The sequence below is a fragment of the Hemitrygon akajei genome, chromosome 4 (assembly GCF_048418815.1).
Source record: "Hemitrygon akajei chromosome 4, sHemAka1.3, whole genome shotgun sequence".
Taxonomy (NCBI): domain Eukaryota; kingdom Metazoa; phylum Chordata; class Chondrichthyes; order Myliobatiformes; family Dasyatidae; genus Hemitrygon; species Hemitrygon akajei.
The window spans coordinates 58,094,640-58,166,728 of NC_133127.1; the positions used below are offsets into that span (position 1 = coordinate 58,094,640).

The 72,089-nt window shown below is 40.3% G+C and overlaps 1 long non-coding RNA gene across 1 annotated transcript; it reads right to left on the reverse strand.

The window, feature by feature from the left end:
- Positions 1–9,841: 9,841 nt before the first annotated feature.
- LOC140725913 (uncharacterized) lies at positions 9,842–42,249 on the reverse strand. The gene is made up of 2 exons (XR_012098511.1): positions 42,150–42,249; positions 9,842–10,097 (listed from the first exon to the last, which is right to left on the reverse strand). It is a non-coding gene; the product is annotated as an uncharacterized lncRNA (long non-coding RNA).
- Between the last annotated feature and the right edge of the window lie 29,840 nt (positions 42,250–72,089).

Consider the following 72,089-nt stretch of genomic DNA (forward strand, 5'->3'; position numbering starts at 1 on the left):
AACTACCTCAAGCAAAGGGTGTAGATTTCAGTCCAAATCTATTGTAGGCTTGTGTACAAATAATCATAGTGATATGTGGATGTGTTACTCTTTGTATGTTAAATTGTACACAATGGGGGTCTGAGAAGGGTGCAGACGTAATTAGCTTGGCAGTGCCATTCCACATGGGAGTGAAGCCACTATTAAAATAGGCAGGGTTTTAATTAGGTTGTGGAGCAGTTGCCAAAAAATTAGCTCACATTTAATTGAAGCTGAACTCCTCCACTTAGTTTAGTCTCCTAAATTCCTTACCTGGGTCAGAGGAAAAAAAGCATTTCAAGACTCTGAGTGGGCTAACTATCCGTCTTATTAGACAACTTGTAAAAGGCACCATTTTGCGGTGTTGTGAGGTGCGGATGTGTTCCTCACAAGACAGCTACTGTCCTGACCTTTCTTATTTTGTCCCCATTACCATATCCAGTTCTGGAACTTGGCATTGCAATTGTATGGGCTGAGTTTCTGCGAAGTGACTACCGGTACTTCTAGGGCTGTTGATTTGCCTGTTTAATGGTATGAGGTTTGAGGATAAAAACATTCATGGGAATAGCCCACACTATGTCATGTAAAGTTAATGTTGATGGACATGAATGTCAGGGCTGTTTCTTTTCGATATCATGATGCAGGAAAATTGAACCTGCAGATAACTTAAAAAGGTGTTGTTTAATCTGTTCACATCCATTTACTGGTTAATAAATCTTCTGGTAATCAATAGACTAAGACATACTATAGTTATTATTGCACTGCTTTTCAAGGTTAAGGAAGGCCACAGAAGATCATGTAATTTAATCAGTAGATGAAATATGGCAATGTTTTCTGTTCAGTCCTTGTGGCTTGTAACTAACTGATTAGATAATAGGAAGGTAAAAGCACAGTCTAGGTTATTGAATTTGGTCGTACTGGTTCAATGGTCGTGGTGTCTCCTTGCACTAAGGCAGAGACTGACTCTGTAGTGCTACTGAAGGAACAGAGAGGAGTACAATTTGTGCTGGCTTTCTCCACGCTACTCTTTCCATCCAGATGAATGGTCTCAATCTGGAACATCAACTGTTCTTCTCCCTCAGCAGATGCTGCCTCACCTGAGTTCCTGCAGCAGCTTGATTTTTGTTGCTCGGGTTGTGCCAGTGATCTAGTTTGTTCTATGTGGGCTCACAGAGTGTGTCAGTGAACTTGCCTCACAACAGAGCCTCATGCAGGCTTGAGCCAGCATCCATGCATGTATTTTCCAGCCAAGATCATTGGATGCTAGTTGGTAGTGGGAGCCTTGATTTAATTTTACTTTTGTATCTTTATATTTTACATTATACATTTCTGCTCTTCACCTTCTTTGCAATAGTAAGACCAATTGTAGAACTTAGCATCTCCCCAAAGTTTATCATCAGGACAATGTGCAAATGAAGAATACATTCCTTCAAAAGCCATTTAGCCCATAGCATCTGCTCCACCATTCCATTACAGTGACAGAACCTAAAACCACATTTAGGTGCAGACTGCATTTTAAAAGTTATTTGTACTTAGAAAGAAAGCAGACAAAGTACTGTTTGAACACTTAATTTCCTGCAGTTATGAAGCAGGTATCACTGAATTAAATCTGAAGGTCCCTTTTTGATGATGAAAATGATTCGCTTCCTGGATTAGTTGACTATGAAAATTGTTTAATGATGGAAAAATCACTTCATGTGATCATCTGTGCCTACTTCTCAGACAGGGGAGAAATAGGATTGATCTACTGTTCTGAAAGGGCTCTGCAGGAGAATAACCCCCTTGAAGAAAATAATTGAATTTATTGAACATCAACTGAGTTGGTAAACAGAAATAAAATACTGAATGCTGATGCAAAAATTAATCTTGAATTATCAAAAGCAGCAGGAATGCCATGAGACTTGCATTTACAGTTGCATAAAACAAATGCCGTGTGTGACATTTAGGCTTGGTGCTCTGTTTCTGTTCCATTGGTGTGATTGTTTTTTGATTCCTTCGATGCTGGAAGTTCCTTTACACATTTTTCAAAGACTAATTTCTAATCTATCAACAGGATTCTTTATCAAATTTCCAGTACTGATAGTGAAAATAAAATCAAAAGAAGAAAAGTAGCAGCAGTGGTTACCATGAATCAGTGAGTATCAAACTATTTAAAATACACATGAATATTTGTGATGGATCATTTGGGGAGCTAAATCATTTTGAATTTAAATTGCAGAACATGCACATTGATGTCGATAAGCACGAATGTGAAATATATGACATTCCAGTTATGTTGTAGCACAGCTATATAGTCACAGTTTAAGGTTAGCGCAGCAGGATAATTTATGATGAATAAATAAAATTTGGCATTGGGTACTTATTTTTTATTGGGTTAATGCATCATATGATGAAGTTTACTGTTTTCAGACTGATGAGATATTATCTAATCCCTTGCTTGTAGCAAGTCAACCAGTTTAAGCCCAAGAGGGCACTAGACTCATTATTAATAGTCCATAGCGGAGAATGAAATACTGGTTGATTTTTTTTCTCTCATCTTTATGATGACGTTACCAAAAGTGCTTGTGGGAACAATAAGGAGGTAATTTTGATTTTGGATGATGAGTAAAATGGTTGATATCAGGTCAGCTGTGATAATATATCTCTGCCCTATTTTTATTCATTTCCATTAGGATTGATTTATAATGGATGATTGATCCAAGTGAGAGAAGCACTTGGCTGGATTTTGACGCCTCCACTAGCATAGTGTAATGGTTCTCAAGCTGCATTTTTCCAATGTGTTAATCTATTCATTTTAACTAGAGTGCTACAGCTTCATTGTCTAGAGGTTATAAAATCAATTGTGCATGAGAACAAGAGCTAAAATGGTGCTGGGTGTTGGACCCACTTCAGGCCCTCTAAGGCTGCTCATTTTGTGCAACAGCATGCATTTTAGCAGTGGTGATCATGAGCATTTTAGTATTTGAATGGTAAACTGTGAAAAGTTTCAGGTGATCTACAGGCAACTGAAGCTAAGCTGTGATAATAAATGCAATCAGACACACTTACTGTGCGCACTGACGTCATTGTGCAGTTTGGGACGAAGGTTTGTTAGATGGAGAAGAAGATGCAGATGTAGTCACTCCACTGAGATAAATCTGAAATCCTGGTCAGTGAAACGGTCTCGCATGCTTGGTTCAGAAGTGAAGAGTAATGAAGGGATGATGCCATGGTAGGTAATGCCTAGAACTTAGCTGTAGTATGACTATACTAATCGGTAATTATTGCCTAATTGGTAGTTGGTTTATTATTGTCACATGTACTGCGGTACAGTGAAAAACTTGAGAGGTTACACTTAGTATAAACAGCTCATATCTGCACTCATACACAGCGTCATGTATTACACACATCACCTACCTAACTCCAGTACTCCTCTTCAACATTCATACACCCTCCGTGTGCAAAGCCACACCTTCCTTGTGTACAGTCTGCATAGTCCTCACACAGTCAAACATAGGCACACATACAACACACACAGAAATATTCACTTGCCCTCTTCTTGCAATTATACAGTAAACAATTGCAGGGAACTATAGACCAATTCTGGACCAAACTTGAATCCCTGAAGGATGCCCGACAGCGCTGGCAGAGCTTGAATGCTATCACCTTCTACAAAATGAAACCAAGCGACATAGGTGACAATAAGATTTTGCTCCAATATGAACTGAGTGCCTTTTATGCTTGCTTTGAACCGACAAAATAGGTAAAACACCTTCACAAACTCCCACAGCCCTGATAACTCCTACAGATTTGCAATTTCAGTCTCTGAGTGCAACATGAGAGCATTGGCCAGAGCTTTCTCCATGAGGGTGAACTCACGGATAGCATCCAGTGCCTGGCCAAGTTCTAAAGACCTGTGCTGATCAACTGGCTGAAGTGTTCAACAATATTGTTAAGCTCTTGCCTCAGCAGTATGAGGTACCCACCTGCTTCAAGCAGGTTTCAATTATAGTGGTGCTTAAGAAGAATGTGGTCACCTGCCACAATGACCATTGTCCAGTAGCGCTTATGTCCACGGTGATAGAGTGTTTTGAGACGCTAGTGATGAGACATAATAGCTCCTGCCTGAGAGGCAAAATGGATCCACTCCGATTTGCCTATCAGAGCAACAGATGCCATCTCATTGGCTTTTCCCTCAATCCTGGGACATTTGGACGGTGAAGGTGCATTCATTAGGTTGCTCTTTATTGACTACAGCCCGGCTTTTAATACTGTCATCCCCTCAAAACTGATCAATGAGCTTCAAGACCTTGGCCTCAATGCCTCCTTTTGCAAACTCTATCCTTGATTTCATTGCTTCCTGACCCCAGTTAGTTTGGATTGGCAGTAACAGATCCTCCACAATCTCCATCAGCATCACCACAAGGCTGGGTGCTTAATCCTCTGCTCTATTGCCTTGTATTTATGACTGTGAAGCTAAGCACAGCTCCAATGCCATATTTAAGTTTGCTGATGACACTACTGCTGTAGGCCAAATCAAAGGTGGTGATGAATCCAGCATATGGGAGGGAGATTGAAAATCTGAGTGGGGCCACAGTGACAACCACTCACTTAATATCAGCAACACCAAAGAGCTGATTATTGACCTCAGGAGAAGGGAACTGGAGGTCCATGAGTCAATGCTCATTGGGGGATCAGGTGGCCTCCCTACCATTGGGCACGTCTAAAAGAGTGCTTTGCATAAAAGCATCCATATTCAAGGATCCTTACCAGCCAAGCTACACTCTGTTCTCGCTGCTGCCATCATGAAGAGGTACAGGATCCTCAAGACCCACTGCATCAGGTTCAGGAACAGTGATTAAACCTCAACCATCAGGCTCTTGAACCAAAGGGGGTAACTTCACTCACCCCACCACTAAACTGCTCTCACAAGCTGTGGACTCACTTTCAAGTACTCTTCATCTCATGTTCTTGATACTTATTGCTTATTTGATATTATTTTTTCCTTTCTTTATTTGCAGTTTGTTTTCTTTTGCACTTTGGTTGTTTGTCTGTCCGGATGGCTGCCTTCTTCTATTGATTCTGTTGTCTCTTGTATTTGCTGTGAATGCCTAGAAGAAAATGAATCTCGGGATTGTCTGTGGTGACGTATATATACTTTGATAATAAATTTACTTTGAATTTTGTACTTTTAGATTTGTGGCACAGTAACTCTCATCGTAGAGATGGTGCTGCTTATTGGATCTCCAGTTTTTCAGTTGTGCCTATGCAAGATTGTGTGTATGTACCTTGTGCATAGATTCATGTGCTTAAACAGTATGATAGTGTAGCTGTGAATAACTTCATGACTGGCAAAACCATGATCAGCAGAGTATCAGATTATTGAAGAACCTTATGTGTTGTTGATATCGGCAGTAAGATCTTCCACTTCCAGAGTGACAGGACTTTCAAATCCCATTTGAGCTTTGGAATCCAGATACATCACAGCAACATTCCTAATGTATGTGCCAGCAAACTGACCCTTTGTTGTCGATGGTCATCGCCTGGCACAAATGATACTTGCCACTTATCAGCCCCTGCCTGAATGGTGTTAGGGTTTCGCTGCACGCAAGCACAGGCTGTTTCATTTATGAAGCAGTTGCAAATGAAATTGAAAACTGGATCTCCCAGTGGCCATGCATTTCAATTGGACTTCCCTTTCCCATTCTGACATGCCAGTTCATGGCCTCTTCTACTGCCAGGGTGAGGCCTCACTCAGGTTGGAGGAGAAACATCCTGTATTCCATCTGGATAGCCTCCATCCTGATGGCATGAACTTCGAATGTCTGTTAATTGCTCCCCACCCCCTCCTTCACTCTTCCCCATTCCTGTTTCCCTCTCTCGCCTTATCTCCTTCCTTGCCCACCAACTCCCCCTGATGCTCCCCCCTTCCCTTTCTTCCATGACCTTCTGTCCTCTCCTATCCGATTCCCCCTTCTCTAGCCCTTTATCTCTTTCACCAAAGGACTTCTCAGCTCTTCACTTCACCCCCTCCACCCTCCCAGTTTCACCTATCACCTACCACCTTGTACTTCTTCCTCCCCTTGCCCCATCTTCGTTCTCTGACATCTCCCCTTCTTTTCCAGTCCTGAAGAAGGGCCTTGGCCTGAAACATTGACTATTTACTCTTTTTCATAGATGCTGCCTGGCCTGCTGAGTTCCTCGAGCATTTTTAGTGTATTCCCTTAAAAATTGTGCAATCACCATCAAACATCCCTATTTCTGGCATGATTGAAGAGGGGTAATTAATAAAATGACTGATAATGCAGTGTCTAGAAAGGAGAAATTCTGGCATTGAAGTGCTTGTGGCCTCCAGCAACCACAGCCATCATCCTTTGAGTGAGTTATGATTCCAGTCATTGGAATATTTTCTCTTCGGTTTCCTTTGACTTAATACCGTGCTCAATCAAATACGGTCACGATTTCAATGGCACATCTCACCTCCAGAATAAAGCTTGTTTGTCCTTATTAGTCCAAAGCTAATATGAGATACGGAGCCAAATAAACCTGGCAATAAAGTTATAAATCACTTTAAGGGCAAAGATTATACCTGCTGTGTTACAATGTAACAATCGCATGAAACTGCAACACATCCAACAGGCCATGCTGGAAGTGACAATGTCAGTTTCAATGTGGCATTACTCTGGGAAACATGACAACATTTTGCTGGGAGACCTACATCGGCAGGTCTCACTTTTCAAGTGATTCTTACAAAATGCCTCAGGGTTCTTCGTATGCTACTTTAGAGCCGCATGTAAAATGGTGGAGGAATTTCTCACCCTTTTCTTTCACAATAACACAGACTGTGAGTTTGGGTTGTATTTGGAGAGACTCCTGAATATTGTTAGCATCTTGCACTTGGACCACGCTACATGTAATGTATCACTGGACTGCAGTAAGATGAGGATGATTGATTGGAATTGCAAAGAGCTGACTGTGCCTTTGGAGCAGCACTTGTAGAGGCAAGTAGTCAATTTTCTTCCATCTCTGGAGTTGCAGAAAAAAACACTACAATCCCAATGTTTGCTTTGGAGATGGTAGAAATTTTTTGCAGAGTTGCGAGTTGACTTGCTCAATGCAGACTTAACGCCTTTGCCATGCTTATGAAGCTAAAACAATCAGATGCTGAGTACAAGCCAATTTCTGGACACCAGGTTATTACTATTTGGAGTCAGGGTAATGGCAATATTGCTGAATGTTGAGGGATATGGTGGGACTTCTCATTAATAGAAGTTACCTTTCCAGGTACGAGTGTGTCATCTGTGGCTGCAGTTATCATTCTGCTCTCCAGCACTTCTCGGAGCAAAGTCTTGGACAGGAATAGCTGAAGGGTCTCAACTCATGAACAAGAGAAAATCTGCAGATGCTGGAAGTCCAAGCAACGCGCACAAAATGCTGGAGGAACTCAGCAGGCCAGCTAGCATCTATGGAACAGGGTACAGTCAAAACTCTTCGGCAGGCGAAACGACGACTGTACTCTTTTTCTAGAAGGGTTTCAACTTGAAGCTTTGGCTGTCCATTTGCCCCCATAGATGTTGCTGTACCCATTGAGCTCCTCCAGCATTTTGTTTGTTATACTACATGTATGTTTACATATGTACTTCCTGTTGCTCATGGAACTGCTCAACTGAATCTTTTGTTTTGCATGAGAGCGCTTATAACCTGTTGATTGCAATTGATTTTCCTCAATAAGTGGACTTAGCACATTTTCTTTCCAGAAAAAAAAAGTGCTTTGCAGTTGAATTTCAATGCCAAGGCTCTGAACATGATGAATGATGTTAGGTAGGCATTGGAAAGGTGATGGACATGCATTCTGGCTTAATTAGTACACTTCCTGGGGCAAAAACATGTTGTTTCAATGTAATAAACAAAGACATTTCAATTTAGGTTCTAGATCCCCACCTGCACTATAATTGAGACTGATGTGGAAATATAAAACAGTCACCTTTGGAAAGTAATTTCGAATTCCGTAGTATGCACTGTTGTGCTTTATGTGTGAACTTGAATGTCACCATTTCACATTGTACAGTGTTATTTTAATATCTGCATGTTCGACACTAGAGAGCCCTGGATGGGAAAAGTTAAATGTTGTCATAGAAATCCATTCAAAGTGCAGGATTACATCGCTATGCATAAAATGTCAACAATGATGTTTAAAATAGGACTGAAAGGAGTAAAGTTGCTGAGCAGCATGTGAATTACCAGCCCAGCTATAACCCATTTTGTGTCAGTGTGATGTGAAAACTAAGTCCCAGAAAATGGACTACAGAGTACATTTTTAAGTGCCACATTACCCAAAATCAATTTTACCTGGAGTGATCAGTAATGGGTGAAATTGCAAAAGTGGACTCGTCCCTTTTGTGTGCAATCAACAATGCCTGCCTGACCTATTCCTGGTGATAGTACTGTAACCTTTTGTCACATCACTTAACACACATTTCTTCCTGTGCCAATATAAACTGCATCTCAAAGTTCCACACTCTTTCTCCTGGAGTAGAAATGTCAAATATCAGAAGACATGTATTTTGGATGAGCAGGGGAAAGCTTAAAGGAGATTTGTGGAGCAAATCTTTTAGATGCAGAACGGTTTGCCAAGTGTAGTGGTGGAAGCAAATATGATAGCGTTGTTTAAGAGGCTTTTAAATACACATGAATTTGCAGAAAATTAAGGATATGGGTGATGCACCATCAATAACTCTCGGGGATGTGAGGCGAGATATAGGCTTTTATTGGCTGGAAGAAAGAACAAGCAGCAGGTGACCACCACACAACATCCTGGAGACTGAGGCCGGGGCTGTGTCTCCAATCGCCTTTATACAGGGGTCTGTGGGAGGAGCCATAGGAGCAGTCAGCAGGGGGGCGTGTCCAGGCAGGTATATGTAGTTCACCACAATGGGTCAAATATGGGCAGAAGATATTTAGTTCAATTTGGGATTGAGTTCTGCTCTGATATTCTGGGCTAGTCCCACGATGTATTGTTTTACGTTTTAACATACTGCCTGTTAAGGACATTGGTCTGAAACTTTTTGCTGTTAAGAGCTTCAGTCTGTTTCTCTTGTACAGGACGTAGTGTTGTGCTGAGGAGGAACCTTTGGATCTGTTTCCCTGTGGTATGACTCCATGATCCTATGACACTGATTGCAAAGACAAAAACAAAAAGATCTTTTCACACACAAGCTGTACATTAATACCTTTATGATGATGTAGCTATGCACTTGGTATTGAAACTGATTACTGTTGATTATATAACAGGGGACACAGAGAGTACAATCAAGCACTGCTATTGAGCATAAATGGTTGATACCCAGTTCCCTCTTCTGGAGAGGTAATTTTCATCTTTGTGTCTCTTTGGCACCAAAGACTCATGTGGTGGTGCATTTGAGGTGGCCTCCTTCCTATTTTTCATTGTTTGATCTGAAATGGAGGAGGTGTAGGATGCTGAGTGAATGGTGAATTATTCAATATCTTTCCTTATGAGGTTTGACATAGCTGTTGAATGGTGCAGTGATGTACTCTGGGTGATGTCAAAAATGGTGGTGGGCAGGTGTCTGCAGTTCAGGATTCAAAGTTTAAAGTGAATTTATTATCAAAGTACATATATGTCACCATATACTACCTTGAGATTTATTTTCTTGTGGGAATTCACAATACAGCTGTGACCCTCAGGCTCAGCCAGCATGTGTTTGTCTAGGGGAAGACAGTTTCTGACCCTGCCAAAGTGAGAAATCTCGTTTGTGTGGATGCTGTGTGATGTGTTGCCTGGTTACAAATCTGCACCGTAAAATATCTGACAGTACACCATATGCAATTAAAGGATTGAACTTTATAAATCTTAATCTGAATATAGGATTAGTAAAGAAAATAAAAAGAAAAGGGACCTATTTTAAGGAGAAAGTGCACATTGGAGCTCACTGATATGGCCATTCATCAACTATTGACCTCCTCCAAGCTTTGCCGATCTTCGGACCCTCACTCCCAATCCACTCCATCCAGTAGCATACCAGCTCACTCCGCATGCGTCTTCCTTCTTCTTCTCTCGCTGGCAAAAGACCGTGAAGTTCCTGCTCCCAGACTCACAAGAAAGAACAACATTCCTCTCATTAGATAGCCCCACATTCCAAAGTGCCGTTATCGCTAGTCATAAACCAAACATTACTGCTACAGAGAAACCGTTACATTAGCAGGGAAACCTTACAGTGTGTTACACAGTAGATATAAGAAACACAAAATAATTGGCATTCATTTCTAGAGGTATAGAATATAGGATGAGAGAGGTGATGCTGAGGCTCCAATGGCACTCGTGAGACCACACTTGGTGTACTGTGTGCAGTTTTGGACTAGTTATTTTAGAAAGGATATACTGACATTGGAGAGGACTCAGAGAAGATTCACAAGAATGATTCCAGGAATGAAACGGTTACTATATGAGAAACATCTGGCAGCTCTTGGACTGTATTCCCTGGAGTTCAGAAAAATGAGGGGTATCTCATAGAACCATTTTAAAAGGCCTGAACAGATTAGATATGGCAAAGTTATTTCCCATGGTAGGGGATTCCAGGACAAGAGGGGACGACTTCAGGGTTGAAGGACGTTCATTTAGAACAGAGATGCAGAGAAATTACTTTAGTCAGAGGGTGGTAAATCTGTGGAATTTGTTGCCATGAGCCACTGTGAAAGCCAAGTGATTGGATGCATTTAAGGCAGAGATAGGTTCTTGATTAGACAGGGCCTCAAAGGGTATGGGGTGAAGGCAGGGGAGTGGAGATGACTGGAAGAATTGGATCAGCACATGATTGAATGGCGGGGCAGACTCGATGGACTGAATGGCCTACTTCTACCCCTATATCTTATGGTCTTAAAAGAATCAATGAAAAACTACACAGAAACAAAGGCAGATGTACAACCAATGTGTAAAAGATGACAAATAGTGAAAATACTAAAAGAAAAACAAAATAGATAAATAAATAATATTGAGAACGTGAGTTGCAGAGTCTTTGAAAGGTTCCATAGGTTATGGAATCAGTTCTGTGTTGGAATGAGTGAGGTCATCTACCCTCATTCAGGAGCCTGATGATTGAGGGGTAATAACTGTTCTTGAACATTATAATGACCTAAGACTCCTGTAACTTCTTCCCAATGGTAGAAGCAATAAGAGAGCATGACCTAGATGGTGAGAGTTTTTGATGATGGATGCTGTTTACCTGCAACAGCACTCAGTGTAGATGTGTTCAATGGTGGCAGGGCTTTACCTGTGTTGGACTCAGCTGTATCCACTACTTCTTGTAAGTTTTTCCATTCGAGTGCTTTGGTGTTTCCATGGTGCAATGAGTCAGTGTACTGTTCACTGTGCATCTGTAGAAATTCGTCAAGGTTTTAGATGATGTGCCGAATGTTCGCAAATATCTAAGAAAGTCGGGGCACTGTGGTGTCTTCTTTGTAATGGTACCCATGACGGATCCTCTGAAAAAATACACAAAGGAATTGCCCCTCTGCAGCTCTGATCGTCTGCCTCAGGACATCTGGTTTCTTTCTCCTGTTATCAATAATCATCGCTTTGGTTTGAGGACGCTGAGTAAGAGGTTGTTGTGGATTTAGCAAGATTTCTGAACTCCCTCCTGTATGCTGGTTCATTACCACCTTTGATTCAACCAACAACAGTGATGGTAGTGTTGTAACAGAAAGCAAATTGGAGTGGATCCTAGTCACTGCCAAGGCAGGAGTTGATATGCTTCATGATTGGATGATGATCATTGTGGCAAGTGGCAAGTTTGTGCTAACTACACCTGTATAAACCAGCAGTCTTTTCACTGGTAAACAGCTCAGCTCAAAGTGTTGTTGGATGATGACAATTCTTTCAAAACTGAACTACTCAAGTCTTGAACTTCTCAATCCCAGATGGGCAACTCAAGCCATCTCCTACAGATCCTTCTAATAATCACCCTGGCAGGGCTCCAGCTTCCCATGTACTGCTTGGCCCCAGTACAAAGGAACATCCTCTGACATTTATTTCAGTGACAGTAACTTCTACTTCCTCTTTGTAAATCTGGGACTTTCTTCCTCTTCTCTGTAGCCTCTCACTGTGCTATGACCAGAAGACCATAGAACATAGTAGCAGAGGTAGACCATTCAGCCCATTGAGTCATACAGCTCCATTCCAGCATTATTCCTGTCAAACTCATTCTCCAGCCTTCTCCCCATAATCTTTGATGCTCTGACTAAGCATAAAACTATCATCCTCTGCTTTAAATATACCCAAGGAGTTGGCCTCCACAGCTATCTGTGGCAATGAATTCCACAGATTCACTACCCTCTGACTAATTAAACTTCTCCTTATCTCTTTCTAAATGGATGTCCCTCGATTCTGAGGCTGTGCTGTCTGGTCCTGGATTCCTCCACTATAGGAAACATCCTTTCCACATCCACTTTATCTGGGCCTTTCAATATTCAACAGCTTTCAATGAGATCCCCCCTCGTGCTTCTAAACATTAGCGATTATATGCTCAATGTCATCAAACACTTCTCATACATTAACCCTTTCATTCCTGGAATAATTCTTGTGAACCTCCTCAGCACCCTCTCTCCAAAGCCAGGACATCTTTCCTTGGACAAGAGGCCTAAAACTTCTCACAATACTCCAAGTGCAGTATGACCAATGCCTTATAAAGCCTCAGCATTACATCCTTGCTTTTATATTCTAGTCCTCTTGAAATGCATGCTAACATTGCATTACCATAGAGTCAACCTGCAAGCTAACCTTTAACAAATCTGCACAAGGACTCTCAAGTCCCTTTGCACCTCTGATTTCTGAGATTTTTCCCCGAATAGGGAAAAAGTCTGTGTATGTCCAAACAGCTCCCTGTACTATATAGCACCTGCCACTTCTTTGTCCATTCTCCTAATCTGTCTGATTCCTTCTGTGGACTCCCTCCTTCCTCAATACAAACTGACACTCCACCTTTCATTGTATCATCTGCAAACTTGGCTACAAAGCCATCCATTCCATTATCCAAATTATTGACATATAACGTAAAAAGAAACTGTCTCAACACTGACCCCTGTGGAACACTACTAGTCACCAGCAGCCAGCCACAAAAGGCACCTTCATTTCAATTCTTTGCCTCCTACCAGTCAGCCAATCTTCTAACCATCTTAGTCTCCTTCCCGTAATGCCATGACTCTTGTCTTGTTCAGCAATCTCAGGTGTGGCACCTTGTCAAAGGACATCTGAAAATCCAAGCGTACAACATTAACTGACTCTCCTTTGTCTATTCTGCTTGTTGTTTCCTCAAAGATTTCCAGCAGGTTTGTATGGAAAGATTTCCCCTAAAAAAAAAGCTGACTTTGGCCTATTTTATCATGTGCCTCCCAATATCCCAAAACTTCATCCTTACTAATAAACTCCAGTATTTTCCCAACCACTGAAGTCAGGCTAACTGGCCTAAAATTTCCTTTCTTCTGTCTCCCTCCCTTCTTAAAGAGTGGAGTGACATTTGCAATTTTCCAGTCCTCTGGAAACATTCCAGAATCTAGTGATTCTTGAAAGATCATTAGTAAATGGCTCCACAGTCTTTCAGAACCCTGGGGTGTAGTCCATCTGTCCAGGTGACCTATGTACCTTCAGACCTTTCAGCTTCCCAAGGACCTTTCCCTTTGTAATAGCAACTTCACTCACTTCTGTCCCTCGACACTCTTGAATTTCTGGCATTCTGCTCATGTCTTCCACGGTGAAGACTGACACAAAATACTTACTAAGTTCATCTGCTATTTCTTTGAGAACCCCCCCCCCCCCCCCAATCACTACTTCTCCAGTGTCATTTTTCAGTGGATCGATATCCACTCTCACTTCTATTTTACTCTTTATATATTTGGAAAAAAAACTTTTGGTATCCTCTTCTATATATTGACTCTATCACATTTCATCTTTTCTCTTCTTATTGGTTTTTAATTGCCTTCTGTTGGTTTTTAAAAGCTCCCAAATTCTCCAAGTTCTTGCTATTTCTGCTGTATTGTATGCCCTCTTTTTGATTTTGTGTGTTGTGGCACTATAGAATATGCTGCTTCTAACTGGCTCTTGTAAAGACTGTTCCATAAGTACTTTTAAAGAGCAAACACGAGGAAATCTGTAGATGCTGGAAATTCAAACAACAACACACACAAAATGCTGGTAGAACACAGCAGGCCAGGCAGCACCTATAGGGAGAAGCGATGTCGACGTCTTGGCCCGAAACATCGACAGCGCTTCTCCCTATAGATGCTGCCTAGCCTGCTGTGTTCTACCAGCATTTTGTGTGTGTTGTTGTTCCATAAGTACTTAAGTACTTTCCTATTGCCACACAGTTGAGTGTAAACTCATCAGGAGCACTTTGACTACCTACTTTTTTAAGAAACTGTTTTAGTACTCCTTGCAAGGTGCTAAAGCCCCTGTAGCTCTTTCATACCTACTTTTGAGTGAATTGTGAATCATTTAGTTCCTATGAATGTTGTTTTTTTATCGTGAGAAAAGATGTGAAATATAATTTGTGGGTAAATGTTTCTGCTTTTGAATAAAGGCAATATCAGTTTGAGCAAAATTTTCAGGCATTGGACTTCCACGAGACTAAATTCCAATGACCCTAAAGCAACTAAACTTTGCACTGAAACGTAACTAAAATGTGCAGAAGGAGAGGGGGTAAAAGAAAATAAAAGAGATTATTCACAAAACAGCAGAGGAACTTGTCAGATTTTCGAGGCTGAAATTCTGTACAATTCATTTCATTGGCTATAGTTCCAGCAGGAGATGGCAGAGTGTTTTTCTTTTGCAGTTCACTATAGGAGCTACAATGCAAACCTAGCGGAATGTCTTTTCTCTCCATGTCATCCTTTAGTTCCCCTTCCTCCAACCATGATTAGAAATATATCCAGCCATTGGCATGGTACAAATGTTTTGATAATGAAAAGTTTGAAGGAACAGTGGGCAGATTTATCCCTGGGTGCATTTAGTATCCAATCTCCTTGAAGAAAATTATGTGTGTGTGTGTGTGTGTGTGTGTGTGTGTGTGTGTGTGTGTGTGTGTGTGTGTGTGTGTGTGTGTGTGTGTGTGTGTGTGTGTGTGTGTGTGTGTGTGTGTGTGTGTGTGTGTGTGTGTGTGTGTGTGTGTGTGTGTGTATCACATTAAATGAGTGCATTTCATGCACGAACACTGCTGCTGTATCCACAGTAGTTAAATTTTTGTCTGAGTTTTTGTTGCTGTTCTACTGTAACTTTGTCAGAAGACCCAATTACACACAACCTGCTTATTGTGAAGGTACTACTGAGGAGTATCAGTCCTATCAATAAGTTACTGAATAAGATTTTTGGAGGTGTCCTACAAGTGCAGTGTCCTGCCCAAAAATAACTGGTATTTTAATGTGTATATGTGGTGGGTGAGGTGGGGATGGAGTTACAAAGAAGAGACACCAAAAACTTAATTTCATGTTGCCAAAGAGCTTTGTACCCTTTACTGACTCGTGGTAACATTAAAAAGTTAGTGGACAATGACCTGAAGAGTTTTGCATAGCATTATCACTTTCTTACTGATTCTCTGCAGGTGCAGCATCAGGTACAGGAGCCTGAAGACTCAACATTTTAAGAATAGCTTCTTCACATCCACCATAAGTTTTCTGAATGGACAATGAACTCATGTAAACTGCCTCACTTTTTTTGCACTCTTTTTGCACTAGTTTCATATATATAATTACAATAAGAAATATTTATATCTTATTGTAATTTATCGTTGTTTTAGTTATGTATTGCACTGTACTGCTGCTGCAAAACAACAAATTTCACAAAATATACCAATGATATTATACCTGATTCTGAACCTGAGACCATGATTATAATATTGGCATAAAAGATGTTGTGTAGACAGAACTGCAAATTACTACTGCAATACACAATGGAATACTGTGGGCACTGACTGCTCAAAGGAAGTGGCAGGTGCAGGCTTGAATTTTGGCCACAAGCAGGGCAGGATAAAAATCCATAAATATAAGTGAAAATTAAGCAAGAAAATCCATTGGCAGGAGGAAGTCATTTAGCAGTATTCTGCAAGCGTTTCTGTGTTAACTGGAGAGAAGTGCATCTTGTATGTTGTATGCGATCATGAAGGAGGCACGCCAGTCACTCTACTTCATTGGCAGCTTGAGGAGATTTGGTATGTCAGCAAAGACTGTTGCAAATTTCTTTAGATATATATCTGGTGGTGAGCAATCTGACTGGTTGCATCACAGCCTGGTATGGTGCCTCAAATCCACAAGATTGCAAGAGGCTGCAGAGGGATGTAGACTCAGCCAGTTCCATCGAAAGTACGGCCCTCCCCAACATGAAGGACATCTTCAGGAAGCAGTGTCTGAAGATTGTGGCATTGCCATCTTTAAAAATGCTCACCATTCAGGACATGCCATTTTTGTGTAACTACCATCAATGGAGGAAGGAATTACTGGAGTCTGACGACTCTCAGTCAGTGTTTTAAGAACATCTTCTTTCCCTCCACCATCAGATTTCTGAATGGTTTATTAACCTATGAACTCTACCTCATTATTCTTCTTTTGCATTATTCACAAATTTTGTAACTTGTAGTAATTTCTTAGCCTATGCACTATACTGCTTCCACAAACAACAAATTTCATGATGTATTTCAGTGCTAATAAACCTGATTTTGATGTTAATGTTATGATGACTTAATGTTAATAGAATACTGGGCAGTACAATATAACCACACAAAGAAACTTGTCCCTATTTTATAGACTCTATATAGATATGTTCACAGCCTCTGAAATTCTATTGACTTCAATAGGAGAAATTTCAAAGGGATAATGTAAAGTAATGAAAAACCATTACTTTAAGTTGTAAGTCACTGAACAAGGTCAGCAAGTGTTTCTGCTACAACTAGAGAGAAATGCATCGTCCTGTAATCAAGCGTGATGCCCATGATCAACGTAACCAACATTGCCTGCTTGTCTTAATGTTATTACCACATTGGCTGATGCAAAAGAGCCACACTTAGACACTTGTTCCCGTTAGGTAATTTAAACACACTATATTTTTGTGTTAGTGCATTGCTCTCTCTGCCTCTGAAATACATTCTTTGAATTCAATGGTGAGCATTTACCAAGACAACACAGATACTACACATTGCGTTTTGGTGTTTCTTCTAGGATGCATGAACTTTGGTGGGAGAACTCAATGCATTGGTACAACCATATGGCACGCATAGCCCATTGTCCAGTGATAGATTGAGCCTGTAACCTGGATTGAATTAGTTTTAAAGGCACAAATATCTGACACTAAGCAAAGAAAAATATTGAGAGACAAGAGGTGCTTCTCCCATGAAAAATATAACCCTTAGAAGGTATTAGCCAAAAGACTTGAGTAATTAGAATAGAAATAAATGGTTTCATACTCAGCACATCATGTGATCACAAGTCTTCACAGTATTTGAGAGAAAACACAAAGACAATGCATCTGTTTTCTTCCAGAAAATGGTGCTTTGCTCTTGGCAGACATGTTGAACCACTTTCACCACTTATGTTAAATGTGATGCACCATCAATAACTCTGAGACGTGGGTTAAGGTAGGGGGGGCGTGTCCAGACAGGTATATGTAGTTCACCACAAAATGCTTACCTGTTTTGTTTTTCATATATTTGACTTATCTCATTTCCTTCACCTATTGTTTATTTTCTTCACCTCTTAGAGTCATATTTTGAATCTACCCTGGTCTAATCAGGTTCTGTCTCGGATGGCATGTGAAACACTGTATCCTGGGTCATGCGACAAGAATAAACAAATACCAGAAGAGATTAAGCGTAAAATGTGAAGATAAAAGAAATAAGGATGGGGGGAGTATCTGATTGCTGCTTTGAGCTTCGCTCATCACAGTGTGCAATTAAGGACTTGTCACATTACAATCTGGGTCAGGCATCCAGATGCTCACATATAGGAACACTACATTTATGTGTAATTGCACTTAATCAATTATGTAAGAGATAATAGTCCAAGGAAATAACTGAAGTTGATTTATAATAGATATGTTTAAGATGGATCTAAACAATTTTGTGTTGTAAATATGCCTTTCTACTGTGCATTGAAACCCATTGATCTGACCTGATCCGCGATTTCAAGCCTACACTTAGGTATATCATTTGGGAAAAAATATGCTATAAGTTCTGTGCAATCTATTCCAGACCTTGCCTCTTGCTTTCTTTAAATTTTCATCTTAACACTTACCTTTTATTTGACACTTAGCCTGGGGATTACTTTTGGAATAGAATTTGAGAAGTTAAACTTGCAGGTTTATGGAGCAATCTCAAGGCAGAAAGCCTAGGCTTTTCTATTTGCCTGTATTATGATGCTAGGCTATTAGCAATTACTTTATATATGTGGATTCCTGCAGGGAGTAAAGTCTTGTGAGCAACAACTTGCACTTGCATTGCAGTTTCCAGTATAACGTGAGTACAAGTGACACCACCAATGATGGGTCTTGTCCAGTGTTCATCAAACTTCCTTTGACACTTTCCTTCCTATTTTATTCCTCCTCTCACAACCTCTCATTGGTCTGTTTATTACTTTCAACCAACTTCTTTATGTAAAGTTAAAATTTTCCTCAACAGTTTTTAACTGATGTAAGCAGGATGAGCTCTTTCCCCTCTGAAATTAGAGAATATTAACTATAAACAATTTGCATTTCATAGATAATTCTCTCCTCCCTCCCCCCCATATCATTATGCATCTTATGATACTGTTGCTGGGGTGAAAGAATTGGTCTTGAAACATTCTGAGGTGTAAGTGAATTGCATAATTAAATCAGTCCTGATAAAGGGTCTTGGCGTGAAACGTTGGCTCTTTATTCCTCTCCATAGATGCTGCCTGACCTGTTGAGTTCCTCCAGCTGCCTGACCTGTTGAGTTCTTCCAGCATACTGTATGTGTGTTACTCTGAATTTCCAGCATCTGCAGAATCTCTTGTGTTTTAATCAGCTGTTGTTAAGGACTGCCAAAATGTTTTATTCAAGATCGCTACAAGACTCCACTATAAAACAGAAATTTCCCTGGTGTACTGATCCATCTTTAGAGATCTAATTGATGATATGTGGTGAGCAAAAGATATAAAGAGGTGAGAAAAGCAATTGTATTGAATCTGTGTTCTGGGCAGTGCTACCTTACTGCCCCCACATTTGATACTGGAACACAGCCAATGATTCAAATTAACAAGGCTACATTATTAAATAATAGAAAGGTTCACAATAATGGTCAGCATTCTGCTTTGGCTTCCTTTCAGACAAGCACACCCATGCTGTCTAGTTCTCTATTAAAATATTGGTATCACAACATGGAGAATAGCTCAAATGTTACCAATCTTAAAGGGCTATGCATTCAATATTACATAATCCACATACATGTGCTTCAACATTCCTTGGTAACACAGAAACATTTAATTGTCTGGCAATATTTGGGGTAATATACATAGTACTTTTCAGGACAATAAACTCAGTCTAGAGTTGGTGTAGTATTTTTCTCAGGAGAGGTTCTTGATCTTGCAGAGATGCTGGAACCGGGAGCAAAAAAAAAACTGCTGGAGTAATTCATTGGGCCAAGTGGCATCCATGGAGCAAAAGGATGAATTGATGATTTGGGTTAACACCTGCTTCAGGACTGAGAGTGTAGAGTTGATATAGCCAATGTAAGAGGTGAAAGAAGAGTTGAGGCAGGGGTTGGTAGGGGATAGGTGGATCCAGGTGAGAAGGAAGATGATGCACAGATGGAGCCAGGTGGGGGACACAGTGACTGTAGATAAAAAAGAGAAAGTCTGTAGATGCTGGAAATTCAAAGCAACACACACAGAATTCTGGAGGAACTCAGCAGGCCAGCTAGCATTCATGGAAAAGAATAAACAGTTGCCATTTTGGGCTGAGACCCTTCCTCAGGATTGAAAAAGAAGGTAGAAGATGCCAGAATAAAATGGTGGAACTAAGGGAAAGATGGGTAGCTGGAAGGTGATAGGTGAAGCCAGGTGGGTGGGAAAGGTAAAGGGCTGAAGAAGAAAGAATCAGATAGGAGAGAAGGATGGACTATAAGAGAAAGGGACCCAGGAGGAAGTAATAAGCAGTTGAGAAGAAGTAATGTGTCATAGTGGGGAATGGGGGTGAGGGGGATTGTTTACTGGAAGGAGGAGTTGATATTTACAGTATACCATCAGGTTGGAAGGTATCCAGACAGAATACAAGGTGTTGCTCCTCCATCCTGAGGATGAACCAAAGTGATGGAACGGGAATGGGAATTGGAATTAAAATGTTTGGCCACTGGGAAGTCCCACTTGTGGTGATTGGTGTGGATGTGCTCGACAAAGTTGTCCCCTAATTTATGATTGGTCTCACCAATGTAGAAGAGGCTGCATCAGGAGCACCGGACACAATAGACGATCCCAGCAGATTTGCAGCTGATGTGTTGACTCTCCTGGAAGGACTGTTTGGTGCCCTGAATGGAGTTGAGGGAAGAGGTGTATGGACAAGTGAAGTACTTAGGCCGCTTGCAGGGATAAGTGCCAGGAGGGAGATTAGTGAGGAGGGGTGAATGGACAAGGGAATCGTGGAGTGGGAGGGGGAGGTAAAGATATGTTTAGTGGTAGATGGCAGAAGTTGCAGAGGATAATGTGTTGGATGCAGACTAACTGTGGATGATACCTGGAGGTAGAGAGAGACATGGAGAGAAAGAAAGGGGGGCATATGGAGATAGTTTTGTGGAGGGGAGAGGGGTGGTAGAGACAGAAGCTGGAAAGTGATAAGTGGAGACACAAGAAACTAGATGCTGAAATCTGACAGGTAACAAACCAGATTAGGGAAGGATGATGGACAAATGGAGCACATTAAGGTAAGTGATAGGACAACCAGAGGTGTAGCATGTGTGCTTGGTGGATAGAACCAGGCAGGGTAGGGGAAGGAAATCGGATGATCTTTGTGGTGGGGGGTTTGAACAAATGGGGGAGACAGAGAAAGGAGCTGAGGGAGCGTGGGTTACTTGAAACTGGAAAAATCAATGTTCATACCATTGGGTTGTAAACTACCTCGGCAGGATATGCAGTGCTATTCTTCTGGCTTGTGTTCGGCCTCACCCTGGCAGTGGAGAAGCCAAGGACTGACTGATTGCTGTGGAAAAGGAAATGGAGATCAAAATGGCACGTAACCAGGACAGGGTGGTCATGGCAGACTGTAGGTGTTTCACAAAACATTTGCTTAGTCAATACCTGGTCTTGCTGGTGGTACAATGAGAACACTAAATATGGCAGACAAGTTTACAGGAGGTGCACATGATGGAAGAGGTACATATGAATATTTGTATGACATGAAAGGGCTATTTGGGTCCCTGGGAGGAGGTGTGGCTACAAGTGTTCCTCATCCTTCAGTTGCAGTGGAAGGGATTCCAGCAGATGGGGAGGGCTGGATGGGAGGAATCTTGCAAAAGCAGAGAGTTACGAAGAGAGTGGACCCTGCAGAAAGAGAAGGGAAGAGGAAGATATGACTGGCAGTGGATTATTTTACAGCTGACCGAAACGACAAGTGACGTGAAGGCCAGTAGGGTGAAATATATGGAGAATGGGAACTCATCCCTCACCTACTTCCCCAGTCACACCACTCCCTGTCTTTTCTTTACACTGTTTATCTTCTCTCACCACTTACAGTCTTGAAGTAGAGTTTCACCTTGTTATGCCTGCAGCCCCCTCCTTTGTGAGAATCGCAAGATCACTATTGGGTTGGGTCAGGGGACCCAGGAAATGAGAGAGAGACGTGCAGAATGTCTCGTTCCCCGGCGATGTAAAGCTACGGGACATGGCCATTGTCTCTTGGAGACAAATTTGTAGATTGAGATACTATGCTACGTGAACGCCCTCAGGCAAAGCGGGCTGGGTGAGAAAGAGATTGCATCACCCCAACCTGATTGACATCTACGACCCTGCGAGTCAGGATAAAAGAGGGTCTGTAGGAACAGCCCCTCAGACGCACCAGAAGAAACGCTAGCGATCCCGTAATAGCGGGAAGCCATTTGAAGGAGGCCACGTGCGTTCAGTTCCGTTGCCTGGAACTGGTGGCTGGTACCACGGAAAACGGCTTTTAGCTAGCAACGGGGAAATCAACTCCCCCGACTCAAAGGACTGGCATCATAAAAGACCTGGGCAAGTTTAAACCGTCTCTCTCTTAAACCCAAAACACTGCAGCTTGAACGAACTAACAGTGACTGTTATATTTCCATCGGACAATACATTATCCCCTAGACAACGATAGAGCTATTTTCTCATTGATTACTATTATACCCGCGCTTTTAGATTTAGTACTGACGACGTATATTATCTGTATGTTTGCATTAATCTTATTTTTGTGCCCCTTTATCAATAAATACTTTTAAAAATAGTACCATCAGACTTCAACGGACCTCTCTATCTTTGCTGGTAAGTGACCCAGTTACGGGGTACGTAACAATTGGGGTTCTCGTCTCGAGATTTGATACCAAATTGGAGGGCCAGTGAATCAGGCTTGTAAGTCCAAACTTGGATCTGGTTACGCGGGTAGCCAGACGGGAAACCAGCAAAGATGGACGTGGGGGAATTTATAGAAAACCCGACTCTGGAGGCGCTGGAGGCGGCCACCAAATCAGACTTGATAAATTTGGCGAAGGGGTTAAACCTCGCAGAGGTGAGGTTGTCAATGAAAAAGCGGGAGGTGCGAAGGGCAATAACTCAGTATTATATTGGGAAGAATGTGTTTACAGCTGAGGTATTGGAAAATATCCCTGAAAAGGTACCAGCTAGTGGGACGGCTCAGTTAGAGTTGGAGAAATTAAGGTTGGAACATGAAATTAGGCTAAAGCAGCTGGAAGCAGCTGAGAAGGAGAAAGAAAGAGCCGAGAGAGAGAGAGAGAGACGGAGAAAGAAAGAGCCGAGAGAGAGAGAGAGAGAGAGAGAAGGAGAAAGAAAGGGCCGACAAACAAAGGGAGCATGAGCTCCAGCTAAAGGAGTTAGAGCGGGACCAGGCTGAGAAACAAAGGGAGCATGCGCTCCAGCTAAAAGAGTTAGAGGTGAAACGGGAGCAGGACAGAGCTGAGAAGCAAAGAGAGCATGAACTTCAGTTAAAACAGCTGGAAGCAGCTGAGAAGGAGAAGGAAAGGGCCGAGAAGGAGAGGGAGGCAGAGAAACAGAGGAAACATGACTTGGAGATGGAGAAGTTAAGGCAAGAGCAACGAGTTCAGGGGTCAGACCGAGAGGAGCGGTTTAATGTTAGTCGGGAGTTGAGGTTAGTACCTCCGTTCGAGGAGACGGATGTTGATAGTTATTTCTTGCTTTTTGAAAAGGTGGCAGTGAATCAGAAATGGCCCAGAGAACAGTGGGTGGCGTTGTTACAAAGTGTGTTAAAAGGGAAGGCACAGTGGGCATATATGGCGTTGTCCATGGAGGAGGAAGAGGAGGAGAGTTATGACAAAGTAAAAGCGGCCATCCTCCGGAGTTGTGAGCTAGTACCTGAAGCGTATAGACAACAGTTCAGAAATTTAAAGAAAGGGTGGAATCAGACGTATACCGAGTTTGCCTATGAGAAGGGTGTGCTCTTGGACCATTGGTGCACAGCAGAGATAGTGGAAGAGGATTATTGGCGTCTCAGGGAGTTAATTCTGCTTGAGGAATTTAAAGGTTGTGTTTCGGAGGATATCCGGATGTATTTGAATGAGAAGCCGAATAAGTCCATCTCAGAATTTGCTAGGTTCGCAGATGAATATGCCCTAACCCACAAGACAAAGTTTTCCTCGAATAAAAGTTACCAGAGAGACCGTGGGTAGGGTAGAGAAAGCCCACCGGCTGAGGCAGAGGTCCCGCCGGGAGCTAGTGGTAAGGTTGAGGGGGAACGGCCAGACGGCCAGAGATTTCCGGGCTTGACCTGTTTTAATTGTGGAAAGGGGGGACATATTGCATCTAGGTGCCTTGCTCTGAGGAAAGAGACAGGAAAATGGAAACCAGCAGTCCCTATAGGATGTGCCGTGGTAATCAGTAAATTGACAAGAGAGCCCCGGGTAGACAGAGTACGAGAAGGGTCTGAGACTTGTCTGTCACACGGAACCGTGTCTGTGAGGGAGGGAGACACACCAATTCCCGTACGGATCTGGAGAGACACAGGGGCTGAGCTGTCATTGATCAGCAGTAAGGTACTAGAGTTTGGTCGCAAGACGAGAATGGTAGCTGTGAAGGGAATAAGTAAAGGGACAGAAATGGTGCCCTTACATAAGGTCATTATGGATTGTGAGCTGGTGTCTGGACCAGTTGAAATGGGGGTGCGATCAGAATTCCCGAGAACTTACCCGGACATCCTTCTGGGTAACGATTTAGCCGGTGGTAAGGTTTGGTCGGCAATGACGCTGACAAAACAGCCTGTGAGTGTTGAGGCTCCGCCCCTAGATTCCAAGAGCTATCCCGCATGCGTGGTCACTCGCAACATGTCGAGAAAGGCAGCTGAGAACGAGAGCAGTTTAAATCTGGCCAGTATTGATTTGGCCGAGACGTTTTTACCGGCCCTGTACCAGAGGGTTTAGAGGGTGGTAAAACGAAGAGTAGTAAAGTGAAAGAGGGTAAGGGAGAGGAGGTAGATCTTCCCTTAGCGAGGAGAAAGGTTCTAGAGGCAGAAAATAAAGATGAGGAACCGTTAGAGCGGTTAAGAGGTCCAGAGTTGGACAGGGATGATCTGTCTGGTTTGGCAGAACTGTTTGAAGAAGTTGAATATTCTAAAGGTGTTCCCGATAATGAAATGAGGGCAGTCCTAGATGAAAAGGGTGCCCTTGCCTTGAAGAAGTCTGCTGGGTTGGCAGATGAGGTTGTTTCAGCCCGCGGGGTTGAGTTTACTCCGGAAGGGAGTTGCCCAGAGAGTAACTGGGAGGATCAGGGGAATTTAGAATTTGAAAAGGGTACGGGTATTGAAAGCCTGGAAGAGGCCAATGTCCTGTTTGAGTGTGTCCAAGATAGGGATGCACATGGTACTGAACCTAGTAACGGAGCTCAGAAAAAGTCTGAGGTATTTGATTCAGTTGAACGAGACGGCCGTCCTTGTGGGTCAGATAGACTTGGTTCAGTGAAGAAAGGGTTAACCTTGGTAATAGTGGGAAGTGAGAGTTCCCAGGTGTTTGTGCTCGAAGGTGTGTTAAAAGTTAATGGGGAGATGAATATTATCATTGAAGAAAACGGGAAATATGTAGTTTCCAAATCGAATGGAAAAAATTTAAAACCTGCGGATCACTTACAGGTTGAGTTGGAAGATGACGGGACCCCCCATGCTATTGTTATCCCAGAGTGTGGTGTGAAAAGGCAGAATTTAAAATGCTGCTTGAACAAGGAGTTCGAACTGAAAACTAATAGCCTGAAGGGTCCTGAAGAGAAAGCTAGCAACTTGCGTAAAATTAAAGAATTGGGTGGAAATTCAGAAGATGGTCTAAGTTTGGGACACAGTGTTAATAAAATAACTCCTATGAAAGAAGTGGGCAAAAGCCTATTTTGCCAGGCTACCCGAGCTCCCCACATGGGAAATAACCGGAAAAGAGGCGAGGGTTAATGGGGACGCCATTTTTAAATAGCAGAAACCGGTTTTAAGGGATTTTGACAAAGCCTGTGAATAATAAAAGGCAACCCCCATGGAAGCCTACCTGTTAAGTTTGAAAGCCACATAACGATTGGTATTTGCATGAACTTTTGTAGTATACACGTAAGCTTAAGATCACAACTCTTTAGTTTTGTTTGCTGAAAAAAAAAGTAGGTGGTTATTAAATTGAAGTCTGATGCTATAAGACTTTAGTAAGGTACAAGATGTTAAGCTATTAAAGGAAGTGACACTGTAATCGTTAACTGTTTGGATGCTGAATTGGATGTATAACTGTATTACTCTGTAGTGAAAAGGAAAAGCTTTTGTATTGTGGTAGATTCCACAGTCCTGTAAGACTCTGTACTACTTCGTTTTAACCGCTGGTAAAAACGCGTTGAAGAAAGGGGGTGTTATGCCTGCAGCCCCCTCCTTTGTGAGAATCGCAAGATCACTATTGGGTTGGGTCAGGGGACCCAGGAAATGAGAGAGAAACATGCAGAATGTCTCGTTCCCCGGCGATGTAAAGCTACAGGACATGGCCATTGTCTTTTGGAGACAAATTTGTGGATTGAGATACTATGCTACGTGAACGCCCTCAGGCAAAGCGGGCTGGGTGAGAAAGAGATTGCATCACCCCCAACCTGATTGACATCTACGACCCTGCGAGTCAGGATAAAAGAGGGTCTGTAGGAACAGCCCCTCAGACGCACCAGAAGAAACGCTAACGATCCCGTAATAGCGGGAAGCCATTTGAAGGAGGCCACGTGCGTTCAGTTCCGTTGCCTGGAACTGGTGGCTGGTACCACAGAAAACGGCTTTTAGCTAGCAACGGGGAAATCAAATCCCCCGACTCAAAGGATTGGCATCATAAATGACCTGGGCAAGTTTAAAACCGTCTCTCTCTTAAACCTAAAACACTGCAGCTTGAACGAACTAACAGTGACTGTTATATTTCCATCGGACAATACATTATCCCCTAGACAACGATAGAGCTATTTTCTTATTGATTATTATTATACCCGCGCTTTTAGATTTAGTACTGACGACGTATATTATCTGTATGTTTGCATTAATCTTATTTTTGTGCCCCTTTATCAATAAATACTTTTAAAAATAGTACCATCAGACTTCAACGGACCTCTCTATCTTTGCTGGTAAGTGACCCAGTTACGGGGTACGTAACAACCTCTATTCCCTCACTGATGCAGTTCGACCCATTGTGTTCTTCCAGCAGATTGTTTGTTGCTTCCAGCAGATTGCTTCGGATTCCAGCATCTGCAGTCTCTTGTATCTCCATCTCAATATTGTCTGAGTGGGGATGAGGGGGGGCAGGACAAGAACAGAAGTCCAGGAGATGGAGAAAATGAGAGTAAGGCTCCATCAACTAAAAAAGAAAGTTATGTTTGCTGAAAAAAGAAGAATATTTTAGATACCCTGAAATGGAAGACATCATCTTGAGAACAAATGCAGTGGAGATGGAGAAACTAAGAAATAGGGGTGGCTTTCTTGCAAAAGACTGAGTGGGACAAGGTGTACTCAAAGTAGCTGTGGGAGGCTGTGGGTTTGTAGTAAATGTCACTGGATAGTGTGTCCCTTGAAATGGAGTTAGAGAGATGCAGAACAAGGAGAGCGGTGTCGGAAATGGTCTAAGGGAATTTGAGGGCATGGTGGAAATTCATAGTGGAAATAATAAAATGAATGTGTTCTACACAAGTGCAAAAGACAACATTGATGCAGTTGTTGGTGTAGTGGAAAAAGGGTTGGGAGAGTTAGCGATAACCGACCACAAATGCTTCTTAACCTGCTGAGTTAGACCATAAGACATAGGAGCGGTTTTAAGCAATTCAGCCCATCAAATTTGTCCACAATTCCATCATGGCTGACTTATTATCCCTCTCAACCCCATTCCTTGACCTTCTTCCCATAACCTTTGATGCCTTTACTAATCAAGAACCTTGCAATCTCCACTTAAATATACCCAATAACTTAGACTCCACAGCTATTTGTGGCAATGAGTTCCACAGAGTGACCACCCTCTAGCTAAAGAAATTCCTTCACATCTCTGTTCTAAAGGCTACATTCTAAAGTCTCTCTCTATTCTGAGGCTGCACCCTCTTGTCCTGGACTCCACTATCGGAAACATCCTTTCCTTATCCATTCTATCTAGGCCTGTCAATATTTAATAGATTTCAATGTGATTCCACCTCATTCTTCTAAATTCCAGTGAATACAGCTCCAGTGCCATCAAATGCTACTCACACCTTAACCCTTTCATTCCCAGAATCATTCTTGTGAACCTCCTCTGGACCCTCTCCAATGCCAGAACATATTTTCGTAGATAAGGGGCCCAAAGCTGCTCACAATACTCCAAGTACTGTCTGACTGTGCCTTATGAAGTCTCAGCATTACAGCCTTGTTTTTATATTCTAGTCTTCTTGAAATGAATGCAAACATTGCATTTGCCTTCCTCACCACAGACTCAACCTGCAAGTTAACCTTTAGGGAATCTGCACAAGGAATCCAAAGGCCTTTTGCATCTCTGATTTCTGAACTTTCTCTTTATTTAGAAAATACCGTAGTCTTTTCCTTCATTCCTTCTATGAAAGTGCATGACCCTACACTGTCCAACTATATTCCATATGCCAGTTTTTTGCCTGTTCTCCCAATGTTTAAGTCCTTCTATATACTCCCTACTTCCTCAACCCTAACTGCCCTTTCAACTTTTGTCATATTGTCCACAAACTTAGCCACAAAGCCGTCAATTCCATCTTCAAAATCACTGACATATAACACGAGAAGAAGTGGTCTGAACACCAACCTCAGTAGAACACCAATAGTCACTGGCAACCAACCAGAAAAAGACCCCTTTATTCTCACTCGTTACCTCCTGCCAGTCAGCCAACCTTCTATCCATGCTCATACATTTGCTTAATACCATTGGTCCTTGTCTTGTTTACCAGCCTCATGTGCAGCACCTTGTCCAAGACACTCTGAACATCCAAGTAAGCATCCATTGACTCTTCTTTGTCTATCATGCCTACTATTTCCTCAGATTTCCAACAGATTTGTCGGCAAGATACTTTCCTCAAGGAAACCATGCTGAGTTAGGCCTATTTTATCAGGTGTCTCCAAGTACCCCGAAACCTAATGGATTCCAAAACACCACCACTGATAAAAGACTAACTGGCCTATAGTTTCCTTCCTTTTTCCTTCCTTCCTTCTTAAAGGGCGGGGTGACATTTGCAATTTTTCAGTCGTCTGGAACCATTCCAGAATCTAGTGATTCTTGAAAGATCACTATTAATTCCCTAATAATCTCTTCAGCTACCTCTTTCAGATGGGGTGTAGTCCATGTGGTCTAAGTGGTTTTGTCTACCTTCAAACCTTTTAGCTTCCCAAACACCTTCTCCTTAGTAATAGCAACTACACTCACTTCTGACCCTTTGCACTGTTGAATTTCTGGCATACTGCTGGTTTCTTCCACAGAAAAATCAGATGCGAAATACTTATTAAGTTTGCTCATCATTTCTTTGTTCCATCCCCCATCCCATTAATAACTTTAACTGTTATTTTTCAGCAGTCCAATACTCACTCTTGCCTCCTCTTTCACCCTTTATGTATCTGAAACACTTTTGATATCCGTTTTTATATTATTGGCTAGATTACTTTCATATTTAAGCTTTTCTCTCTTCATGGCTTTTATAGTTGTTTTGTTGGTATTAAAAGCTTCCCAATCCTCTAACTTCCCACTAATTTTTGCTATATTATATGCTCTCTCTTTTGCCTTTATGCTGTCTTTGACTTCCCTTGTCAGCCACATTTGTCATCCTCCCATTAGAATGTTAGAACCATAGAATTATAGAACATTACAGCATAGAAACAGGCCTTTTGGCCCTTCTTGGCTGTGCTGAACCATTTTTCTGCCTAGTCCCACTGACCTGCATCTAAACCATATCCCTCCATACCCCTCTTATCCATGTACCTGTCCAAGTATTTCTTAAATGTTAAAAGTGAGCCTGCATTCACCACTTCAACTGGCAGCTCATTCCACACTCCCACTACTCTGTGTGAAGAAGCTACCTCTAATGTTCCCTTTAAATTTTTCCCTTTTCACCCTTAACCCATGTCCTCTGGCTTTTTTCTCCCCTAGACTCAGTGGAAAAAGCCTGCTTGTATTCACTATCTATACCCATCATAATTTTATGCACCTCTATCAAATCTCCCCTCATTGTTCTACGCTCCAGGGAATAAAGTCCTGACCTATTCAACCTTTCTCAGTTTCTCAAGTCCCGGCAACATCCTTGTAAACCTTCTCTGCACTCTTTCAACCTTGTTAATATCCTTCCTGTAATTAGGTGACCAAAACCGCACACAATGTTCTTCTTTGGGATATATCTATCCTGTGCCTCACAAATTGCTCCCAGAAGAGTTCCAACAGCAGTTTGACATTTTTCCTTCTTGATCTTATTATTCACAATGAATCATCAGCTTCTATTCCATACTTGTGTAAATAGAGCATAAACAATTCACCTGAGACTCTGAATCTATCCTCCAAGGTTTCTGTTAGTTTAACACAATTTTTCAATATCTCTCTCTGGAACAGGGAATTAATATGCCTTCTTCTTTAGCCTCCTGCACTTGTCTAATGAAACTATAGAACCTTCAAGATGCAGCGAGTAACTTTTAAACAATACTTTATTGCAAGTCTGTAAGTGGTGGAAAAGTCCATCATCCATCACTTGTCATTATAGTTCAGTTAAAACATTCTTAAATTAGATCCAATGTGACATATTGCAAATTAAGTATTCTCCATTCTAGCCCAACAGTGCATCTTAAGTCACTTCAAAAAAAACTGAGTCTTATCGTATAAGATTTTCTTTAAACTTTGATAGCAGTCGTCCTTGTTGCTTTTTATGAGGAAAATTGATTTATTGTTTGTGAGTTTTGTGAAGTCTTATAACACTGGGGAAAAAACTCAGAAATGAATCCTCTTATTTGAACCTTCTTTAGACAGCAGGGAAAGGTATTTAATTGCATCATTTACTCTGGGTTTAAGCAAATGTTTCAAAGATGATGAAACATTGTTAAACCCATTTCACCATCTTTTTATGTTATTCTTCAATTTTACATTATTTCACAATTCTTCTGTAAGTGAAACGTCCCAAAAAGAACTGAACAAAATTAACATTATTTGTTCTCTTATTTGTAGCATTTAATGTTTGATTTTGTTTTCCAATTGCCCTATTTTAATTAAAGATTTGACAAAATGAGATAAGTTGTCATGATAATGTGATATGAGGAAATCATAATTTACACTGTAAAAATAAATACATTTTAGCTTTATTATAAAATTAAATGAGTAACTAAAATAGCTCTAAGATGCTTAAACTACTCTGTCAACACTATTTGCCAGCAATACAGTTTCTCCCACAAGTTTCTCTGTTGCAGATGCACATATAGTTGACCTGACCTGAGGTTTGTTTACCCAGCACTGGGAGTACTGGATGAGGTCAAAAAAACAGTGATTATCAGTAACAAAGGCATGTCCAGTCAAAACTTGCCTACTGAGGGATGCCAGAGTAATGGGGAGGGGACTGTTAAGTAGGACACATTTTGAATTACAAAGAGTTATTGATTTGAAGGAGTTCCAGGAGGGAGATGATGTTTAAAGAATCAGCAGCAGGAGTTCCTAGGTTGGTGATTAGTTGAATGGATGTTAAAATGCATACAGTAGAAATGGCAAACAACTAAGTGGATTAATGAGGATTGAAGGAGCTGTATGCAATTATATGCTGCTTTTATTGAATGTATAAAATTATAGAAACATTTATGAAATCACTTATTTGAAGCTAAGCTGTGCATCATTTTAATTTTTTAGATTAAGGTATTGGGGTAGATCTTCCACCTGCGTGCCAACACTTCATTTGGACCTAACTCATTTCTTTACAAAAGTTCTAAAGTTCAGCAGTACAGACCTCTGCAGAATCTGCATGCTGAGCCTGTAGTGGGTTAAATGGTGCAAATAGAATGACCCCATGTGAAGAACTGTCTACCAGTGAAATGTTAAGTGGAGATTTTTATTTGATTTTCTTCAGTAAATGCAAATCTGTTTAACCATGTTTATGTAATTTTTAAATTTTGTTAATATCATTTTATTTTTGATAGCTCCAGGTGATTTTCAATGGTTATGAGTGTCAAAGGAGTACATGGGTATTTTGTTTGAACAAAAACTCCATGGCATAAATTCTTTCTTGGATGTAGAAACATAGAAACATAGAAAATAGGTGCAAGAGTAGGCCATTCGGCCCTTCGAGCCTGCACTGCCATTCAGTATGATCACGGCTGATCATCCAACTCAGAACCCTGTACCTGCTTTCTCTCCATACCCCCCGATCCCTTTAGCCACAAGGGCCATATCTAGTTTCCTCTTAAATATAGCCAATGAACTGGCCTCAACTGTTGCCTGTGGCAGAGAATTCCACAGATTCACCACTCTGTGTGAAGAAATTTTTCCTCATCTCGGTCCTAAAAGGCTTCCCCTTTATCCTTAAACTGTGACCCCTCGTTCTGGACTTCCCCAACATCGGAAACAATGTAACATGGGATGACTTTGTGTACAGTAAATATAAGGAGATAATACTCTGTTGTTTCAAAAGAAAATAAGCTGTGTTGTTCAATTTGTTTCTCTCCTCCATCAAATGTGCAAAGCTTTTTTCAAAAGATCTTATCAGTTGTATGTCATTTTTGACTAATCTGCTACATCAGTGATGCATTGAAATTTAATTTGACACAAGTCAAAAACACTTAATTTGACCTGCTGCTCCATATTTGCAGCATATTTCTGTAAATCTAGATCACAGCATTTTTGTCCAATTATTAGATATTATTTTTATGATGTAGCATAAGCACTATTTATGAAAAATGAAAGCAGAAGTTAAGAACTAAGTACCCCAGCCAACCCAGGCTGCATTGCTGATGGAGAGATTCCCCTCACATCTCTCTCACCCTAGTGGCTTTTCTGCAATAAGTTTTGACTCGAAGGTGATTTCTGTGATACCCTGTCACTTTGAGTCCTCATCACACACTCTCCATGGGATCAAGTAATTCCCGGAATGCTGTTTAGGATTGTACAAAGATCTGCTTTTGTTGCGTTAGGTGGCATAAAAAATAATGGATTTGTGTCTTGTTTTCCCCTTTATTCTCACGTGTGACAGACACCACCCTGCCTTGTGGCAAATTTATCTTTAAAGCTGAAAGCAGTGAGTTTATCAGTCTAATTGTGGGGTTTGGGGTTGATAATTGTAGTTCAAAATGCATCCTTTCTGCTTGACATTTTATTCTCCAGGAATCATTTCTGAAGCTTTGACAGCCTGTAAGGGTAGATTAAAGTCACTGTTGGATTTTTACATTGCATGTTATGATTGCATAGCTGTGTCTTCTCTGTATTAAAAAATATAAATGTAACAATGCAGCATTATATAAACAATGGGAGTATGTATAACAGTCAAGGTTAAACACAATGTTTTATGACAAAGATGGGGATTATTTCAGACTCAAAAGGAGCATAAGGGTTTTGCCTCTATAGATGAGCAGCTGCCAGTGTCTGACACATTGACAGTGCATGAAAATCCCTACGTTCCTTCCCATTTTCTCTGGAGGCACTGGTTTTCATTTATTAGTCTCTTCCTACTGATGATTTGATCTTGAGAGAAATTACTTTGAAATGTGCCGCTGACTTTCACAACTGTTGCCATTAAAAATTAATGAGATCTATGATTAAATAGAAACTTCAGCTTGTTATTGTTCTTGCAGTCGCTCTCATGAAACAATATTTGCCATGGCTTTTTTCAAATTACATGACATCTCAAACACCTTGTTTTTGATGAGACCACAACAAAGATGATTTTACTCCCAGAAGTAATCAAAATGTACTTTGCAAAGGGAAAAGGTTTCCATCTGGTTTGTTGGTAAGTTTTCCTCTTTGTCAAATTCCATATTTATTCATAGATGAGATTTTTAAAAAAATGCATAAATAAAGGGAAGTTATAATATTGCTGTGACACAGGAGATCCTGCAGATGCCACACACAAATTGTTGGAGGAACTCTGCAGGTCAGGCAGCAACAATGAAGGGAAATGAATAGAGGCTGCCCAACCGACTGAGTTCCTCCACTATTTCTGTGTGTGTTCCTTGATCACCTACAAATGAGTTAAAGGCCTGAGATTTATTTTTCCCCAACCCCAAACAAATGGAGCTGTACAAATTAAAATTGGTTTAAACTGGAGCAAAACAATATCGTGCATCATTCTGGGTATGTTAGCATCCAATTGAGAAATGTGACACCTGATATTTTGTTTCCCCTGGTACTTTTTGTTTCTGGTGTAAATCCCCCAGTTGATGTGAAAAGTCAGGCAACATGCAAGATTTTTATGTCGTGTTATTTTCAACCTTACAGGTCTGAAAATTGTAGTTATTATATACTCACAGAAGTGGTTGAGGCAGTTACAATAACAGCATTTAAAAGACACTTTAACAGGATTCATGGATTGGAAAGGTTTAGAGGAATGTGGGCCAAACACAGGCAAATGCTTCTTGCTTAGATGGGCATCTTGGTTGGTGTGGACGAACTAGTTTTCAGAGACTTTTCCATGCAATATTAGACCAAGTCTTCATAACAACCATGTTTCACTAAATGTACTTTGCCTGAAGCTGTGATATTTAAAGGATCAATACTTAATACTCTTTCCCCATGAAGATCTGTGATCTCCTGTGACCTCAGATATAAACTCAGAAGTGTGAACCTGGAATTGTTTATGGAGGGAGATTTTACAGTCACTTTCAGCCTGTTGGCTTTAGAATTATTCCAAACTACTGCTGTTGGAGTCTATAATGACCTACAATTAGTTTCTTAATTGAGTTCACCATAGAAACATAGAAAACCTACAGCACAATACAGACCCTTTGGCCCACAAAATTGTGCTTAACATGTCCCGACCTTAGAAATTTCTAGACTTAACTATAGCCCTCTATTTTACTAAGCTCCATGTACCTATCTAAAAGTTTCTTCCATCTTCAGGAAGAAGAATTTCAACTTCTTCAGTGTACAGGATCTGGCATAGTGAGCAGAGATATTTGTTTGCATTTGACTTCCCCAAATATAGGCACTTGGGTCTTTACAGAGGAATTGCAATAAATATCCAGCAAAGAGCACATTGCTGTAACTCTGGAGGGATTCTGTGGCCTCACAACACAACTAACAAGCCAGTTGCAAATATTTGTAAGCTTTTCCATTTCCCTCTGCCTACATCAGAGCAAGCTCCCAACCCATCCTAGCAATGGAGTATTGAGTCCTAAATTAGGAACATTCTTCTGTAGCTTATTATCAAAATACATATATGACACCATATACAAATGTGAGAATATTTCAAGGCTTAACAAAACCTGCAAAGCAGAGCTCAATACTGAAAATATAACAAAGTCAATAAACACTGTTGCCATACCCCTATTCAAAGGTTCAAAGGCGCATTTATTATCAGAGTATAGAACTTTGAAATTCTTCTTCCCCAGATGGCCATGAAACCAAGAAAGAAAAGAATGACAGCACGAAGGGTATTAGAATTTTATGCTCAAGAGCTGGAGACAGTCTTTGCACCAGTCAGTCTAAATGCCTACCAGAAAATGAGCCTCAGGGTTGTATCTGGCGACACACATGTACTTTGATAATAAATTTACTTTGAACTTTGCTGGCAGTTGCAAGAACCATAATAGTTCAATGGAGAAAGCCAGGCAAAGCTTTGTGTTCCATGCGCAAACCCAACATCATGCCCTATGATGGAAGCCATCTATCCTTATGCAACATCATAAGGGGACATTGAATATAATTTGATGTCATTAAAAGACAGTAAAGAAACTTTTGGGTCAATGCCCTCATGTATCTCTAACATTTTAACTGTATTTTAATCCAAGTCATAGAACATAGAACATAGAACATTACAGTATAGTACAGGGCCTTCATCACATGTTGTTGTGCCGGCCAATTATCCTACATAAGGAACAATAAAACCCTTTCCACTTACATAAATCTCTATTATTCTATCATCCACCTGCCGACCTAAGAGTTTCTTAAATTCCCCTAATGTATCTGCCTCTACCACCACCTCTGTCAGGGCATTCAATGCACCCAGCATTCTCTGTTTAAAGAGCTTACCTCTGACATTCCTCCTATACTTTCCTTCAATAATCTTGTATTAGCAATTTCTGGCCTGGGGAAAAAGTCTCTGGTTTTCCACTCTATCTATGCCTCCTTTTATCTTGTACACCTCTATTATTCTCCTTCACTCCAAAGAGGAAAGTTCTAGCTTCTCAATCTATCTTAATAAAACATGACCTCACGTCCAAAGAGCACTCTGCACCCTCTTGAAAGCTTCCACTTCCTTCCTGTTATGAGGTGACCAGAACTGAACACAACATTTCAAGTGTGGTTTAACCAGGGTTTTATATATCTGCAACATTACCTCTTGACTCTTGAACTCAATCCCCTGACAGCATTTAGCTTCTTAGCAACCCTTTCAATTTGACAGCAACCTTGAAGAATCTGTGGGCATAGATCCCTCTTTTCCCCAAACACTGCCAAGAATCCTGTCTTTAACCCTGTATACTACTTCAACATTGACCTTCCAAAATGAATAACTTCACACATTTCCATGTTGAATTCCATCTGCCACTTCTCAGCCCAGCTCTGCATCCTATCAATGGTCCATGGCAATCTACAACAACTTTTCAAGGTATCCATAACTGCACCAACCTTCATGTTATCTACAAATTTACTAACCCACCCTTTCACTTCTTTATCCAAGTCATTAATAAAAATTTCAAAGAGCAGTGCGGTCCCAAAATATATCCCAGTGGAATATCATTGGTCACTGACCTCCAGGCAGAATGCACCCTCTGCCTTCTATGAGCAAGCCCATTCTGTATCCACACAGCCAGGTTTCACCAGATTCCGTGCATCCTAACATTCTAAAAGAGCCTACCATGGGGAACCTTATCAGATGCCTCACTAAAATCCATATACACCACATCCACTGCTCTACCTTTATCAGTGTTCTTTATCACTTCCTCAAAGTATTCAATCAGGTTGTGGGGCATAATCTGGCCTTCACAAAGCAACCCTAATCAAATTATGCTTCTTGAAATACTTGTAATTCCTGTCTCTAAGAATTCTCAACAATTACCCCACCAGTAAGTAAGACTGACTAGTTTATAAATCCAAGGATTATTCCTACTCCCTTTCTTGAACAAAGGAATAAAGTTTGCCACCCTCCAATTGTCTGGTACTACACCTGTGGCCAGTGAGGACAAAAAAAGTCATCATCAAATATGCAGCAATCTCTTCCCTCACTTCCCTTAGCAACCCTGTCTAGGGACTTATTCATAATAACAATTTTTCAATAAGTTCTAGTGCATCCTCTTTCTTAATATCAACATATTCAAGCATATCAGTTTCTTCGTTCAAATCCTGTCATGTCCTCTTGATGCCTCTCAGCTATTGTCTCAAAGATAAGTAGCAGCAGTCCAGATGTTCTCCCCCCACCCCCACCCTCAGCTCTTCATGCAGATCTATTTTTCTGTCTACATAATGATCTATTTCACCTGGGGTGAACAGGCAATAGGTACTAGTTGACCTGTAGATGCACTGAGGAAATGGCTGGTTGGTACTAGCTTTAGGTAAGAGTTGACTGCTAGAAATCAGTGAGGTTGGTGGGGTAAACGAGTGGTGCATTTGGCAGATGGGGTATGAGTCATCAGGATGGTGGGTTCATCAGCAGATGAAGGTATATGGGCAAGTACTGGTCAAGGATCTGCGAGTATATTTAGTGTTCAGGTTGCATCACAACCTTTGACGTGACGACTGAGGTTTGCCAGTGTGTGAAGTAAGGGAGGATGCGGAATGGGAACTGAGTGAAGTGAATTAATTACTCAATGTGAAACAAAATGCTTTGCTTTCTCACCACCAGCTTAAGGTCAGCTACCAAAGATCTCCTTTAAGTCGTGCTGAGGAAAGCTTGGTTGGCATGATGGTAGTAGCTTGCACTGCAAAAAATGAGCTTCTAATATCTAAGCATTCAACTTGCATCAGCACTGCACATGTCCACATCCTCGGTTTGTCAGCACATCAGACACTCTAGGATCCAGAATGAAAATTGTAGATTTGGCTCTGTCCCTGGTTTTCCAATGGTGTTTTATTTTTCAGAAAGATTGGACTAGAAACATGGTTATGTGGCACAACACTATTCAACTTCAAATTAGAATTATTTCTCATTTTAGGTTCCAGATACTGGATTGCTTAATACCTGATGGACTGATAACTGTCTCAGCATCTCATTTCTAAAACCTTACAGAATCTGAATCAAGTTTATTATCTCTGACATACATTGTGAAATTGTTGTTCGCTGGCAGCAGTAGAGTGCCATACATAAGAAATACTATAAATTGCAATAAGAAATAGAAAAAATAAATAAATAGTGCTGAAAGATAGCAAAATAGTGAGGTAGTGTTCTGAACACCCTCGGTAAAGAAAAGTAGAAGGTACTTAAAAAAAATAGGAGTACTGAAAGTTGGTAATATTATTGACAGGATATGAAGGTTTTTGTTGGATGGGCAGAATATAGAGAAACAATCATACACAGTTTTTAATAAAGAGAGTAATTATGAATGGAACTTACTGCCTCTAGTGTTTGGCCGAGGCAAAAGTCAATAAGACATTGGATAGGCACTTGAAGGAAAATAATTGATTTTATTTAAGTGGGGAAATGGGACTTTGCAGTATAAAGAGCCTGCAGAGATGTGATGGGTTGAATGTCCTATGTTGTAACCATTCTGACTCTGGGTCATTAATACCCACATAAACAAACCATGGCAGTCTCCTTCACAGTAGCAGGCGTAAGGAAGATTCTACAGTCAGAATGGGCACACTCTGAAGGAGTACCTGTATATATTCTTCCAATTTTATGTGAAGAATTTCCCTCATTAGCATAATATAATTTAAACCAAGGCAAATGAGACAGCCAATAAACAAATAATCACTGAGGGCTATGACATAAATATTCTAAGATATAATTAAATTCTAGGTTAAAAATGTTAGGTTGCAAATGCATTTATTTTGTATATGATTAATAGTAGTTTCTAGTGCTTAACACTTCAGGTGCAAATAATGCAAACATGACAGGGATGAAGAACAGCTTCATCATCGTATTTTCAGTAATTTCATAGTGCTAATGAAAGCTGGGAGTCATGTACCGAGAGGGTTGAACAACATGGAAGAGCAAAAGAAAGCCCTTATGCTTTTTAGCTTAATGGGTGCAAAAACATAGAGACTCTTATGCAACACAGTTACCCCTGCAAAGACAGCAAGCAAGATGTTCAACAAATGTTACAACTTTACAAAATCACTTGACCCTAAACCGCTGGTACTAGCTGAGAGATTTAGATTTTACAAGAGGAACCAGTCAATAGATGAAAGCATTTCTGAATACATTGCAGAACTGCACAAACTTTTGCAGTATTGTGACTTCAGAGATGGACTTTCTGATGCATTTAGGGACAGGCTTGTATGTGGCATGCATAATCAATGCTCTCAAAAGAGGCTACTGTCAGAAAGAGACCTAACATTAGAACAAACATTGACCATTGCAATATCATTACAGACAGGAGCAAAGGATGCAGCTTAATTATAGAAAAAGAGTTCAGAATGTGAAACACACATGTCTCTGAATGGTGCAAAAAGCCAATAATTTTATTGATATGGCAAATCCTTCCACGATGCAAATGACTGTCAGTTCAAAGAAAAAGATTACAAGAAGTGTCATAGACATGCCCACATAGAAAGAGTGTGAAAATCAGACAAAAAGCACAAAAACAAAAACCACACAGGAAAAAAAGTTTCAGACACAAAACTAAACAAATTTATAAAGTTACTGAATGTGAAACTGGATCAGACAACACAGAATCTGCCAAAGATGTCATGCCTAGAACTATATAGCTTTACTGAAGCAGATTGCAAAATCATATGGATCACAACAGATGTGCCTGCTGAAAATAGAGCTGAATACAGCTTTGTCGATAGCTTTTAGAGACTGACTACAACAGATGGTTTTCTAAGCTACTTTTAGAAAAGGCATTGGTGAAGCTAAAGGACCTACATAGGCAAAAATGTGTCTCCTAAAGGCAGACTGAAAATAGATGTGAGGTACAGAAGCAAAACACAGCAGCTAGAGCATTATGTGTATAAAAGTGGAGGGCCAGCATTTATCGGATGTGAATGGTTAAGAAAAATCCAACTAGATTGGCACACAGTGCTCCACACTGTGCAGTATCCCCTGTTATGTATAGAAAGAAGTTTTGCATCTTTGACAGACAGGGAGAGGTTTTCAAAGATTGACTTATCATAAGCCTATCTGCAAATGGTGATTGATGAGTCAAGCAGGAAGTTGCTCACAATCAACACTCACAAGGGCATGTTCCAGTATGACCATCTCATCTTTGGCATCACTTCAGCTCCAGCAATTTGGCAAAGAGCAATGGACCAAGTGCTTCAAGATATAGCAGGAACACAATGTTACCTTGATGACATCATTCTGACTGGCAAAAATGATGAAGAGCACCTCCAGAACCTTAGTAAAGTGCTTACTAGGATGAGAGAGTATGGTCTGTGTGCAGAGAGAGACAAATGTGAACTTTTCAAGAATGAAATCTCATACTGTGGACATGTTGTTGACAAGCATGGCTTACATAAGTCACAAGACTGAAGCAGTGTTATACTACACAAACCGGAAAATATGACAACTCAGGTCATACTTGGGCCTTGTAAACCACTACCACAAGTTTCTCCCAAACATTGCCACTGTGCTGCATCCACTGAACACCTTATTGCAGACAAGAGCAAAGTGGGAGTGGTCAGAAAGATGTGAAATTGCAGTCAAGGAAAATAAGAGATTAATAACATCAGATGAACTGCTCAGCCATTATGACCCATCTCTGTCCATCACTGGCGTGCATTGCATCCGATTATGGCATTGGAGCCGTTTTGTCACACACTATAAAAGATGGATCTGAACATCAGATTACGTTTTCTTCAAGATCACTGATGGGCACAGAAAACAACTACTGAAACCTTTGTCTAGCATGGGGAGTAAAGAAGTTCCACCATTAACTCTACGGACAGAAGTTTACTCTAGTGACAGATAACCAACTCCTTGTGTCCATTTTCAATCTCATGGTTACAATGTTGTGCACTGTTGCTAATGCCCACTCTCATGACATAGAGCTCACGAGTACCAGACAACACAGCAATGCTGATGAATGTAGAAGAAAAATCTTTATTCTGTAACCCAGCAGAATGTTCCACACTGCATCGGTGGACCAGTTGCCAGTAACAAATCACGAAATATACAGAGAAACTAGGAATGACCCGACATTGTCAAAAGCCTATGAGGTCACCATGCAAGGATGGCCAGCACATGCTAATCATATGTTTCCAGAGTTTTCAATGAGATAAGACCAGTCTGTATGTCAAAACACCCTGATATAGGAATCACATGTTGTGGCTTCCTCTAAACTGTGCAACAGAGTGTTAGAGCATCTGCATGAAGGACACGTGGATATGGTCAAGATGAAGAGTCTTGCCTGGAGCAACGTGAGGTGGCCAGGAATAGATAGACTGATTGAAGACTTGACCAAAAGATGTTTGGGATGCCACAAAGTTCAAAATGGAACCCTACAGGCACCTTTATACCCATGGGAGTGGCTGTTCTCACCATGGCAAAGAGGACATATTGGTTTTGCTGGGTCATTCATGAACTCCATGTTTCTGATTGATGTGAATGCTCGTTTGAAGTGCCCTGAGGTCATACCAATGAAGTCAACCACATCAGAAAAGACAGTTTCCACTCCAAGGACTATCTTCTCCAGAAATGGCTTACCTGAACAAATTACCTGAGATTCAACAGACCACATTACACATCAGAAGATTTCAGACTATTCATGAAACAAAATAGCATCAGGCATTTCAAGTCAGCTCTTCACCACCCAGCAATGAATGGGTTAGCTGAAAGGTTTGTCCAAACCTTCAAGATGTCCATTAAAGCGATGGACAAGGAGGAAATTTCTCTACAGCACAAGGTGGACAACTTCCTGTTTGCATATCGGAACTCTGTTCATGTGATGACAAATCAAACACCAGCAATGCTGTTCATGAGCAGGAATCCGAGATCTCACGTAGACCTCCTGAAACCTGACCTCCAGAGGGAATTGCAAAATAAACAGTTCAGTCAGTTGCCAAGTGAAGCAGCAAGGAGCTTTGAGGAAATCCTAGTGGATGTTGGAGAGCATACATGGAGACATCATGTGGACCAGTTACTGGATGCTCAACTGAAGAACACACCTGAGTCGACAGCATCCAACTAGATGGACACATTACAATCACCGGACTTACCTCTCAGTGATGATCATGTCACCAACAGCAACAGAGGAAGCTGTCTTTGAGGATACACATGTCATACCTGATGCACTCCACAGGTCCAGAATCGCTATCCTAAAAGAAACAGAGCGCCACCCAAAAGACTGAATCTTTAGTATAGTGAAGCTAGTTACAGACTGTTAATTTGAAAGCATGTTTATTTGAATATAATCTGTTAAAGGGAAATAGAATGTTTTGTTATATATACAGTTTTATGCTATGTTAGTCTAAAGGGGGAGAAAGTGTAATGTGTTGATCTATTTCTTTTAGCACAAAGACTCCCCTTTGCACTAATTATTGACTGATAACTCTGCACGAGCATTGATTTGTTGCTCTTGTTGTAAAGTGAATGTACCAGTTAACTTCTCCTCCGAGTGCATGCCTTTATTTAATTGATATGTAGTTGTGCAGATGCAACAATAGGTTTAAGGTGAGAGGAGAAACATTGAAAAGAGTCTTGAGGGGCAACTTCACACAGAGGGCAGTGTGTAAACAGAATGTACATGAGGTAAATATAATAACAATATTTAAAAGATATTTGGATTAGAATGTGGTTGGAAAAGGTATAAAGGGATACAGCAAATGGGGCTAGCTTAGGTGGGCACCTTGATCAACATTAATAAGTTTGGCTCAACTAGTCCATGCTGAACCAATTAAACTGCTTTGTCTTGTCGAACTGCACCCAGATCATAGTCCTCCATATACCTCCCATCCATGTACTTATCCAAACTTCTCTTAAACATTGAAATCGAGCTCACATGCATCACTTGTTCCACACTCTCCTGACCCTCTGAACGAAGAAGTTACCCCTCATGTTCCTCTTAAACATTTCACTTTTCACCCTTAACCCATGACCCCGAGTTGTAGTCCCGCCCAACCTCAGTAGTAGAAGCCTGCTTTCATTTACCCTATCTATACCCCTCATAATTTGGACAAGAAAGGAATGGAGGGTTATGGGCTGAGTGCAGGTAGGTGGGACTAGGTGAGAGTAAGTGTTCCGCACGGACTAGAAGGACTGAGATGGCCTGTTTCCGTGCTGCAGTTGTTATATGGTTATAATTTTGTATATGTATATTAGATCTCCCCTCAATCATCTACGTTCCAAGGAATAAAATCAAACCTATTCAAAGTCCTCACCTATTTTCCTATAACTCAGGTTCTCCAGTTCCAGCAATATCCTTGTAAATTTCCTCTGTACACTTTCAACCTTATTTACATCTTTCCTGAAGGTAAATGACCAAATCTGCACACAACTCTTCAAATTAGTCCTCAACAACGTTTTCTATAACTTCAACATAACATCCCATCTCCTGTACTCAATACTTTGATTTATGAAGGCCATGTGACAAAAGCTTTCTTTATGACCCTATCTAACTATGGTGCTACTTTCAATGAATTATGGACCGGTATTTCCAGGTCCCTTTGTTCTACCACCCTCGCTACCATTCACTGTGTAAGACCTATCCTGGTTGGTCTTATTGAAGTGTAAAACCTCACACTTATTTGCATTAAATTCCATCTTCCACTTTACAGCCCATTTTCCAGCTGGTCCAGATCACTCTGTAAGCTCTGATAGTCTTCCTCACTGTCCACTATACCCCCAATCTTGGTATCATCCACAAATTTGCTGATCCAGTTAACCACATTATCATCCAGATTGTTGACACAGATGACACACAGCAATAGATCCTGCACCAATCCCTGCGGTATTCCACTAGTCACAGAACTCAGTCAGAGAGGCAACCTTCTATTACCACTTGCTGGCTTCACCCACAAAGCCAATGTCTAATCCAAATTACTCCCTCATTTTCAATGTCAAGTGACTGAATCTTCCTGACGAACCTCCCACGTGGGACCTTGCTAAAGTCTATGTAGGCAACATCCACTGCCTTGTCTTCATCACTTGCTCTGTATCTTCCTCAAAAAAAACTCTATAAGATTGGTTCAATATTACTTACCATGCACAAAGCCATGCTAACTATCCCTATCAGACCGTGTCTGTTGAAATACTTATATATCCAGTCCCTTAATATATCTTCCAATAACTTTCCCACTACTGATGACAGGCTCCCCGGCTTGTAGTTTCTTGGTTTATTTTTAGAGCCATTCTTGAACAGCAGAACAATATTAGCTATCTTTCAATCCTCCTGTACCTCATCTGTCACTAAAGATGATTTGAATATCTCTGCTAGGGCCCCTGCAAATGGTGCACTTGCCTCCCACAGGATCTGAGGGAACACCTTGTCAGGTCCTGGGGATTTATCCATCTTAATTTACCTCAAGACAGCAAGCACCTCATCCTCTGTAATCTGTACAGGGTCCATGAACTTGCTGCTGTTTTGCCCTACTTCTATTGACTCTGTGTCCATCTCATAAATAAATACATTTAAGATCTCCGCTATCTCATCTGGCTCCACACATAAAGTACCATTCTGATCTTCCAAGGGACACCTCGCAATCCTTTTGCTCTGAACTTACCTGTAGAAACCCTTAGGATTCTCCTTCACCTTGTCAGCAGCTTCATGCCTTCTTTAGTCCAGTGATGTTGCTGGTGCCAAACTGTATTGGTCTTCATATTCCTTTTATTCATCAGCTGTGTTGTATGGGGAACAGCTTGCTCTCCATATTGTACTGCCCTGGCTTGCATATCATGCAGACAGCTGGGATGTAGCATCCGTGGCCAACCCCGACAAACTGAGGGTCTCAAAAAATCTGAGTGAAGGCAGGAGTTGAAGTGGTAGGTGAGTATCAGAGGAAGGATATTATAAATCATGTCCAAAAGGTTAAAAGATGCTGCTAATGTACTTTGTACTTGAATTGTGAAGTTCTTTGGGTTAGCTCATTTGAATCATAAATTAGAGTTCTTGCTGAAGAACGTGGAACATGATAGTATTTGCTGACCATCAGTAAAAAATTCTAGGCATGTTTATTCTAGGTTCTGCTAGTTTCCAGTGTAATTCCCACAAAAATCAAATTAGCAAGGGAAAATCTTGTATAGCATTTATTAGCAAGCACCATATTGGAAATAGCTCTGCTTACAACAACAATACCCCAGAATGGAATAATTGCTATTGTGAATTTCTGCTAATTGCATCCTTCTGCTGGCCCTCAAGGATGTTTTTAAAATTAAACCAGCTATTTTTGGTGGAAGGTTATTAGTAGGCACATTTCATTTTTTTCTTCAATTTTATAATTAGCTATTGTGGTATAGCTATAATTGGATCTGTGTAGTTTATTTTTGAAAGTATTTTTTTTAATTCATTGCCAGATTGCTCACAAATAGAGAACCATTGATTACAATGCTTGGCTTTTATGATCAGTCCATATTTTGTTTTAATAAAGCTATGCTTGGTTACCATTCTCAAATATATTTAGGAATACTTTTAGTACAATTTTAAATTGATATATTCTAAACCACATTGAATGTATGACTTGCATTCAGCTACACAAAAATAAATTTAAGCAAAAACTAAAGAAACTTTTCTCACAAGCAATGCAAATTTAAGCACAGATTGCTAAATGTGCCCAAAGAGAAAACTTTTAGTCTCTACCTTTGCAGTTTCTGAGTTCCTTACTGCACCTGTTAAGAATTATTGCACGTATATTTTGCTCTCCCTCTTGTCACCATTTCATGCAACCAGATTTACCTCCTCTGAGGATGTTGTGTCAAGTTCAGTTTAAGTGCTGGTGAAGAATTTTCAACATAAGATGGTAATTCTGTTTTCTTATTCCATTCATGCTGCCTAACTTGCTGAGTGTTTCCAGTATTTGCTGATTTTATTTCAGATTTCGAGCAGTTGCAGTTTGATTTGTTGCGTTTCAGCTTAAGTGTAACCTGATTTGTTTTGAAGTGCTCCCTTGCCCCAGAACTGGTTGCAATGGTACAACAATGAAATACTTCCAGCACCATTTCTGACATTTTACATTAGTTAGTAATTCACTTTTCCTTTTATGCTGTGACATATTATAGGAGAGTTATCCCTGATATTGCTGCCTTCTAGGTTGGGCTCTTAGATCTAATAAAAGTTTAAGTAACAAATACTTAGTATGCAACAGGTTTTTTCTCTTACTGCCTTCTGCTGTATATCATTGATGTCATCATTAATGATGACTCCTGGCAGCTCAGCCTTCAACTCCAAAAGACTGTTTTCACAGTTACGATACGTTGCTTAGCATAGTTTCTTAGATCAACACTCTTTTGAATAAGATTTGCTTTGATTAAATAGTATTTACATGGAACTCATAAAAGGGAAAGCTATCTATGAAAGATTTGAAGAAAAATAAACAAATAGATAAAAATGGATTCATCTCTGTTTTGAGGAAGTATCTTAAAGTTTTATTGGAAGAGTAACTTGTGCATTAATTCCAAAGGTGGAGAGGGAGTTTTCAGGAGGGGATTGAAATATAGGACAGAAGCTGATTAAACTGTTCTGCCATTAATAATTTGTCCAGAGCAACTAGTCATTGCCTTGAGTATATCTGCTACGTTCTAATGGATAAATACCTTTTTTAGCATGTTCTATGCATAAGTTTACATTTTAAAACCATGGTCTCCATGTATGTCACATCTAATCAAAATTTAACAATATTAACATTATTCTGAAGAAGTATTGCATCTGAAGTGTACAGAAATTGATGAATATTGACTGTATTTCTGCAAATTTATGTTTTTATATCTTGAATTTATGCTACATCTTTTATCATATTAGGACACCTCAAAGTGTGCTACAGTTGACAGGTATTTTTATAAATGGGTTGCCCCTTTCCAACATGGAGGGGGAAAATATACCAGTTGGTAAGTTGCCTTAGTTGCCAAAGGAATAGCATTTGCAGGGAGTTCAGATATACCAGGACTAGTAAGAAAAAACAATCTGCCTAATAAACATGGCTGTTGAATGTGGCTACAATTTCCGTGCTACATAAGTTTGCTACCCCTTTCATATTATTTGGATAATGTTGTGCACTATCAACCATTCCCAAATGTTTATAGCGCTATGATATTTGTACAGACATTTCCCTGACAGTGAACAGAATTGGTTACAATCCAGGGTTTAATATATTTCTGGATATTAAGCGAGCCAAGATCTAAGAAGAAAATGGCGTCAATTTTGGTGATTCGCCCACACGTTCTTCTAATTGTTTTTTTAATTTTCTGAAAGAATATAATTCACATTCACATGATCTTTTAGTAGATTATATGCCAAAGACTTAGGTTTTCCTTCTGACTCATCTGTAGGGCCTGACAAGGTATTTATTCCTCAGACCCTGTGGGAGGCTAATGCAGAAATTGCAGGGGCTCTAGCAGAGATATTTAAAACCTTGTTAGCCATGATTCATTAAGGTAATCATAGCTGGAGGGGTGGAGACGGTTGGTGGGTGGGGAGATGGTGGGGTTAAGCCCCCACCAACTATTAAATGCTCCTAATGGTGTGCATCTTAATTAGCCTCTGACAATCAATTTCATCTCCTGGCCTGAACTGTTTCTACCGACAGGATAAGGGCAAAGGCGGGTCATTGACGCCTTCAAATTAGTTGCTTCAGGTAGTTGGAGGGCATTAGCCACACAGAGAGTGGTGGGTGTGTGGAATGCACTGCCAGTGGCAGTGGTAGAGGCGGATACAATAGGGTCTTTTAAGAGACATTTAGACACATGGAGTTTTAAAAAATAGAGGGTCATGTGGAAGGGAAATTCTAGGCAGTTTCTAGAAGAGGTTACATGGTTGGCACAACATTGTGGGCCGAAGAGCCTGTAATGTGCTATAGATTTCTATGTTCTGTTAGCCGTAGTTAGCAGCTCATCAAGGAGAAGAAAAAAATTCTGATCTCAAACCTCTGCTGCCTTGCAGCTATACCCACTCATGGGGCAGGCTTCGGAAGTAAATCCCGAGGAAAAATCCAGAGCTGGAGTCCCTTAAGATGGTCCTATGCTGAGTTCAATGCTAACAGCTCCTGCAATGTTACTATTACCAAACAGTGTTGGTCTCTGCTGTTGCTTTAGATTCATCAGCGGCATGGAGAGAGAGAGTCTGCTATATTGTACTGCCCTGGCTTGCATATTGGTTTGTGTATCAACTTCAGAATAGACTGCCAGAGCTCAACATCCGTGGTCAACCCTGACCAACGGAAGACCTATGTGGAGCCATGGGTGAGGTGCCAAAGTATTGGAGGATAGCTAATGTTATTCCATTGAGAAAGACTCTAAAAGTGAGTCAGGTGAGTCTGACGTCAGTAGTGGGTACGTTGTTGGAAGGTATTCTAAGGGACTGGCTATATAAGCATTTGGGTAGACAGGGACTGATAGGGATAGTCAGCATGGCTTTGTGTGTGGTAGGTCGTATCTAAACAATCTTGCAGAGCTTTTTGAGGAAGTCAGCAGGAAAGTTGATGAAAACAAGGTAGTGAACGTTGCCTATATGGACTTTAGCAAGGCCTTTGATAAGGTCCCGAATGAGAAGTTGGTCCAGACTGTTCAGTCACTTGGCACTCAAACTAAGGTATTAAATTGGATTAGACATTGGCTTTGTGGAAGAAGACAGAGAGTGGTAGTAGAAGTTTGCCTCTCTGACTGAGGCCTGTGATTAGTGGTGTCCTACAGGAATCAGTGCTGGGTCAATTGTTGTTTGTCATCGATCTGGATGAGAATGTGGTTAACGAGATCAGAAATTTTGCAGATGACACCAAGACCGGGGGGTATAGTGAACAGTGGGGAAGACTGTAAAGTTTGTGGGGATCTGGAGCACAAACAAGAGCAAATCTGCAGATGCTAAAAATTCTCTGATACTTACACCACCTCCAACTGGATCCCACCACAAAACACATCTTTCCTTCCCCCCACACCTCTTTATTTCTGCAGGGATTGCTCCCTACGCGACTCCCTTGTCCATTCATCCCTCCCTCCTGGCACTTATCCTTGCAAGCAGAACAAATACTTCAGCTGCCCTGACACCTTCCTCCTCCCTTCCATTCAGGACCCCAAACAGTCCTGGATAGATAAGTTTCTGTCCAGTTCCAGGGATTTAAATATGCTAATGTTTTTCAAAAGTTCCAGCACACACTCTTTCTTAACAGCATATTAGCCTGAAGGATAGACTGTGAGGAAGGGTAGGCATGTCCTGGATAATGAGAATCCTTAATGATAGGTACCATTTTCTTGAGGCTCCACCTCTTGAAGATATTCTTGATAGTGTGGTGGGTTGTGCCTGTGATGGAGATGGTTGAGTCTGTCACCCTCTTCAGCCTCTTGAAATCCTGTGCGTTGGAGGCTCCATACCAGACTGTGATACAACCAGTTAGAATGCTCTCCACCTATACCTACAGAAACTTGTAAAAATCTTCGGTAATAAGCTGTATCGGCCCTTGCCCTCGTGGAGAGGGGAGACTTGCTGCTTGGGCAACTGCTGGTCTTCCATACAACCTTGCCCAGACCTGCACCCTGGAAACCATTCCAGGTGCAGATCCATGGTCACACAAGACTAATGGATGCCACCAAACCAAATCTCCTCAAAATCCTAATGAAGTATAGCTGCTGGATTGTTTTCTTTATGATTCCATCAATGTATTGGGCCCAGGGAAAATCTTCTGAGCTGATGAAGCCCATGCATTTGAAGCTGCTCATCCTTTCCACTGCTGACTACTCAACGAGGATTGGCGTGTGTTCTCCTAACTTCCCCTTCCTGAAGTCCACAGTCAGTTCCTTGGTCTTGCTGATGCTGAGTGTGAGGTTGTTGTTGTGATACCACTCATTTAGGTCATCTATCTCATCCCAGTAAGCCCCCTCATTACCATCTGAGATTCTGTCAACAACAATGGTGTTTAAGCTGCACTCAGCCACCTGATTATGACTGTAGAAAGAACAGAGTAGTTGTCTAAGCATGCATCCTTGACATGTGCCTGTGTTAATTGTCAGTGAGGAGGAAAAAAGATAACTAGAGAGCATATGGCAGCAATTCTAATAAAAGGATTTTTGTGATCTTACAGAAGGCTTCGCGATTATTGATACTCTGGAGGTGCCCTGCAGCATGCATGTATAAAACATGTCCATTGTTTTGGACCCACTACACAACCTGTCAATCAAAGAAGGGAATCATCTTTGAAATACATGAATAGATTTGTTTTCTAGCTGTAGATGAAGTAAATTTATAACTGCTGATAGCATCAGGTCATAGTTTGACATTTTCATGCAAATACTCTAATCTTGCAGCTCATTTATGGATTTTATTTTTATTAATATTCTTAAATACAAAAAGCTACTCTTACCTTTAATAGTATACAATCTGCAGACTGGTCAGGGTTACATCGCTGTATATCACTGTAATTAATCACTCAAATAGGTGGAATATATTGTATTTTAGAAAAATGTCTGTGTATCATTCCGAGCAACAGTTACGTAGAAGTTTCACTACTTGCCAGAAAATTTATACCAGCAGTTCCTGAGTTATATATTATGTGATACACCACTGCTATATCACACTCAACCATTCTAATATTTGATTTTATAGAGGGGTACACAATTATGTGGGGCATAAGTAGGATCAATGCATTGCCTGAATTGGGGAGCATGCCTTATGAGAACAGGCTGAGTGAACACGACCTTTTTATCCTGGAGCGATGGAGGATGAGAGGTGACTTGATAGAGGTGTATAAGATGATGAATGGCATTGATCGTGTGGATAGACAGAGGCTTTTTCCCAGGGCTGAAATGGCTAGCATGAGAGGGAACAGTTTTAAGGTGCTTGGAAGTAGGTACAGAGGAGATGTCAGAGGTAAGTTTTTTTTTACACAGAGAGTGGTGAGTGCGTGGGATGGGCTGCCAGTGACGGTGGTGGAGGCGGATACAATAGGGTCTTTTAAGAGACTTCTGGACAGGTACATGGAGCTCAGAAAAATAGAGGACTGTTTTTTCTTAGGTAATTTCTAAGGTAAGGACATGTTTGGCACAACTTTGTGGGCAAAGGGCCCGTATTGTGCTGTAGGTTTTCTATGTTTCTATGTCTTTTACCAAGGTTGAGGAATAAAGAACTAGAGGGCATAAGTTTGAGGTGAGAGGGCAAAGATTTAATTGGAACTTGAGGTGATCTTTTTAACTTAGACACAGAGTGGTGTGCATATAGAATGAGCTCCCAGAGGAAGTGATCATAAGACCATAAGATATAGGAGCAGAATTAGGCCATTTGGCCCCTCAAGTCTGCTCTGTCATTTCATCATGGCTGATCCAATTTTCCTCTCAGCCCCAATCCCCTGCCTTTTCCTCTTCTCCCTTCATGCCCTGACCAGTCAAGAATCTATCAACCTCTGTCTTAAATATACATAAAGACTTGGCCTCCAAAGCTGTCTGTGGCGAAGAATACCACAGATACACCACTCTCTGGCTAAAGAAATTCCTCCTCATCTCTGATCTAAACGGATGCCCTGCCTTTCTGAGGTGGTGTCCTCTGGTCTTAGATTCTCCCGCCATAGAAAACATCTTCTCCACTTCCACACTATCAAGGCTTTTTACCATTTGATAGGTTTCAATGAGGTCACCCCTCATTCTTCTGAATTCTAGTGAATACAGGCCCAGAGACATCAGACGCTCTTCATATGACAAGCCATTCAATCCTGGAATCATGTTTGTGAACCTCCTTTGAACCTCCTCCAGTTTCAAAACATCCTTTCTAAGATAAGGAGCCCAAACCTTCTCACAATACTACAAGTGAGGCCTCACCAGTACTTTATAAAGTCTCAACATTACATCCTTGCTTTCATATTCTTGTTCCCTTGAAATGAATGCTAACATTGCATTTGTCTTCCTCATCACAGACTCAACCTGAAAATGAACCTTGAGGGAACCCTGCACAAGGCCTCCCAAGTCCCTTTGCACCTCACTGTTTTGTATTTACTCTCCATTTAGAAAATAGTCAACCCCTTCATTTCTTCTACTAAACTGCATGATCATAATCTTCCCAATACTATATACCATCTCCCATTTCATTGCCAATTTGCCTAATTTGTCTTAATTCCTTCTGTAGCCTCTCTACTTCCTCAAAACTACCTGCTACTTGAGCTATCTTTGTCTGCAAACTTCGAAACAAAGCCATCAATTCCATCATCCAAATCATTGACATATAATGTAAAAAGAATCGGTTGCAAAACAGACCCCTGTGGAACACCACTTATCTCCTCTCACACTTCTATATTCCAAGGAATAAAGTCCTAACCTATTCAATCTTTCCTTATAACTCAGGTCTTCAGACCCAGCAACATCCATGTACAGTATATGTTCTTTGTACTCTTTCAGCCTTATTTACATCTTTCCTGTAGGGCAGTAACCAAAACTGCACATAATACTCCAAACAATAGAAAATCAGCAGATGCTGAAAATCCGAGCAACACACACAAAATACTGGAGGAATTCAGCAGGTCAGGCACCATCTATGGATAAAAGTACAGTTGACGTTTCAGGCCAGGAACCTTTGGCTATACTTATTTCCATAGATGCTGCCTGGCCTGCTGAGTTCCTCCAGCACTTTGTGTGTGTTACATAATACCCCAAATTAGGCCTCAGCAATGTTCTCTCCAACTTCAACATAACATCCCATCTCCTGTATTCAATACTTTGATTTATAGAGGCCAATGTACCAAGAGCTTTATTAACAACTCTGTGATGCCACTTACAATGAGTTATGAACCTGTATTCTAGGATCCCATTCTTCTACCACACTTCTCAGTGCCCTGACATTCACTGGGTAAAGCCAATCCTGTTTGGTGCTACTGAAGTGCAATAAAAAAATTAGCACAAAAGAGAAATGATGAGGTAGTGTTGTTCATGCAGTAGGGGAAGAAGTGCTTTCTAAAATGTTGAGTGTGTATCTTCAGGTTCCTGTACTTCCCCCCGATGAGCACTTCCTTGTTGGTGTGATCCCTTACTGGTGGATGCTGCCTTTTGAAGATGAAGGGAGCTAGGGCTTTACTCTTTGGAGAGAAGGAGGATGGGAGGAGACAGGATAGAGATGTACAAGATATTAAGAGGAATAGACAGAGTGAACAGCCAGCGCCTCTTCCTCAGGGCACCACTGCTCAGTACAAGAGGACATGGCTTTAAGGTAAGGGGAGGGAAGTTCAAGGGGGATATTAGAGGAAGGTATTGCACTCAGAGAGTGGTTGGTGCGTGGAATGCACTGCCTGAGTCAGTGGTGGAGGCAGATACACTAGTGAAGTTTAAGAGACTACTAGACAGGTATATGAAGGAATTTAAGGTGGGGGGTTATATGGGAGGCAGGGTTTGAGGGTCGGTACAACATTGTGGGTCGAAAGGCCTGTAACGTGCTGTACTATTCTATGTTCTATGTCTTGGATGGTGACTCAATGATTAATTTGCCACTGTAAATTGCCCTGAGTGTGTAGGTGAATGGTACAATTTGCTGGGGAATTGACAAGAATACGGGGAGAAAAAAATTGAGGTTCCTACTGGATTAGTGTAAAAGGTTGCCATGGAGTCAGTGGGCTGAAGGGTCAGTTTCTAGGCTGTACGTTTCTCTGAATCTATCTCCAGCCAGTGCTACAGCTACATTTAAACCACTTCCAGGCATCGGAAGTAAGAATTCCTAAATTACTCAGATTAATATCTGGGATAATTTGAGGGACACATAAAAATTATATCACATAATCAGATCACATAGCATACTGCATTTGTGTTTAATTTCAGTGAGAAATCATTTGGAAAATAAAATTGTGAGATTACTGCAAGTTTCTCATTTGTAACTTTCCCTTTAGGATTGCAGGAACCCGATGTATAAGTACCTGAGGGAGAGGAGGTGTGGTATCTGATAACATGTACACCACATAACTGGGATTTTTATTAATCCAGAGTTATTGTGGCTACTTATGAGGAAACGGATTCTCTCAGCAGTTACAAGATTAATCTCAGTGTTAGCCAGTAGAACCCAGTGCTGGAAACCACTTTTGGGTTATCTTTTGAGTTTCCCTCATCCACCACAGACCCTATTCCACCACCCTCCTCTGTCCAACAGTGACTCAAATCCATTGGCTTGATCCTCTCAATCTAATCATTTCTTGCCATCCCCTCACCCGATTCAGCAAATCTGCTTTTCTACCCAATCCTAACAGGCAGTTTCCCAAACAAGGGGAAATTTGCAGATTCTGGAAACCCAAGCAACACACACAAAAAGCTGAAGGAACACAGCAGGTCAGGCGGCTTCAATGGAAAAGAGTACTGTCGACGTTTCAGGCCGAGACCCTTCTTCAGGACTGAAAAAAATTTCTCCAGTCCTGATGAAGGATCTTGGCCCCAAATGTCAACTGTACCCTTTTCCATAGGTACTGCCTAGCCTGCTGAGTTCCTCCAGCATTTTGTGTGTGTTGCTGGGGTTTCCAGAATCTGCAGATTTTCTCTTGTTTGTGATTGAAGACATTCTTATTGGTATTTGTAATAATTATAAACCAGCATTTGTCTAAAAAAATACATCTATTTACTGGGAAAAACAAATGAATATCTTTACCATATTTATTCAGTAGCACCAGAAAACAGAATTATTCTTGATATGTGCCATATTATTACAGAAGGTTCTTGTGGTAAATTTCCGCTCTAGCAAGATCAGAGAGGGACCATCTTGCCATTGAACACCATGACCTGATAATGCTGTGTTAACAGCATTTTACAAAGTTCAATGAAAGAATTATTTATATGTATATTACCTTTAAATATCCTCAGGGTATCTCAGAGCTCTTTATTTTAGAAATGCAGCCATTGTGCACAGCAAACATGCAATAAATAAATGACCTAATGGTGCATGTCAGCGGTGATAGTTGAGAAGAAGCATTCCTCAGGATAGCTTCTGGCATTTATTTGTCAGTGCTATGGCATCACATAATTACGTACGATTAGACTAGGTTTATTTATTAATCAAGACATAGAGAGAAAGGCATCGTTTGTGTTAACAACGAACACAATCCAAGGATGTGCCAGGGACAAGTGTTGTTACACAATCTGGCAGCAACATAGCAGAACAACATGCAAAAAGCAACAACAGCAAAACAAATCCCTTCCTACACCCCCCTCCATCCTCACACACAGATAGGCCTCCAAGCCCAGCAAGGGCTGCCTCCAGGCCTTTGACCTCCAGAACATTACTTGGCCTGGACTGGAGGCATTTGGCCTTGTGGGTCAGAATCTTTTACAGTATTCTTCAGATATGTAGCAAATCTTGGTCTTATCCAATATGTGTAGCTTCCAATAATGAAGGACGCTTCTGGTAATATACTGATCTTTGTTGCTGTTGACTGGTTCCCTAATATGATAAGGTGGACTCTTGACCTCACAATCTACTTCACTGTGGTACTGTACTTTACTGTCTGTCTGCACTGCACTTTCTCTAGAATTGTAACTCTTCTGCATACTGTATTTTTTTTGGATGTACTACCTGAATACATTGTTGTAATCAAGTAATTTGTATGGCTGGATGGCATGCAAAACAAAGATTTTCTCTGCAACTTGGTACATGTGACAATAATGAACCGATTTGTCAAATTCACCAGGTATGGGTTTTGTGCTAACTGCAGAAACTTGGAAGAGAAAACGTTAAAAGAGGGATCGTCTTTCCCCTTCCTTTCCTATCCTGATGATGGTTCTCAGTCCAAAATGTTGACAGCTTATTCATTTCCATTGATGCTGCCTGACCTACTGAGTTCCTCCAGCATTTTGTGTATATTGCTTTGGATTTCCAGCATCTGCAGAATCTCTTGTATTTATTTAAAATCTGTTGCTGTTTCTTCTCAACAATACTCACTATTAATATTGACTGGCAAGTTCTCTGGGATGCTCCTTCAAAAAATGTACCTTTTATAGTGTAATAAGTTATTTATCTTTGCAGCTTACTGTTACAAGCAGCAAAAGAGAAAAAAATATTTCATTTGTTTCAGGTACATTGTACGTCACTGGAAAGCAACCAGGACTGTAGGATTAGATCACTGAGTTGGTACTCTCTGGATACTTGAGAAAGTGGAACAGAGATGCATACCCAGTTCCTGTTGGATGTACCATAGGCATCTGTCTGCGGTACTTTAGTCACTAGCATTGCATTGGCTGGTCTAGGAAATCAAACCCAGAACCAACTAATTCAGAGATATGAATTTAGCTAATTCTCTCATTGGAAGACATTTAGTACAATTTAAATTGTAAAATGTTCCTCAGTTGCACTATATTTAACCATTGCCCACACACTGAAAGGAAAGATTTGCATTTGTATAGGTAGTCTCAAAGCTCTTAACACCTAATAAATTAAGTTGAAATAATAAAGTGAAAACATCTGCTGTTAAGAATAAAAAATTAGCATGACTTTATTCTTGAAGCTAGAGATGATACACACTCTAAAACATTTGGTGATATCTTTTTGATTAATAACCAAGTTTTAGTGCAATTTTTTTATCAAAATGATTGACTATTTTTTCTATCTATCTGTATATGTGTCAGAATAAGCTTCATTGTAATTTTTTATTTGTTTTCAAATTTTATAATTCCACACAGATAGCATTAGCTGGGTTGTGGTTACAATGTCTGTACACATACTTAATCAGAGAAAAGGAATCTGAATTGTATTCACTTATCATTTTTATTGGTCCACTTTTAATTCTAATTAAGAAATAAATATATCACAGATGCATGCAGCTTCATTTGTTACAGTGCCTTTGATGCAGACCTGTTTTGAATTTTGGGATTGGAAAACAAATAATACAAAGTTGTATGTATCCATCCAGTGCATTTATATTGTGGTCATTTTATTTGTTCAAGGTCAAGATCCAGATCCTCACATTTGTGTTTACAAATTGCAGTGACATTGTTCCTGCGGTGCCAGTCAATCCAGCCACAGAGGCAACAACTAGCACTGCAGAATTAATGTAACAGGATAATTAGCAAACCCTGCATGAGTGCTTTGCAACACACAAAGGAAGCAGAGGAGATAGTTTAAAGAGACAAGGCAATACATTTTCAATAATTTATTTTTCATTTCTAATTCTAACATGTCAAATCAGAAGTGACGGACATGGTGCAAGAAATTAATATTTCTTTTAAAATATAAGTTACAAGTATTAATTAAGTTGTCATTGGATGGTATTAGAATGAATCTTATGTAACTATATTTTTATTAATGAATAGTAGAGTAGTTCATTAAAAGAAATGGTTTGACTAATTTCCCCTATCTTTTCTCTCCCCATTTGTCTTTTCTCTACTTTCTTCTTCCCCTTCCCCTCAAAAACTAATTATTCTTGAATTATTTGGCCAGCATGAATGAAGCTTGTGCGGCAACATAACAAAAAACAAAGACCCCATTGCATTTCCTGGATGCAAGCTGGGTGGCATAAATCATGCTAGAATATTTAAAATACTTTTTTATATTCATATTAGAAGGGGTGATACTGCCAAAACCAATCCAAATTATTTTTCTATTATTTACAAGATGAGCTTTCAAAATGATTCTGGGTTTATAGAAGGAATTTAAAACACGGACAGAGGCTTAACAACCAGTTCTCTCAAATCCCCCTAATAAAGGCATTCACAGCAAATAGAACAGTGGCTTCACGATTCCTATCCTCAGTAATACAACTGCCAAGCAATCTAATTAAGAGAGATAGTACAAGAATGAAAGGTGGAATTAATCGGCAATTATATCAGAAGGGCATGTAGCTAGAGTGAGATTTGTAAATTGGCTCCTGAGATTTGGGGCCGAAGAGGTTTACAGATGATCTTTTCTTCCCCTTCCAGTCTAAGTACTTCAAAGAGCTGTATTGAAATACTGTGTATTTGGGGGTGTTAGGTTGTAGAAGTGGGGTGTGGCTAAAGTGTATTCTTTTCTCCTGTTCACAATATTTATTTATTTTTATTATTATTATTATTTCTTTTTTATTTGCACAGTTTGTTGTCTTCTGCACTCTGGTAGAACATCCAAGTTGGATGGTCTTTAATAGATTCTGTTATACTTATTCTATATTCTATAGATTTATTGAGTATGTGCCCAAGAAAATGAATCTGAGTGTTGAATATGGTGACATAAGTACTCTGATGATAAATTTACTTTGAACTTTAAACTTTCTGTGATGAACCTCTCTTGCCTAATTGAAAACTATCGGATGTACACACCTCAGGAAGATTTGGGTCCAGTATATTATAATAGTTAGATTCCAATGACATACTAAAATTCTAGTATAATTTTATCTTTAACTGCCACGTGTTGGAGGAATTATGAAAGAACTGTGCCAATAAGCAGGATCAAAGGAGACGAGGGTGTTGTAATGTTTTTTAAAAGATCATTTTTAAATATTACTTTCAAAATCAGTCAGATTCAGTAGTATTTTTTTCTAATATTGGAAACAGTTATAGTCCAAAAGATTAATTATTGGAGACGAGGACCATTACTTCTCAACACAAGTTTACACTGTGGAAATTGGTCAATTATGAATAAAGACAATTAAGTTCATTATGAAATATGGTGAGGTTGAATCCAATTAAATAAGCTGAAATGCTTTTCCTCATATTATCCTGCAGATGCCACCTACTAGAGTTGCACTAATGAGATACACTTGACAGCAAATCAAGCAGAAATGACTACTCTGTGTGGGAGGTCAGGCAAGTTAGTTTAGAGATAAAGTTCGTCTTAATCGTCATCGATGAGGTTTGTCCATTGTCATCAATGAAGACCTCGACACCATTAGTACTTTTTTACGAGGTCGAGTTGCTAGCTCAACACTCAGCCCAGCACGGATTGTGCACCCAGTACGTGCAAGGGAGCCGGCCGGATTCAAACTCGGGACCTCTCGCCCCGAAGTCCAGCGCTGATGCCACTATGCCACCAGCCGGTGTGATGGTGTCAAGACTAGCGCTTGATTTGGATTTAAGTGAGGGAGAGTTGCGCAGCGTCAGCCTCACTCCCTCTTCACAATTCCCATCTGGATCCAGTGGCAAGACAAGAGTCGAGACAACTGGAGATGGGACTAGGCACAGTGGATGACCAGGACATCTTCTGTGTCTTGTCGTGCTCTACGCATTCCACGACACTTGCAGAGACCACCTTCTTGACCATTGGATCTTCCATTGGTCTCGAGCGCTCAATCCGCCAGAGTCTGTCTTCACATGCTGGAATAGACAACTCCCTATCTCACTGAGGGTTTGAGACCCGTCGGCTACCCTCACCTGGTTTAGCCGGCTTGTCGAAGCCGTTGCCTGGGGTGTGGCCGCTGTCGCTTGCAAACAGCTACTGGGAGTCACAGGTGAGAGCTGAGTGCCAGGTGGACAAACCACCTGAAAAGGACATGACATGTTCCCCCACCAGAGGTGCTATCCCTCCCAGACACCTCGTACACCCAGTTTAGAGATAAGATCCAGAGAAGTAGGTTTAATCCAAGGGTGATGAACCGCAGGGCAAGAACATCATCTGACATTAAAGGGGAAATTTTCAATCACTCTTTAATGACGAAAGTTGAATGCTATCCACAGTGAACCAACCATCTGCTTCTGAAGATTATCAGCTGCATGATAAAAGAAAGCTGAAATATTTTCATTTTCTCTTTGACTACAGGTGAGGTGGCCAACATATTTACCATGATGCAGTGCTGCATTAATAAAATAACTGTTTATTCCAATGGTTTCCCCTGGCTCCGAAAGCTATAAATAATCTTCCAACCTAGAAGTCAACCACCTGACATTTTACTTAAAGAGGGAGCAAAATAGCAATTTCCTTTTACAATCATTAATACATAAGTTACACTACCCCATTAGATAGAAGAAAAGCAGTTACTCAGAAATGCATATAGACAGGGCCTATAAAAAGTAGGAACTTTTCATATTTTATTGTTTTACATAATTGAATCACAGTGGATTTAATTTGCATTTTTTGACACTGATCAACAGAAAAAGTCTCTTTTGTGTCCCCGCAATTTTTCCCCATTCTTCTTTACAAAACTACTCAAGCTATGTCAGATTGCATGGGAATCATGAGCGAACAGTCCTTTTCAAGTCCAGCCACAAATTCTCAATTGAATGGAGGTCTTGACTCTGACTTGGCCACTCCAGGACATTAACTTTGTTGTTTTTAAGCCATTTATGTGTAGCTTTGGCTTTGCGCTTGGGATCGTTGTCTTGCTGGAAAACAAATCTTCTCCTAAGAGGCAGTTCTCTTGCAGGCTGCATCAGGATTTCCTCCAGGATTTCCCAATATTTTGCTGCATTCATTTAACCATCTATCTTTACAAGCCTTCCAGGGCCTGCTGCAGTGAAGCATCCCCACAGCATGATGCAGCCACCACCATGCTTTATGGTGGAGATAGTGTGTTTTTGATGATGCTTGGCTTATGTTAAACATTAGTGTTTAGTCTGATGGCCAAAAATCTCAACTTTGGTTTCATCAGACCATATAAGCTTCTTCCAGCTGACTTCAGAGTCTCCCACATGCCTTCTGGCAAACTCAAACCGAGATTTCATGTGAGTTTTTTTTTCAACAGGGGCTTTATCTTTGCCACTCTCCCATGAAGTTGTGACTGGTGAAGCACCCAGATAACAGTTGTTGTACGTGCAGTCTCTCCCATCTCAACCACTGAAGCTTATATCAACTCCAGAGTTATCATAGGTCTCTTGGTGGCCTCCCTCACTTGTTCCCTTCTTGCACGGTCACTCAGTTTTTGTGGATGGCCAGCTCCAAGCAGATTTACAGCTGTACCATATTCTTTCCATTTCTTGATGATTGACTTAACTGTACCTTAACCAAGGGATATTCAGTGACTTTGAAGTTTTCTTATATCCATCTCCTGTTTTGTGCTTTTCAATAACATTTTCACAGTTGCTCAGAGAGTTCTTTTGACTCCATGGTGTAGTTTTTGCCAGGATACTGACTCACCAGCAGTTGGACCTACCAGATACAGGTAAAACACCTTGAATGCACACAGGTCTCCAAAAACAGATCTCCATATAACTAATTGTGTGACTTCTAAAACCAATTGGTTGCACTAGTGATGATTTGATGCATCATATTAACGGGGGTAAATACTTATGCAGTCAATTATTTTGTGTTTTATATTTTGTAGCCTGGGGAAAAATACATACACAGGTCAACTAAAACTTTTTCGGGTCTTAAATTCCTTTATCTGTTTTAGATGTTTTATTGCAGAAAGAGGGTATCAAAATAAAAATGACAGAATAAATTAAAAAAAAAACAGTTCCTGCTATTACAATCTCATTTTAACTTCAGATCACACCCTTGTTACGTATGCAGTATGAAAATAACTAAAGCAAAATATACAAAACAAATATGGTAGTGGCAAATCTGAAAATAACAATACAAATGACATTAGAATCCCAGCAAACCTGTACCTTATACACAACATTGAAAATATCAATAAATACATCTCATATTAACTAAGAGATATACTCAGATTTGGTTCACATGTGCTTAGTTTCCAAACACATATAGGCCAGGCCTTGAAATGAGTTCTCCTTGCTCATACTAGTAGGCCAATTAAGGAACTTCACAATCAGACTACCCAGCGCTGATTAATTTACTCGTGAAAATCTTCCCTCACCAAACCTGGGAAAAGCATTTGAACATTGTCCTTTCTAGAACATGGCAACTCTTCTTCTACTCCACCCATGCAAAATGACATCACCATTTCTCTTAAAGGCACAGGCAGCTATTTGGGCATTACTTTAACAATAAAAATATGATATTCAATGGTCACCTGGTTACATATATTTGTAATTAATTTTGATCAATTTTTGGAGATCTGTTTTCATTTTGACATGAAAGTTTTCTTCTGTTGATCACTACCAAAAAAAGCCAAATTAAATTCACTGTGATTCAATGTTGTAAAACAATAAAACATGAAAACTTCCAAGGTTGTGAGTACTTTTATAGTATTCTGTACCTCTGTAGGTTCAGCCACACCACAGGTCTTCTCACTCTCTGGGGCTTTCTCAGTAGTGCTACAAGATTGATGTTCTTTCTTCTGTTTATTCTAGATGCTGACTTCATTATCCACTTTATGATTCACCATTAACTCTCCAGGGCTCTCAGCTACAACTTCATCTTCAGTTCCTTAAGTTCTGCTGTGACATCTCTTCTAGCATGTTGTGCCATTTATAGCTTGGTTCATCTTCAGTACTCGTATCTTGTGAGCCAGCCATGTTAAACTGCGAATGATGTATGTCAATCTTTCTGTATTTTCTTTTAACCTTCACCAAAATACTTTTGGCTTTGTCCACCGCAAAGACTTCTATCAGATCCCATCTGATAAACCTGGAGATCATTACCTGAAAGTTGTTGCAAATTCAGAATGGTCATCTTTCTATCTTGGCTGGAAAAGGTTTTGTTTGCTTCCACACCCTCTCCACCACACGTCCCTCTGTTTGGCTGTACTACGCTTAACCCTGAATGGTTCCCAGCTGAGCTCTACCCTTTGATGGAGTAGGCTATACTCCTATATTTCACTAGATTGTAATTAAGCACTTTCTGGACTTGTTCCTCAACCGTTTTGTTAAAATTTCCTTCACAGGCTAAATAGTTCTTTCAGGTTTCTTTTTCATTTCAGCTAGAGAATACAGATATGAGACTGGTTTATGCTGCTGTGCACATAGATTTGTGTAAATTAATGGAATGAAACTGTAGCCTTTTTTCTGACATTAGTTCTTCTGGGAGCCATAAGTCACATGGGTTTATCAGTGGTTGTTTGATTTTGTTGTAGAATCCAGGAAATTGTCAGCCTCAAACAAGAATAATCGAATCAGACCTTTTGGAAGAGCCTTAAGGCTATATTCTTGTTAGAATCTGCAACCTGGCAGGTTGAGCCCTACAATCCTGGCAAATTGAACACGTCAGTAAATAAAGCCACCTCCATTCTTGCAAGGCCACAATGGGCATGGAGTTCATACAAAAATCACCCCTGGTGTGCTCTGGGAAATGACTAGAGGGTCCCCCTTTGATCTGTAGATAAGTTATGGCTTTCATAGTAGGATGGTTAGATGGTCTTGGTGATACCAGTACCTGATCACATTTTCTCAGTCAGGCTATAATGACATTCCTGACTTAGTAAGTAACTTCATGAGAGACCCTGACAACATCTTCAACCAGCATTGGGAAAATACCATGAACATCTTGTAAAGAAAAATCACTGCGGCATCTTCACGTGGGATACTTGCGAGGTTAACTGTGATGGTACTCCGCGTTTAGCTTAGATACTCAACATCCTAGTCAATCTGTGAGATCGACGGACTCAATTCCTTGTCATTTGGATCCTGGTGTGCCGGTACTATTTGTACTCATTGTATTTTGTCTGCCTTTGCAAATTAATGTAATATGACCCACTTCACCACAAATGATACAGTGAGCCCCCCTGAAAGTTCACAGCAGAATTGAATGGTCTCCCTTGATATCATAACAGAGTTTCAGTGCTTCTGCGTACATGCGTCAGAGACCTCAAGCCGCCATATTGCACCCTTTAACTTATACATAGCGAGCACAAGTATATCTGCATCCTACACTGAATGGAACTCAGTCATGCGATCAAATGATCAGGATTTTAGCTGAAAAACACCACTTGCATGTCTTTTTGCAAATAACTAAGCACTAATTCTGGTGTATGGTTCCAAAGGCCATCAGGAAGGAGGTACAGAAGCCTGAAGGTACACATTCAATGATTCAGGAACATCTTCTTCCCCTCTGCAATCTGATTTCTGAATGGACATTGAACCCATGAACAGTACCTCACTACTTTTTATTTCTATTTTTGCACTACTTATCCAAATTAACTATTTAATATATATACCGTAATTCACACCATTTTTTCTATTATTATGTATTGCATTGTACTGCTGCCACAAAAAATTTCATGACATATGGCAATGATATTAAATCTGACTCTGATTCTGAGAATATAACAGACTCGAAGATACAAGGCAAAGCTCTCCATAATGATAGGAACCATCTCCACTTTCGGTTGTACTAGTCCTTGCATTTCAGCCTACCGTAGATTCCGGATTTTAAGCCGCTACTTTTTTCCCACATTTTGAACAGCTTTGAACTTTGTGGCCTTTAATACGGAGCGGCTAATGCATTATTTTTTTTCATGCCGCCTCGTAAACATTTTGCCTCGTAACAGTAGACCAATAAAATTGATGAGTAGTTCACAGAGGTCCAATGAAATTGTACGATAAATCAAGCGCACTTTCACAATTAAGTTATTGTAAATCAGTCATTTGTACTCACCCTCATCAACATGGAAAACACTCGAAGCATTGTGCTGCCTTATGGCAGTTATTTAGTTTATAATATTTTCGCTTAGTAATTCATTTTCTAGTTAAAGTTAGAAGAGTTTTAACTATATTTGTTTTCTGTACTACATCGCGGGATGCTATGATGTCACACCCGGTTTCGCCGCGTCTTGTGGGAAAAATGCCGTTTGCGATAAACGGAAAGGAGGGGGTTGAGCGGCGGAGCGAAAACGCTGCTTTTAAGTTAAAGGCAATCAATAACTTTTCCTGGTAGGCTGCAGTATATATATTTTTTACCAGTCGTTAGGAGATATTGGAATGTTGTTCAGTAAAGAAGTATACGCAACATATATTTAAAAGTAGCCGCGTTACGGGCACGGTTCGAAAAAAAGCATTTGCAATATGTATTTGTTTTTGTTACCATATAGATTTAATTAAAAGTTAAAAACTCCTCACGTGTAATATCTTTCTGTGTAAATATCTCATATTACAACGTGGGACACCTGCGGCCGAAAATCCGGTGCGGCCTAAAATCCGGTGCGGCCTTTACAAGTAAAAAATTGATTTTATTTCTAAAATTAGAGCCAGCGGCTTTTAATCAGGTGCGCTCTGTAGTCCGGAATCTACGGTAGTTGCAGTGGAGAGTACTTACTGTATCTTTTATGCCTTGCTATGTACTGTAGTTGTTCCAAGAATTTTTCAGTAAGCATTGAGGATTGCCTCTGTCCCACACTGACTGAGAACAAAAGAATACCGAAAGCCTTTACAAATGGCATTTGGGATCATAATGGTGTTTCAGGTTGGTTGTGTTACTCTTTTCAATTCAGAAAAATCTTTGGATACAAAGCAAGAAAACTCATGATGAAAACAAACACAAATGTTAATTCCTCACATTGTCCTTGATCCAGTAGGGAACATCACCTCTATTTGTGCATAATAATTGCAGAGTTGTAACACTCACCTCTATCAACCCACATTCGTCTTGGGGAAACTGCCATCTGCCCGCCAAACTGTGTCTCATATTTGTGTAAATGCTGTGTGTGCACCCCAGCACAAACCCACAACGTAAAATATCAATCAGTACACAATGTACGTTTAAATGATTATAGTTTATGAATTTTACTCTGACTAGGGGGTTAGTAGAGGAACAAAAATATAAAATAAAAAGGCACCAAGAATAGAGATTATACTGTTCGTGCACACATTGGAGCTCACGCAATATCCTCGATCCACCATTCGACTTTCTTCAAACTCCACAACCCTCGGACTGGGACCAACCACGGTGTTCAACCAGAGCGCTTCCCGCGCATCCTCCCTCTTCGCTTCTCCTCGCCAAACTTCCCGCGCATCAACCCTGGTTCCCACACATACAGACAGAATAACAAGACTCCCATTGGTTAGTCCCCATGTTATCAGTAGTTATAACCCAAACGTTTCAGCTACAGAAAACATTACCTCATAGTTAACATTACAGAGAAGCTGTTTCATTATAACAATTCAGAGAAGCCATTTTATGATTAGCAGTTAACATTGCAGTTAATATTATTGAGAACCCTACACAGTAAATCATTTGTTATGGTTAGGCTTGTTTATTTCCTTTATGTTCCCCTAGTAAACATTGCCATCACTTCTGTTAAATTATTTTTCTTTGCCCAAATAGGAATACAGGCAAACAGAAGTGACACATGCACATGTAGATGATTGAAACCATTTATTACTTCAGAATCAGAATCAGGTTTATTATCGCCAGCAAGTGACTTGAAATTTGTTAATTTAGTAGCAGCAGTTCAATGCGATACATAATCTAGCAGAGAGAGAAAAAATAAATAAATAAAATAAAACATAATAAATAAACAAGTAAATCAATTATGTATATTGAATAAATTATTAAAAATGTGCAAAAACAGAAATACTATATATTAAAAAAGTGAGGTAGTGTACAAAGCTTCAAAGTCCATTTAGGAGTCGGATGGCAGAGGGGAAGAATACTTCAGTGTATTCCTGGTAGTTCATTTTTTTGGTGGGGGAGGGGTACAAAACATTGATCATGTCTCACCTGGAGTAATGTGTACAGTTCTGGCTGTCACACTACAGGATGTGGTATCATAAGAAAGAATGCAGAAGAGATTTACCAGGATGTTGCCTGGAATGGAGAGAATAGATGAGCTGAGTTTATTTTCACTAGAATTTTGAAGGATAAGCTGTGAGCTTATTGAGGCTGATAAAATTATGAGGGGCATTGCTGGGGCATATGATCTTTTTTTAAAAAATAGGGTAGTCTAAAACCAGAGGACTTGGGTTTAATGTGAATGGAGAAATATTTAAAGGAAATCAGAGGGGCAAGTTTATGACACAGTGTGTGATAGTTATATGAAACAAGCTGGTCAAGGAAGTGGTGGATTTGGATATAATTAAAGAATTTAAAAGGTATCTATTCAGATATTTGGATAGGAAGAATATCGAAGGTTAAAGTGCTAATACAGGCAAATTGGATCAGTGTTGGTAGGCATCATGGGCAGGATGGACATGATAGGCTGAAGAGCACATTTTTGTCTGTGCTAGTCTGTGACAGTCAACTTGTATAAATTATTTCAATTTCTTGTGGTTAAATTAAAATCCATCAAAAATTGATACTTCCTTCTGTGATTGAGGAGCTCTTTCCTTTTTCTGGTTACTACATTGGAGAATGAAACCAAAGCACATCAGGAAGTGCATAAACAATTGGCGAGGATGGTACAACAACTATCATAAGGTTTGGTTTGGATCTTTTAAAGAAAACATTGAAAGGTAACCTGAAAGAGCACTGTAATTACAAATAAACACTTGTAGCCAAAATGTTTGTATTAATGACCGGAAACAGAATTAGGGTAATCAGAAACAAATCATGTAAAGAATTCTTTGCTTAAGTTGGCAAGAATGTGGAATTCATTGTGTCATGTAATCAGCGAGGCTGTATAACCTCAATGCGATGCTAGATTGTTGTTCACAGGAGGCAAGGTAACAAAAGCAGAAGCTAGTGGAGAAGACAGAAAGAGACCTACTGGGCTGAATGGCTTGTTTCCAAACTGTCAATGTATAGCAATTAAATTATTCTGCTAGATTTAAATTATTCTTCTCCACTTTGTAACAAAGACGTGTTGTAAACGTATTCCTCAATATGAATTTGGTACAATAATCTGAAGGCTATCTTCATTTATATTGCTCGGCCATAAACTTGTCCATAGATTTCACTAGTTGGTTCAGAGGTTTGACCCTGGAGTAGTGGCTCCACTGAAGCTAAGGTTCCTCAACTCCACGGCATTAGTGGTCCAACGGGCTACATGACAAGATAACATTACTATTCTTGACTGTGCTACTTGCTTGAATGATGGATGTTCATATGTTTCTCCTTAAATTACTTTTGACCTGTTGTGAGTCACAGCTGCAAGGTTCATGAGCAGAAGATGATGACTAATTTACTTCTTTATCAGGGTGCTGAGTTTCCTGCCTCTGAAGAATGTAATTATTGGGTCCTGTTGCGATTGGTTTGCTAGACTTACAAGCACAGTAGTACAGATTACTAGAGTGCTTGAGAAAAAGGGGGCATCATGCCTAGATATTTGAATGCTGATTGCCTTGTACAAATCTCCGCAAAATGGTCTAATAACTCTTTAATACCTGAACAGCATGTATTATGTTTGGTATTTAATTTCTGACCTCATGTGGAAGAACTGCTACTCTCATTATAAGTAGTGTGACACAGTATTGAAGATATTTTTTCTCATTTCTGCTGTTAATTTGCTGAAACACAAATCATTTGAGTGAACTTTGTAATGTGATTAAATATAAGTAATTACCCAGCTCTCCTATATAATTGGGGATCTTTTGTGAGCTCTGCAAAATGTGTGGGTAGAATATTTTACCAGTGTGTGGATCATAGTTTTTAGTTCCTCAAGGCATTTCTGCTTTATTTGGACTAAGATATCATTTTATAAGTATGTGACTAGTTTTATTTATTTCTAGTGTATATTGTAGAAATGGGAGGATGAAGACGAACTGATATGTTGCACATAATCAAAAACACATCTCTCCTCAGGAAATAGAGAATCAGAATCAGGTTTATTATCACCAGTATGTGTCATGAAATTTGTTAACAGCAGCAGCAGTTCAATGCAATACATAATACAGTATAGAAGAAGAAAAAAATAATAATAAGTAAATAAGGCTGGCTGGTGGTGTAGTGGCATCAGTACTGGACTCCAGAGCAAATGGTCCCAAGTTCAAATCTAGCCGGCTCCCTTGAATGCTTTCCATCTGTGCTGGGTGGAGTGTGGAGCTAGCAACTCGACCTTGTAAAAAAAACTGGAGAATGCTACAGAAACACCACATGATGAGGAATCACCAAAAGATCCGTGCAAAAAGCTTGTCATGACGGCACCCCGATGACTCCACCAGGAGTTAAGGGCATTAGAAAACACAAATGAACAAATAAATAAGTAATTCAATTACAGTATATGTATATTGAATAGATTAAAGCTTGTGGATAAAACAGAAATAACATATATAACAAAAAGTATATGTTATACTTTTGTACAAAAAGTAACATATATAACAGAAATAACAAAAAGTGAGGTAGTGTCCAAGGGTTCAATGTCCATTTAGGAGTTGGATGGCAGAGGGGAAGAAGCTGTTCCTGAATTGCTGAGTGTGTGCCTTCAGGCTTCTGTACCTCCTACCTGATGGTAACAGTGAGGAAAGGGCATGCCCTGGGTGCTGGAGGTCCTTAATAATGGACGGTGCCTTTCTGAGACACCATTCCTTGAAGATGTCCTGGGTACTTTGTAGGCTAGTACCCAAGATGGAGCTGACTAAATTTACGACCCTCTGCAGCTTCTTTCGGCCCTGTGCAGTAGCCCGATCATACCAGACAGTGATGCAGCCTGTCAGAATGCTCTCCATAGTACATCTATAGAAGTTTTTGAGTGTATTTGTTGACATACCAAATCTGTTCAAACTCCTAATGAAGTATAGTTGCTGTCTTGCCTTCTTTAAAATTGCATCGATACGTTGGGACTAGGTTAGATCCTCAGAGATCTTGACACCCAGGAACTTGAAACCGCTCAGTCTCTCCACTTCTGATCCCTCTATGAGGATTGGTATGTGTTCCTATGTCTTACCCGTCCGGAAGTCCACAGTCAGCTCTTTCGTCTTACTGACGTTGAGTGCAAGGTTGTTGCTGCGACACCACTCCACTAGTTGGCATATCTCGCTCCTGTATGTCCTCTCGTCACCACCTAAGATTCTACCAACAATGGATGTATCATCAGCAAATGTATAGATGGTATTTGAGCCACACCTAGCCACACAGTCATGGGTATAGAGAGAGTAGAGCAGTGGGCTTAACACACATCCCAGAGGTGCAGCAGTGTTGATAGTCAGTGAGGAGGAGACGTTATGATCAATCTGCACAGATTGTGGTCTTCTGGTTAGGAAGTTGAGGATCCAATTGCAGAGGGAGGTACAGAGGCCCAGGTTCTGCAAATTCTCAATCAGGATTGTGGGAATGATGGTATTAAATGCAAATCTATAGTCGATGAACAGTGTCCTGACATAGATGTTTGAACATCTTTGATTATTTTTTGTAAGGGAATGGGAGTATGTCAATTTGTCTTTCCTGGGTTACAGATAATTTTCGTTGTTTCATTTGTTTTTGCTTTACTTTGGTGTTCACATGGAGATGGTGATCTTGTGAGATTTAATAACCTTTCATTAACTTTGGGAACCTTGTTCTACATTTAAATATTCCTAGTTCAAAAGCCAATAGCTCTGTTGCCTTTACTATAGAGGAGCAGCCAACCTTCTTGGCAGTTGTATGAATTCATACTTTTATTGAATGATATTGTAATCTAGAACATTAATAAAAACCATCAAGAATTTGCTTCAACTGTCAAAATTAGTTTAATGACAATTTGTATGAAATACAATGAAACATACTTAAACGTACCTTATGTGATTTCAACAAGTGTTAATAAGTCCACTTTGTATTCTATTTTATAATATTTCTAATAAGCTTGCTAAGTTTCAGAAACCAATAAGAAAATAATAGAAGAGTGTCTTATGCGTCATTCTAACATCAGCTACTTTTCCTCAAGTTTTTGTCATATGCCCAAGTATGTTTACACATAGGTGCAACAGAAAAATCTTAGTAGCAGCAGAAATATTCAGGGACTTTGTATCAGAGGCATAACAGTCAGGAGGAAAACATAAATTAATCATAAATTATGCAAGAATTGTACATAAAAAGAGCACAATTAGAACTAAAAAAAGCTAAGTTCCTTGTGGTGCAAAGCGGTTATGGGTGCATGTATATATGTGACTGTTGGGTAATTGAGAAATTCCTATTGAAGGAAGCACTTTTACAATGTTAGAAATGAGCAAGATATTTTCAGTGTTTTATGTGCAGTGATCTAAAAGAGATAAGCTTTATTGTTTATTTAACTAGCTATCATTATATTATTACTTGTGACATACAGTATTTTTTGATGGTCAATAGAGCACTAAGTAGCTCGCTTAATAAGGGTGTTCTCATTAGGTTTCTGATTAAATTCAAAGGAGGACAAATATCAAAAATGGTGGGTTCTATGAGTACCTAACAGGTAAACTGCTGTTTTCATTACCTGCATATTATTGTCACTCCAAGAAGCTGTCTTCAAATAGAGAAGCCTTTTTGCTTCCCAGCCTGTTAAATGAAAGCTGATGTCTAGAGGAAATACTGTCTGTGAAAAGTTTCTGCCAAGATTTGTTCTTCAAATATATGGTGATTCAGTTCTCATTGCACTTGTGTCATTGTGATGAAGATTGCACACTGTGTTCTATTTTGTTCCTTCCCAGGACAATTCTGCATGAAGACATTGAACTTTACAACACGTGTTGGTGATGCCGTGCTTTCCCTTTGCTGTCACAATGTGTTCTAAGTAAAATAAAATATTTAAAATATTTATAAGCAGAGCCTGTTTAGTGTCAGATGTGAGTCATTTGGTAGCATTTTTGTGTCTGATTCAGAAGATGCCAAGTTTCTCGTTTGACTCCAGTGACTTGGGAACAAAATCTAGGCAGTACATACGAGCATACAAATTAGGAGCAGGAATCAGCCCCTAGTGGTTGCTCCACCATTTAATAAGATCATGGCTGATCTGATTGTAACCTTAGCTCTGCATTCCTGTCTATCCTTGGTAACCTTACATTCCCCAGCTTATTATGAATCTATTTTTCTCAGTCTTAAAAATATTCTAAGACTCTGGTTCCACTGCCCTTTAAGAGAAAGAATGACACCTCATCTCTATCTAAATTTAGCTAGTCTGTATTTTTAAACAGTGACTCCTTGTTAAAGAGTCATGGAGTTGCAGTCATACAGCATAAATCAAACCCTTCAGCCTACCATGCCCGTGCTCACTATTGAGTATATACCTGTCTCTATGTTATTCCCCTCTGCACCTTCTGGCGCATCGCATGGCAACCTTGCCATTTCTTTGGCATTTTAACTTTTTTTTACGAGACCGAGTTGCTAGATCGATACTCAACCCAGCAGAGATGCGTGCAAGGAGCCATCTGGATTTGAACCCAGGATCTCTCACCTTGAAGTCCAGTGTGGATGCCATTACACCACATGTATCTATACTCATCCTATTTTC